The 72,089-nt window shown below is 36.7% G+C and overlaps 4 protein-coding genes across 4 annotated transcripts; 2 read left to right on the top strand and 2 right to left on the bottom strand.

Annotated features, from left to right (window-relative positions):
* Positions 1-5,406: 5,406 nt before the first annotated feature.
* On the bottom strand, positions 5,407-6,194 carry LOC145589464 (large ribosomal subunit protein uL11z). The gene has a single exon (XM_081646043.1). It carries the CDS (start codon positions 6,103-6,105, stop codon positions 5,605-5,607), a length of 501 nt encoding a protein of 166 aa, XP_081502169.1. The 5' UTR covers positions 6,106-6,194; the 3' UTR covers positions 5,407-5,604.
* Positions 6,195-32,371: 26,177 nt separating this feature from the next.
* On the top strand, positions 32,372-33,886 carry LOC145587534 (protein S40-4-like). The gene has a single exon (XM_081644270.1). It carries the CDS (start codon positions 32,510-32,512, stop codon positions 33,032-33,034), a length of 525 nt encoding a protein of 174 aa, XP_081500396.1. The 5' UTR covers positions 32,372-32,509; the 3' UTR covers positions 33,035-33,886.
* A 17,598-nt stretch (positions 33,887-51,484) lies between these two features.
* On the bottom strand, positions 51,485-58,084 carry LOC145587533 (CASP-like protein 5A2). The gene is made up of 3 exons (XM_081644269.1): positions 57,677-58,084; positions 54,150-54,282; positions 51,485-52,026 (listed from the first exon to the last, which is right to left on the bottom strand). The coding sequence occupies exons 1-3, from the start codon at positions 57,889-57,891 to the stop codon at positions 51,835-51,837; spliced, it is 540 nt and encodes a 179-aa protein (XP_081500395.1). The 5' UTR covers positions 57,892-58,084; the 3' UTR covers positions 51,485-51,834.
* Positions 58,085-63,507: 5,423 nt separating this feature from the next.
* LOC145588607 (uncharacterized) lies at positions 63,508-64,354 on the top strand. Its single transcript, XM_081645233.1, has 3 exons — positions 63,508-63,918; positions 63,996-64,139; positions 64,235-64,354. The coding sequence occupies exons 1-3, from the start codon at positions 63,508-63,510 to the stop codon at positions 64,352-64,354; spliced, it is 675 nt and encodes a 224-aa protein (XP_081501359.1).
* The last annotated feature ends 7,735 nt before the right edge of the window (positions 64,355-72,089 follow it).

Below are 72,089 nucleotides of genomic sequence, written 5' to 3'. Positions count from 1 at the left end.
TGAAGGGTCTGTTCTCATTTACTGAAATGAGCTGAACTGAACTAAACTGAACTAATTGGAGCTGAACTGAACTGATTGGAGCTGAACTGAACTGAGCTGAAATGAATATTTTATGAGAGAAGGAAATTAGGAGCTGAACTGAACTAAACTGAATTAAACTGATTGGAGCTGAACAAAACTGAACTGAAATTAAGCTGAAGTGAACAGGCCCAAAGTGTGCATACAAAATGAAGTATAAGTTTAATGAAAGAGTTCAAGAAAGACTTAGGGCCTATTCTGATTGACTGAACTGAACTGAACTTATTGGAGCTAAATTGAACTGAACTGAATATTTATAAGAGAAGGAAATTAAGATAAGAAATGAACTGAACTGGATTTATTGGAGCTGAACTGGATTTATTGGAGCTGAACTGAAAATAAGCTGAAGAGAACATACCCTTAATACATTAAAAATGTAAGAAGACATGTGGCATTTGGATTAGAGAATAAGATAGAGAAGTGTAATAGGATGGGAACATGTGTCTTATGTGGTTAGAGTTTTTAAATACTAAGTATAAATATAGAAATAGATTATTAGGTGGCCCATTGGTATATCGTAGCAGGTGGGTCAGGCTATGCATGGGTTTTATTTATGTAAAGAATGGCACAAGTCTAGTACTCCATAACTTGTGTCGTTCTTTAAGCACGGCCCGTTTGAGCACGAGACATGCTAGTATGAAACATGGACCTCCATGACCTGACCCTTGTCCACCTTTATTTGAAATCATATCTTTAGTTACGTAATCATAATTATATTAAACTAGCCTTTTGACCCGTTCGATGCACGGGTTGTTGCTTGGGTTAATTATTTTCATACATAAGTATGCTTTTCTAAAATTGAAACTTTTGATATAATATACAAAATAATTGTTTCATTACTAAAACTTAAAAGAAAAAAAAGAAGTCATAATAGAATTGTGAAAGAAGACGAAGGAATTTGGTTAGGTATATCGTATATACATGAAGATTGTGGGATATGAAATATTATATTAGTTTAAGTTATATTTTAAGTCTAGGAGATGAAAAAACAATTTTTATTATAATTTATATGTTTATGTAATGTGTACTAATTATGGTGGAAATAAAACACTTCATTTTCTTCCTTGAATTTGCAAGTTAAAAAATGCATAAAGAGTTAAACAAAAATATTAAGAGAGGTGTCATGTGGCATATGGGGTAATGAGTGATTTGTGATGACATGTGTCATGTGAAAAATTTGTAGTTTGTGTTTTTAAATACAAAGTGTAGATTTGTTATCATAAAATACTCATTAGGATTAATCAAACAAACCTCTCATTTGAATAGGTTATTCTTTATAAGTTTAGATAATTACAAGATTACAACTAGGAATAGCAAAAATTATAATGTGGAGTGTATAAGTGTAATACAAAAGAATATTGCTTATTACTTCGTGAATAAGAAAAATATATTGAAACTATAACTAAACTTAATAAAAATGGGAAGTTGGCTACTGTTCTTAGTAACAGTAATTTCTTCGTTATAAATAGCCAAATAGGACAAACGCAACTCATTCTTGTTGATTGAAGGACCAAAGATACACTTTTCAACGAAAGATAAATGTAAAATGATATTGCTCACATAATTAAAAGAGTTAAACCTTAAACCCGTGTAACAGCAGACCAAAGACAAGCCTTTTTATTGCGAAAAGATTGAGAGCCGTCCAAATATTTGGCCAACGACACGTGTTAATTTGTTGATTTTCTTCACTAAACGAAGTCGGCTCACTCGTCCCCTTTGCTTTGCTTAAGGCTAATGTTGGTGTGAATATTATGAGCTACATTTGCTTTTCGAAATGGCAAAACTTCTAAGAAATATTGGTAGTTTAAAATTTCAAGAATTAGTTAAAATGGAACGTTAACAAATGTACTTTGTTTGTAAATTGATCTAACTTTTGATTAAAATACAAACTATTACGCTAATTGTGGGGATATGTAGTTGAGATAGGTTTTAAATTAAATGGAAATATAAGTGTAATATCACCATAAAATATTGAAATAGCTAATGAAAAAGCTCTTCAAGGAGAGTATTGAAAAATAGCTTATTTGGTGAACTCTCTCCAGTCTCCACCAAACACTCCAAATCAGCTTATATAGTGGTCAATCAACTAATATCGGTCAAATAAGCTTAATTTGCCCCGATAAACTCTTTATCAAACACTTCCATTAATTTTATACTTGATACAACAATATAAATATGACAAACACCAATGGAGTTGGAAAACTAGTGGCAAATCTTGAATGTGTATAAAAGTAGAGGGGGCCAAGCCGTCAAGGTTTCATCCTTCAACCTTTAACCAATACGAAGTAGCTCAAAAAAATAAGATTGCGAACCCTTATGAGCCTGAATGAAAAATACTCCATTGTGGCCAACAAACAGGGCATGAGTAAAGAAGGTAAAAGAGAGAAGATTTTGGGGGAGGGGGTAATGAACCTAATCTAAGCATCAAATCATGCTTGTTTGCTTGAACGACTTAATCCCATTAGTGGGGTTAGTTATATAAACTAACACGATGACTTTTCAAGAGGTCTCCCCCTTCCTAATACTACTCCCAATCCTTGTGGCTCATGCTCATGTCAAGCGATGTAACAGTTTTACACTAACTGTCACTAGCATACCGTATCCTTCCTTTATCCCATGAGAAAATCAATCAACAGTCGACGTTAGCCATAAACTACTTAACTCATGTTGCAACATACTCATGTTGCAACATGAATAGCTTATATAGGAGTTTAGTGATCATTACTTGCAATTTGACAACCAGAGTAGGTAGTGTACAACTAAGAGACCTTTGGTGTTGCAAAAATTTCCCAATCAATGAAAGCGTCAACAGTAACCACAACACTTGGAAGTTAAAGAGACTACCATCACAAGACGCCTTATCATTCTCATTTCTTACAACACTATCTGGAGAAGGACATCAGACACCAAAACTTCGTAGCTCGTAATGTAGAGTTTTATTGGAATTTTTCCTAAATCCACCTTTATGTACAAGTACGGAGTATTCATTTATACATCATCATTTCTTCAGTCATTAGCTAGTTGATTATAAGAACAAATTTAAGAGTGAAACCTGGAATTCGTATCAAGAATATTGACTGTCTTACCTCAAATGACTAAATTTGTAAGTAATCAAATCATACAAATTAGAATGCATAGGTAATTTATTCCCACAGCCATTCACTATTATAAATGGAGCGCACCATCAGATAATCCCTAGACCCCTTTGTTAAGGTACCTTTGCATTATCATTTACAGGTCGATGTAATTCCCGCAAAATGCTACCAATAATGCAATGTATAATACAGACATCAGGGAACAACGCATGCTGCTATAAAATTGACCAGTAACAACATAAAATTGACCATTAATCACCAAGGAAACAATATTCCAATGTATTGTACAAAAATGTTACTTCAGAGTTCACAGGATGGTGGACGCATATAAGAAGATGGGAACAAACCAATATTTACAAAGATCACAAGAAAAGAGTGTTCACCAAATAGTTCATCTCATGCATAAAATCCAGGTAACTCAGTATATTTAGTTTCTGTAATTTGATCCAATGAAAAAATGTTCTAGAGCAAGCAGGGTGTTTATTAAGGTTAGCTGCATTATGAGAGAGCAGATGACAGGCCACTTAAAAATATTTTAATAACCTTGTTTTTCACAATTTTCAATATTATAGGTAACACAAATTCAAATAAAAGCAAAAAAATAACGAAGGCTACACCAAGCTAAACCTTGAGTAAGATGAAGCTTAAATCTCTAAGAAATTCAAAAAACAATCAAACCACGAGACATATAACCAAATAATGGCATCAACACAGGTCCCTAACTCTTATTACATGAGAAAGTTTGTCCATATATTATCCGTCTTTACATGCAGATCGGCAAGTAGTCTTGACACTGATAGATTTCGGTAAATAAATCCTAAATTTCAGAATTATTCTATGAACCTATCCCTAGCTCTATTCCAGAAGAATAACAACCTACCAACATTCTCTCACCATTCTATATGTTTATCCTTCAACCCCCTTACCTAGTATGAAATAAGAAACTAAGACTTGGCAAATTCAGAAAACTCAGTTCAGTAGGCTTAACTCGATTAAGATGCTCATTGAGTCTTCAATAACAGAGTAAATAGTAGCTAACTAAATGTTCCACACACTGGAAACTTCCAAACAAGGGTAACAACATACGATAGCCAAAACTACCATCAATTTAAGAGCACACTAGAAAAGAACACAAGTAAATGATGTGCTGTCTAATATCATCTTTGGTGAATTTCTGATAACATTACCAAATACCACAGCATTATCTAACCCCAATGGTAAACTCAGTCTCAGACTAACAGAAATTAAAGACAAACAATGAAAAAGGATGGAATCTCTAATTTGTTTTAAGCCAAAGGTGCAATATATCTTCCCCATTATCCTATTATATTATCACACAACCCCCACTCTATCACTAGTTTCACTACCATAATAGGTTCTGCAGTATACCCTCTAATCACATTACCAAATACCATAGTCCATAGCATTATCTAACCTCAATCGTAAACTTAGATTAAGAGAAATTAAAGACAAACAATGAATGGGGATGGAATCTAAAATTTTGTTCCAAGCCAAAGGTGCAATATGTTTTCCCCACCTTCTCATCATATTATCACACAACCCCCAACAATTCCTCCTGTCATTTTTCGCTGACAGTATACCCTCAAAAAAGTATCCCCTCTCGCACTTTAGACTCAAGTAAGTGAACTAAACATACAAAATCCTATCCCATAGAACACAAAAACCATTGAAGAACCCCACTAAATAAATTGAGCATTTCTCAATTGCACACAGTCAAAATGAAAACTAATATAAAGCTCCTTATACATGAAGAGTATAGCACATACACCGCAAATTTAATAATCTTTAACCAATACAGCAAAACCCGAGAGTATAGCATATACACGCAGCAACTAGATTAACACGATACCCAGCAAGAACGAACACCAAATAATGATTATTAACCTAAACAATCTCAAACAAGCACAGCAATATCAATGAACTAATCAAACCTTTCCCGATTACTAACACTAACAAAAAAAGAATACTTTGTATCGTATTATCCTAGCATTGCCACATTTCCAAAATAATCATATCAAATGAATCACACAAGCAAGATCATACCAATAATCAATAATACAAAAACAATCAACATATATAATCGCATGAAAAACTAAGTGATTTCCTCATTGATAAAGCATAAACTATGTCTAAAACAATCAATCAATCAATCAATCAATCAAAGCCTTAATCCCAAAAGTGGGGTCGGCTAACATGAACCAAATTTGAAAACTATGTCTAAAACAAAAATCCCATAATCCCAATCCAGAAATTCAAACGTCAAAACCAAAAATAAACATCATCATCATAAGAACAAACACACAAAATGTGGTTCATTCATCATGGATAACATGAGGGATAACAAAGAGGGATTATAATAATTTCTCAACCAAAAAAAAAAGAACAATTAAAACTAACATTATAATATAAATTAATTCTCAGGAATCTCAACCTCATCATCAGCAATCTCCTGCTGCAAATCCTTAGGATCCTTGCCATCAACAGTACAACCAACAGAAACACAAGTACCCAGAATTTCCTTAACAGTACCCTTCAATTCCTTAGCCATAGATCTGGGCTTCATAATCTTAGCAATCTCAATAACATCATCAAGAGAAATGTTACCAGTATGCTTAATGTTCTTGACCTTCTTCCTGTCTCTTTCAGGCTCCTTCAAAGCCTTGATGACAAGAGCAGCAGCAGAGGGTACGACGGTCACTTTAGCTTGACGGTTTTGGACGGTAAGTTTGACGGTCACTCGGAGCCCCTTCCAGTCTTTGGCAGTTTCTTTGGCGATGTCTTCTCCGATCTTCTTGGGGGAGAGACCGAGGGGTCCGATCTTCGGTGCGAGGGATGAGGCGGCGCCGACCTCTCCTCCGGTCACCCGGACGAAGACGTCGACTACTTGGGAGGGGTCGAGCTTCGGGGGCATTGTTGCAGGGAGAAGGGGGAGAGAGAAAGTGAGAAGGGTGTGAACTGTGAAGGAGGAGGAGAGAGAGAGAGAGGAAAGGGAGGAGGCGAGTGAGGGAAATGGGTATTATGGGAGGATTATAAACTAGGGTTTTGCAGAGGTTGAACGAAGGAACAAATTTTCTGTGTGTTTTTTGGGCTTTTTTTGGTGTGTGTTTGTTGTAATTCTTGGGCTAAACAATTTTGTCTGAATTAGTGGATTTAGGGGGTCAAGTTGTAAAGGCCTGTTACTTTGGAGTACAATGCTTTAGGCTCTTCTTTTGAGTTGTTTTGCTTTATTCTGCTGAAAAGAACAAGGGCTTAGTGCGAATGTGCAAGGTATGAGTCAAATCTAAACTAGACTTGATCCATTGTCTTAAATTGACACCTCTTGTTGTTTTCTTTATAGAGGTGGTCAAACATTTGGGCGGGGTTGGGCCTTAATGTTATATCTCGTGTTCAAACCCGTATAAAAGTTGGGTTGTTCTGGACCGTAACCAAACCAGACCAAACCACATTATCGCGGTATGGTTTGGTTTACGGTTTGTAAAAATACTGTTTGGTTTCAATTTTTTTTGTATATACGGTTTATGGTTTGGTTTGGTTTTTCAAAAATTATAAACCAAACCAAACCGTAAACCAGTAAACCGTATTTTAATATTTATATAATTTTTTTTAAAAGAATATTTATATAATTTTTAAATAAATTAAAATAATTATTATATATTATAAAATAAAATAAAAATAAAGTAAAAAACACATAAAAAAAAATCAAAAGAAAACTGTAAGTGTTACTGTATTAGCACTTGATTATTAGTTGATAGTTATTTTTATTATAACTTTGTAGTACAATTTAATCCCTTTGAGCTAGTTAATAAAAATTTATTATAAATTTACTAAGTATTATTTGACAATTTTTAGGAAAAAATGTCGTCTCATCATAAACCGCAAACCAACCCGCTCCAAACCGTATTATTACGGTTTGGTTTGGTTTGGTTTGAAAAATTAACCAAATCGTATTTTGAGGTTTGGTTTGGTTTGGACTCAAACTGCACCAAACCAGACCATGTTCACCCCTAATAAAAGTAGCGGACTTTTCGGACCGGGTTTGAGTTTTTTAACTAAAAATGTGAATTTAAGCTTGCCCAAACACGCTCTATTTTCAGGCTGGGCCGATGTTGATCACCTCTAATTCTTTGTGGAACGATGTTGGTATGTGCTATGTATGCAATTGGTCTTGGCTGCACTCTAATGCAGCTATCTTAAGTGCAACAAGAGGTGGCCCAATTTGCGCGGCCAAAACCAACCTCCATCATCCAATTAAAAGCCCGCCCAGACAACATAGCTTCCAAAACCTGCCCAGACAACATACCTTCCACAAACCCACTATATTTCGGAAAAATAAACAAATAAATAACATGTCAGATTTTTTGTAAAAAAAATGTCATTTCATAAATTAATTTCCAACTTCTCCCAAAAATTCAATTAATTCCCAACACTCTTTACATTCTCTACCCTTCCTCTAATTTTCTCTCTCAAAAAAAATTGAAACCTCCATGAATATATGAGACGAACTCAACCTTCAACACAAATTTTACATAACAACCGTCACTTTCCAACCGCCATATTTTATAAAAAAAAATAAAAATAAAAAAAATAAAATAAAATTGTTTACTTTTCAAAATTTAATTTCCTCTCCCTGTGATTTTCTCTTTATAACAAGCAAACAAAGTTCATCCTCTCTCCTTTATATAATTTGGATACCTTATGTTCATAGAATGTTTTGAAATTTTACAGAAAAACCGTCACTTCCCAACCGTCATATTTCTGTAATATATAAATATATATATATATATATACATTTAAAAATAAAAAATAAAAACCGTTTAGCCAATATTATTGCATGTTCATTATTTGAATACTTTATGTTCATAGGATGTTTTGAAATGTTCGTGATATGAATATTTGTTGTTCATATGATAAATATTCTTAAATATCAATGTTTATAAAATATATTCATATTTTGAATGCTTATGTTCACTTTCTGAAATGCATATGTTCATATTTTTTATGCATAGGTTCACTTTCTGAAATGAATATGTTCACTTTCAGGAAACCAATGCATGTGTTCATATTTTGAATGCTTATGTTCACTTTTTAAATGCATATGTTCATATATATTTTATGCAGATGTTCACTTTCTGAAATGCATATGTTCACTTTCAAGGAACCAATGCATATGTTCATATTTTGAATGCAGATGTTCATTTTCTAAAATGCATATATTCACATTTGTAATGCATATGTTCATATCTATATTACTTATAATCCGTATGTTTCATAATCATTTTATATTATATTTCTCATTTTTCTTGTGTTTATAATTAAATACCTTATGTTCATAATATTTGTATTGTATGCTCATTCCGTAGGAGGGATTTATGGATGATTTTATTGAGTTGGTCAAAACTTTGGGAGATTATATTGAAAAGAAATTGAAGGATCCTTCAAATCCTTCTATCTTGATTCAAGATGAAGAAGTATTTGAAATAGAGTCTTTCTTCAAATCCTTCTAGCAGCATGCAAAGTTACTGTAGTCCTCATTAATTCAGAGTCTCTGGCTTCAGTAAATACAATTGCATCTGTACTATTTGATAATAAATAAATAACATAGTGTGTTCTTAATTTGAACATTACATGTTCATAACTAGTGTACAAATTGTTCAGAATACCCCTAAAATTATTCATTATTAAAATAAAATAATGTAATGTTCATTATTTAAGAGTTAATGTTCATAGCTAAAAAATGTTACAAAAATTGCAGTATGTTTACAATTACAATTAATCAAAGTAATCACAAAATCATTAAAAAAAATCACATTCATAGCAAATCATCAATTCATAACATTCATCATAATCAGCACAAAATACAGACAAAATTCATCACAAAATCACCACATAATCAATGAAAATAAATATTAATCATAAATTTACATAAATCAAATTGATCTAAAAAATCAGAAATAAAACGAAATTAAAATTGCATGTTCATAAACCTAATCAATTGAAATCCATCACAAAATCACCATATCCTCAATCAAATTAATATTGATCAAAATTTACATGATCTGAAAAACTCAGAAAATCAATCGAAAAAGTTGAATGAAAGAGGAAAATAGAAAAAACAGTGGAGAGAGAAAAACTAAGAGAGAGAAAATTTTGATCAAAATTGTTACAGGAAAAAGAAAAGTGGAGAGAGAATTGGAGAAAAGGAAAGTAAAAATTAAGAAAAAGGAAAGAAAGAAACTCAGAAAGGATATTAGCTACATAAAAGAAAAAAGAAAGGGATGAGCTGCGTTTCATGCACTACACATTGCGTTTAGCATTGTTGTAGCTATTCTAGCTGCACTAATATGCAGCCAAGAATATGCGACTATGTATGATAGACATTTTTACGTTAGGTTAAATCAACTTCTATTAAGATAAAACCTATTTACGGTACATTTTTCAGTAAATAAAATTTGTCTTATTTCCTAGTATATGAACTAGTTAAAATTTGCACTATGAGTGTAATCATATAAACTAATTAACATATATGTTATTGTTTGAAGTCTTTGAACATGGTTTGCATTGTCTTTGTATCATTGTATTTGAGTTACAAAATGTTTAAATAAATATTGAATGTACCAGAATATTGTATTGTATCAAAATTGAGCATGTATTGGCCCAGTTTGACAATCAATTAAGAGATTAGCAATTAGTTATTTAGTTGTTAGTATGAACTAGATTGACTAACTAATTGTATGAGTTAGTTTGATTAACTGCTTGTATTAGATGTATAAAAGTGTGTGATAAATTGTTAGTAAATGTAGCTACTTTATTGTTTATAACAACCGATTAGAATATACCTATATTTTGTCAAAAAAAAAAAAAAAAAAAAAAAAAAAAAAAAAAAAGAATATACCTATAATTAATGGGTTGTAAATTTGATCAATTTTAACTACAATTCTCACCCAAAACTCTTATTACTTCGACTATAGCTTTTTTAAATTAGTCGTTTGGATTAAATCCTCAATCTCTTAATCAAACAATAAATAATAACTTGCCTCAAGCCTCTCCAAACCAAACACTCTATAACCTCAATGTGTCCATACTTGAAATGAAATCTACGTGATTTTAAACTTATATATCATATAAAAAAATGCAAGTGGTATCTACATGACTACATGAGTGATAAGTCTTAATTATATAATAACCAGTATAGCCCTATTACATAAATAAAGGGACCTTATGTTGTTTAACCCATAATACTTAAATTATTCTTAAACACTATGGCTTTTCCCATAACTAAGATGTCTCTTGCATTTGCTTGTGGGCTGACAACTTAAATAAATAAAAAAAAAAAAAAAAAAAAAAAAGAGAGAGAGAGGCGAGTTTGTATTAGACTATTTTGACTAGGCCCTTAACCCGCCCAATAATTTTGACCCTAATTTCCTACTGCCTATGAACAATGAAACAATGCATGTTGTAAACCTAAGTACCATATAATACGTGGAAGTTTAATCTACAGAAGTACGGAGTATTAAATTATGCCCCACCCATTACCCCAAAAAAAAAAAAAAAAAATACTCCGTAAATGCTTAATTGTATATTTGTATGTGTCGATTACGTTCCACTAGTTAATACTCGTACCAAGGTCCAAGAATTGTGCAGATTATTATGAGCATGTACGTAGTATTTCTAAATGAACCTCTCTAAAAATTTGTTATTTGTACAATGAACATACGTTATTTATTAAGTTTCTGCTGCCTTTTCAAATCAAGCTCAATTCCCATTACAGTATTATTTTTCCCAAGGCCAACTAATCCATAACTTCATAACGTATGTATTGGAAATTTGGAATGTGTGAAGCCTTTCCGATTCTCCATATTACTCACTGTTTGGGTCCAATTTAGTCCAATTGGGCCAAGTCATTAAATGATCCAATTAGAAGCCCAAGGTCAAGGTTCAACTCTCCAAATAGTGCTAAAGTCAAGATCAGTCCACAAGGCAAGTCAATTGGGCCCAAGCCCATTTCTCCCATATATGCCAAGGTATAAAAGCCATCAATATTACATTTTATAGACAACACACAAAGCCTCAAGCAATTAATTCTCTTGCATAGCCTTTTCTCTCTACACACTGTACTAACTTTAGCATCGGAGGGGCCTTCCTCGGCAACACCCCCGGGGCTAGTTTACGTGTGTTTGTTGTGCAGGAAACCCTCGGTCCATCATCACTTGGATCGAGCCCAGTCTTCGCCACCTTATTGGACCTTCGGCAAGGTCCCATTGTTTTTACCCGAAACAATTTGGCGCCGTCTGTGGGGAAGACTTCTAAAAAAAAAATCTTTAAGCCAATTCCAATCGTTCTACCTCAATCTTAGTTCCAATGGCTAAGAATCGCAAGAACAAAAACGACGGGGCTTCTCCTCCGAGAAAGCGCCGAAAGTCACTAGGAGGGGGTCCTTCGGAACGCCCCACTCCTAGTCTAACTCCTCCTCGGGATAGGAGCCCCTCCGTGGGACCCGATTCTCACGAGGAGCCAAGGGAGAGATCCGAATCTCCTATCATCCAGTCCAGTCATCCGCCGAGCCCGCCTCGGTTAAATGAGGACGACTGGTCCAGTCAAAGGACTCAATCTCATGCCCGGAGCCAATCTCGGAGCATTCGCACCAACTCTCGCTCTCAGCCGAGGACACCCTTGACGGGACCCAACTCGGAAGAGGTAGTGAGAGCCCTAGCGGTCCTCATGGAAGCCATGAAGGCCCAAAATGTGCCACCTCCACGCGGCCGAACACCTCCGCAAACCAGAAACCAGCGTAGATGCCTCGGCCAGGAGGGGGGGAAACTCTCCTCTTTTAAGGAGCTTGGCGAATGGGAAGAGGATACTTGGAGAACCGAGAGGGAGAAAAACAGGAACTCTCATTTCTTCAGGGATTCCTCCCTCCAGCTCACCACGAGCCGAACCCATAAAAGCAGCAGTTCTGCCTCTCGGCCAGAAACTGCTCGCCGAAGCGTTCACGACCGGCTCGGCGATAGGGAGCGGAGTGTGCACAGTCGCCTCTCCTACCCTGCAGCCGAGGCCCAGACCTCCCAGCCCGGGACGAAAACCACTTCTACCTCTCTGAGAGGGCGGAGCGCGGTCCCTTCGGCTGGGAATAAGGGCAAAGCCGTGATGCTGCCTTCCAGTTCTCCATTCGAGCAATGGATATTGGAATCCCATGTGCCGACGGTCAAAATCCCGTCGCACATTACCTATGATGGAACTTCGGATCCGAAGGACCATGTTGCCTCGTACGAGGCTCATATGCATCTTTGCCCCAGGTCCGAAGCAACTTGGTGCAAGTATTTCCCAACCACTCTCAAGGGGGTCGCGCAAGCGTGGATCTCCAAGGGAGTAAAAGAGGGCTCAATTACTGGGTGGGACGATCTGTCCTCCAAGTTCAAGAGCAAGTTTTCCACGGCAAACCGCCGGGAAAAGACTACTGCAGAGCTCATGGGCCTGCAGCAAGGTGAGGCCGAGAGCCTCCGAGACTACCTGACCCGCTTCAGCAATGAATCATCCAGCATTTCTCAGCTGGACCAAGGGCTGGCAGTCTTCGCCCTTCAGCACGGTCTCAAAACTGGGCCATTCTCAGACTTCATGGTCATGAATTCACCTCAGACCTTGGAGGAGGCATTGAGCGCCTCGGACAAGTTCATCCGAGCTGAGGAGTGGAACAAAGCAAAAACCCAACCCCAATCTGGGGGAGGGAAACAAAAACAAGCACCCTCGTCTGAAGGCCAAGGCCAGAAGGCAAAGGGAAAGGCGAAAGCATCGGAACAATCTTCGGCCAACGAGTCGAAGAAGGAAAAATCTGCTCCTTTCCAGGGCAGATACGAATCTTACACTCCACTCTCTCTTCCGCGCGCTAAGATTTACAGCGTGACGAAGGAGGAGCAGAGTTACAGAAAGCCGAGACCGCTCCCAGAGTGGTATCAGCGCAAGAATAAAAATCAGTGGTGTGAGTTCCATGAATCACCGGGACACAACACTGAAGAATGTATCCAGCTGAAGGACCAAATCGAGGATATGGTCCGGAAAGGGTACTTGAAAAAATATATCGCGGATCACCGCGAGAAAAAAGAGGCCGAGAAGCTTGAGAAAGACTCTCGGCAAGAAATTGACTTCCCCCGAAAGAACAGCAAAACTGCGGAAGGAAAATTCCCTCCAATCCATGTTATCTCGGGAGGAATATGCTCTCGAAGGGAGCACAAACGTCACCTCAGGGCACTGACCCATCAGGTGAATCATGCTGATATACAGCCACCCCAGTCACCGGTGCCGAACATGACGTTCACAGCCGATGACTGTCGGGGGGTGACGTACCCTCACGAGGACCCGTTGGTGATAATCGCCACGGTGGCCAACCACGACGTCAGCAAAGTCTTAATTGACGGTGGTAGCGGGGCAAATATTTTGTTCCGGAAGGCCTACAATCAAATCAAGCTGAAGCCCAAGCACCTCACGCCGGTATCCTACCCGGTATCCGGATTCAATGGGGCTTCAACTTATCCTGATGGGAAAGTCTTACTTCCTGTCACCATCGGCTGCGACGAAGCAGCTAGGAATGTCATGACCGAATTTTTGGTCATTGATGCTCCTTCAGTGTACAACGTGATTTTGGGGAGACCCATAATTCACGAGATCCAAGGGGTCGTCTCAACTTATCATCAGCTGATGATATACGTTTCAGACGCCGGCTTCCCCGAAAGGATCCAGGGCAGCCAAAAGGAAGCCCGAAGATGCAACTACCTCAAGCCATCCACCAGTCGCCCAGAGGACGATGATGAGGATGAGGAGGAGAAAGAAAAAGAAAAAGAGCCGAACACGAAGAAGCCGAAAGGCCTAAGTGCTTCAGCGCAAGGTTCCGTACCCAAAGAAAAAGGGTCAGAAAAAGAGAGGGCAAGCTCTTCATCTGAGCCGAAAGACTCAGGGAGCCAGCCGAAGCAAAGGAAGTCCGGGATGCCTGCTGATATAGACAGCAGGCCGGATTGTGAAGAGTCCAGTTCATCAGCAATGGACACGGATCACCAGACTGAAACGGTCGAACTGACCGAAGGAGATGCTGAGAAATGTGTAACAATCGGGATGGACCTTGATCCGAACATCCGTTGTGAACTTATTCAACTCCTTCGGGACAACAGAGATGTGTTTGCTTTCTCGGCAGCCGATATGCCCGGGATAAGTCCAGACCTCATCTCCCATAGGCTTAACGTCGACCCAACGTGTCGACCAGTTAAGCAAAAGAAGCGGAATTACTCCGCAAATAAGAACCGAGACATCGCAGCCGAGGTCAAAAAATTGCTGGACGCAGGTTTCATCGAACCTTGTCAGTATCCAGAATGGTTGGCCAATGTGGTGATGGTTCAGAAGTCCAATGGTACCTGGAGAATGTGCGTTGACTTCACGGACCTAAATAAGGCTTGTCCGAAGGATTTCTATCCCTTGCCGAGAATCGATCAGTTAGTCGACTCGACGAGCGGACACGCCTTGCTTAGTTTCATGGACGCATTTTCGGGGTATCATCAGATCTTCATGCACCCCGACGACCGAGCAAAGAAGGCATTCGTCACGAACGCCGGGGTGTACAATTACAAAATGATGCCCTTCGGATTGAAAAATGCGGGGGCAACATATCAAAGGCTGGTGGATCAGGTTTTTGCCGATCAAAAAGGCCGAAACATGGAAGTCTACGTTGACGATTCAATTGTCAAAAGCAAGAAATCTGAGGACCATGTCAAGGACCTGGCTGAAACCTTCGCCACCTTAAGAAAACATCAAATGAAGCTGAATCCGAAGAAGTGTGTCTTCGGGGTGAAGTCAGGGAAATTCCTTGGATTCATGGTCAGCAAGAGGGGGATTGATGCCAATCCCTCCAAAGTCAAAGCAGCTTTAGATCTTCCTGAGCCGAAAACAAAAAGGGACGTTCAGCGGCTCACCGGAAGAATGGCAGCCCTCTCGAGGTTCATTTCAAGAGCTTCGGACAAAGGGTTACCCTTCTTCAAAGCCCTGAAACTTCCAAAAACAAAGGAGCTCATTTGGGAAGAAGAGCAAAAAGAGGCCCTCAAGCAGCTTCGGGAGCACCTGGCTCAGCTCCCAACTCTGGCTAGTCCAGTGGAGGGGGAAACTTTATATCTGTACGTGGCTGTTAGCCCGGCCACCATCAGTGCAGTGCTGCTGAGGGAAGAAAATAAAATTCAGCAGCCGATCTATTTCGTCAGTCACACTCTGACAGATGCCGAGACTCGTTACCCTCTACTCGAAAAAATTGCCTTCGCAGTAGTGGTAGCCGCTCGGAAGTTGAGACCCTATTTTGATTGCCATCAGATAGTGGTTCTCACTGATCAGCCGCTGGAAAAAGTTCTCGGCAAAGTGGAAAAATCAGGTAGGCTGGCCAAGTGGGCCTTTGAGCTCACTGAATTCAGCATCAGCTACCAGCCGAGAGCAGCCATCAAGGCTCAGGCTCTAGCGGACTTCCTGGCCGAATGCTCGTACCAGGAGACGTTGGACGATGAAAAGAAAATCTGGACCGTGTTTACGGATGGATCCTCCACCGTAAATGGTTCGGGGGCAGGGGTAGTGATAACCTCTCCAGAAGGCAAATCCTTCGAGTATGCACTAAAATTTTCTTTCAAGGCTTCGAACAACGAAGCTGAATACGAGGCGGCAATTGCAGGCCTAGAATTGTGCATCTCTTTGGAAGCCGAGCATGTCTGTCTGAAAACAGACTCTCAGCTAGTTGCATATCAGATTGGTGGCAGTTATGAGGCCAAAGAGCCCTCCATGATAAATTATCTTGCCAAAATCAAATCAGTTATTGCAAAGCTGAGAACCTTTGAAGTGCAGCTGATCCCAAGGGGTCAGAACGCTCAAGCCGATGCACTCTCCAAACTTGCCAGTTCAACTCTCACCGAGCTGAACAGATCTGTATATGTGGAGGTGCGCCGAGAAAGAAGTGTCGACGAAGCACCCGAAGTGTGCTGCGCCGACCCAGAGCTCAGCTGGATGGACCCCATCCTAGCTTTCAAGCTTCGGGGAGAAATTCCCGAAGACAAAATTCTGGCTTCCAAGCTGAAGAGAACCAGCTTAAGGTTCGTCGTCTTCAGAGGAGAGCTTTTGAAAAAATCTTTCTCAGCCCCATTGCTGAAATGCGTGGGACCAACAGATGCAGATTACATCCTTCGGGAAATTCACCTTGGCATCTGTGGGAACCATATTGGGGGAAGGACCCTAGCCCATAAGGCATTGAGGGCCGGATATTACTGGCCCACCATGGTCTCTGACGCCAAGGAGCTGGTCAGGAAGTGCGAGAAATGTCAAAAATTCGCACCAGTCATCCATCAGCCAGCTAGAAACCTTCAGCCGGTCCTAAATCCGCTTCCATTCGCCCAATGGGGGCTGGACATTCTGGGGCCATTTCCAGATGCACCCTACCAAAAAAGATGGTTAATAGTCGGCATCGACTATTTCAGCAAATGGATTGAGGCTGAAGCAGCCTCGAATATCACAGAGCAAACTGTCAGGAAATTCATCTGGCAGAATATTATTACTCGCTTTGGTATTCCGAGGGTTTTTGTCTTTGATCATGGAAGGCAATTTGATAATCTTCCGCTGAGGCGGTACACAGATCAGTTCGGCATCAAACTGGCATACTCAGCAGTGTGTCACCCACAAAGTAATGGCCAAGCCGAAGCTGCAAATAAACAAATCCTCAGCGCCTTGAAGAAAAGGGTTGAAGATCAAAAGTCTAAGTGGATAGAGGAGCTTCCAGGAACTCTCTGGTCGCTTCGGACAACAGAAAAAGAGGCAACGAGCTATTCACCTTTTGAGTTGGTGTATGGTGCCGAAGCCGTTCTTCCAGTGGAAATCGGTTCTGAAAGTTTAAGAGTGCACCACTTCTCGGCTGAGAACGAGCAACTCATGAAGGAATCCCTTGATTTCCTTGACGAAGTGAGAGACTCAGCCCGAGACAGGATGGCTGCTTATAAGCAGAGAATCAACAAATTTTACAACCGAAGGGTCCATGCAAGGCCCCTCAAAATTGGAGACCTTGTCCTTCGAAATGCTGCTGCAGTTCAGAAAGGCCGAATCCATGGGAAACTCTCAGCTGCATGGGAGGGACCTTATGAAATTCATGATGAGCTTCAGCCAGGGACATATAGACTTCGTCAGTTAGATGGAACTGAGCTGAAGAATCACTGGAATGCTGATGTACTAAAAAAGTACCATGTGTAAACCCTTCGGGGCAGAACAATCTTTGTAAGTACATTTTGAATTATTAATGAAAGGCCTCAGAGCCACCATTTCTATAAAATTCTACAATTTTTCATTCTTTCAAGTTTTCTTCATTCTATCTACTCTTTAAGGGTTTTTATTCAGCCTCGTCTGAAACCTTCGCCTTCGGGTAACTGGGTTTCAGATTGCTGACAAACCCGTCTTTTTAAAGAACCCTGGTCTTTTAGCTGAAGCTAAACTTCAGCGAGACTTGTTCTCCAAAGACATGAGTCCATGGACAAATCTGGGATATTGCCTTAGCTGAGCCTCGTATCCCAGAGAGCCATTATTTGAAACATTGCCTTCAGTTGGCCCTGTGTTTCAGATATCCATTTTTAAAGATAGAAAGAAAACCAAGGATAAAAGCAACCGTTAGAAAAATTTTATTCAGCCCCGTCCGAAACCTTTGCCTTCGGGTAACTGGGTTTCAGATTGCTGACAAACTCGCCTCTCTAAGAACTCTGGTCTTCCAGCTGAGGTTAAATCTCAGCAAGACTTGTTCTCCAAAGGCACGAGTCCGTGGACAAGCCTGGGATATTGCCTTAACTGAGCCTTGTATCCCAGAAAACCACGATCTGAAACATTGCCTTCAGTTGGCCCTGTGTTTCAGATACCCGTTTTCAAAGTTCGACAGGAGCCCAATTCAATAATCCAAAGACATGAGTCTTCAGATTACTGAGGGAGGCAAGAAGCACTGTCAGCGCAAGTTTATCTTCAGCAGAAGTTCTTCAAGCTAAAAGCTTTGTACTTGGCAAGTTTTTGAAGAAAAAGTAAAGCATTCAAAATAAGGCGAAGTAATTGAAGAAAAATGCATCAGATAAAACTCAAAGGCTCAGAAAAAGGGCTACAGAATTCAAAATTCAGAATTGTCTAGGACATAACGAAATATCGGCAGCCGCCCACAAGCGGAAAAATACAGCTGCCGAAGTACAGTACAAAAACAAATAAGGCAGTTTGTACATCAAGGCAAGCTGAAGCAAAAAACAAGGCAAAAATACTTTTCAGAAGCGGCAAGTCTAAAGTTGAGCGCACGATGAACCGCAAGATTCTGAAGACGACTGCCCGAGTTCCTATGCTTCAGCCCGAGGATCAGACTGATCAGCAATGCTGGCTTCAGCTCCGGCAGTAGATGAAGCAGGCTGTGCACCCTGCTGAGCTTCCCTCTCTAGTTGTTCAGCTTCGAGTTCCCTCCTCTCTTCTTCTTCCTCAGCTTCTTCAGCCGCAAGAATCTCAGCTTCGGCTTGAGTAGGGAACTTCATATGGGGATCTTCTGGATCCTGGCCCCATTCAGCACACTTGGACCAGTCCAGATTCGGCTCAGCATGGAGACAAATTCTTCGGCATACTCTGAACCCGTTCTTAAATCCCATTTCGTACTCTTCTTGAGTATAAATGCGGGTCTTGAGCAGGGCTTCAGCATCTGCTAGCTTTTTCCGTACTTCCTCCAAGTTTTTCTTGGATTGATTTAGCTCTTCAGCGAGCTCGGAAGAGGCACCCTTCTGCTTGTTCAGCTCCTGCTGAACCTCTGAAGCTTCAGCCTTCAGTTGGGTCAGCTCGTCATTTTTGACCCTTAGCTGATCCTCAGCCTCACTCAGCTTCGCTCTCTCAGCCTCGGCAGCAGCAACAGCCTCTGAGAGTTGGACGTTTTGGGCTTGGAGCTGTTCTTCAACAGCCATCCTACTGGCTTCTGAAGCTTCTAGTTTCTGCTGCACCTCAGCTTGTGCAGTAGCTCCATCCTTGATTCGGCTCTCAATGGCAGCCTTGAATTTGGATACGTCCACTCCCAAGTGATCTCGGAGAAAGTTCTCCCCTTCTATCAGTGGGGGGAAAACCTCCTCCTCCATAGCAGTGCAAAAGGTCCGGAGGGCTTCAGCAGCCTTCTTTTCGTATTCCTCCCCTTCCTTTTGCCTTTCTTCAGCTGCTGCCAGCTTCATCTGAGCAAGTTTCAGCTCTTCAACAGCCACCTTCTGGGCGAGCTCAGCATCGTCCACCCTATCTTGTAGGGTGTCTATCAGCTCTACAGTGAGAGTCTGATTGTGCACAAACTGAAAGCAGAGGCACAACTCAGTAAAAAAAAAAAAACATAATAACTTGGAGCTGAAGAGCTGAACAGAAAAATAGAAACAAGAGTAAGGATTTACCTGCATCATCAGCAGTTGATTCGTCCTTACAGGGTCTGGGACAGATCTGCTGGATTCACCCATCCCCGCAGTGGCCTTCAGCGACCAGGCCCTTGCCCTGTCTACTTCGGACATTCCAGCAAAATTGCCGAAGTAGGCTTCTGCACCTTCTCGGTTCTGGCCCCAGATGACGTCCCAGATATGATCTGGAATTGGAATTCGGGAGGCCGAGAACCCCATCTCTCCAGAGTGCAGCGTCTGGAAGGAGGGGAAGGAAGACTCGGGAGCTTCATGAACCCTTGGAGGTTCAACTTCTTCTTCTTCAGCAGTCTTCTCTTCCTTCTCAGCAGAGTCGATGACAATGACCTCTGCTTCCTCTTCGGGATTGAGAACGAAAGCCTCAACCTCCCTAGCAATGTCAGCTGAGAAACCCTCAGCAGCGGGCTTCTCAGCACTCTCAGCATTGTGCCCTTCGGCACCATCTGCCATTCCCTCGGCTGGGACCCCTCCCTTGGGATCGGGAGTCTTTTGGTCCACCTCCATCTCAGGAGGTGGGGAAGGGGTCTTCGGTGGAGATTGTGGTGGTGGTGGGGGAACCCTCGGCAATTCGCCGCCTTCTCCAGGCTCTCTGATGCTGATGCCGGCTGGCCTCGGCCCCATTGGGAAGTCATGAGGGCCGATGATGGCCATTCGTCTCCTCCTTTTCTGCAGGGGCTGTTCATCCATATCCGATTCTTCGGAATCTTCCTGGATTTGATCTTCGGGAAGAACAGGAGCTTTTCCTTCTCTATGCTTTTTGCTCCCTTCAGACTGCAAAAAACAGGGGGGGCAGGAAGAGTGTGAGTTCTCCAAAAAAAAAAAAAAAAAAAAAAAAAAAAAAAAAAAAAAAAAAAAAAAGAAAGAAGTTAAATGTAACTCACCGAGGTCTCCAGCAAAGCCTCGTCTTCTTCTTCAGCTGCCCTCGCTGCTGCTTTTTCTTCAGCAGCCCTGGAGGACCCTTCTCCTCCTTCGCAAGCTTCAATAGCCCGTACAACTTCCTCGGCTGTACGGGCGGCTTCAAGTTCCTCAGCTAGCAGTTGAAGCCAAGGATCTCTCTTCTTCCACCAAGGCTTCTGCCTTTGATAAAGGGCAACAGCCTCGATTTGGAGATGATGCGGATCTAGATGGACCTCCCTGTGCTTTGAATCGGTGATAGCGGGGGCCCGATCGATAATAAGTCTCTCTTGGCTGACGCCGAGACGATTGTAGTCGATGCCAACGTTTGTCTCGTTCCGCTCTGAGCATAAGAAAAGAACAAAGGTCAGTTCAGCAAAAGAAAAATGCTGGATCAGCTCAGCAGGAAAGTGCAAAAAACAAAATTCTTGCTAAGAATAAATGATAAAGGCCTCGGCCCCAGCCGAAGATACTTACCATCCCTGAACTTTCGGCTGAGGCCGACAGCTGCTAGCATGTGCTCTTGGAAAATATAGTGGTTATCCGGGAGCCAAGTCTCCGGGATATACTTCATTCGGCCTCCAGCACCCCCAGGGTTCAGCATTCGGCCGAAGATATTTTGCTGATTAAGGTGCAGATCTGGGCCTCTATCTTCGGGAGGACCCAGGCTTCCCATTTCAGGGTCAGGCTCAGATAGATACCTGGGAGCGCTGAAGACGTAAGGATGGGCAGGATCTGTGGGCGCCCTAACCCAGATCCATTGACCCCTCCATTCCTTATCTGAGGAATCATTCGGCCACATGGTTAAATACTGAGGCCGAGACTCAATTCGGTACCACCCAGGACCATGATTACCGTGCCCACTTTGAATGTTCGGCATTAGCCGATGAAGCTTTTTGAAGCAGTGGAGGTTCGGCACATATCTAAAAAACTTGCATACCCACAAGTACGTCATCACCCTTCGGATGCTGACGGGAGTTAGCTGGCACAGGGAGACCCTGTAGTGGATCAGCAAGTCTCGGACAAATGTGTCCAGAGGAAACCTCAGCCCATACTGGAGCTGTCTTGTGTACACCCCCACATACCCCGGGGGTGGACGATGGATTCTATCAGATGCAACGGGCATTCTGCACCAATACCCATCAGCTTCCATTATACCGTAGTGCAGCTCTATTTGTTCAGCAAACCGATACACCTCGGCGTGCTGTACCCACCAATGGTAGGGATGGTTCTTTATCATGGCTGAAGATACTTCGGCGTCCTGCCACTCCTGAAATCCAGGAAGGACATCCCAAAGTTGAGCGGGAACTACTTCGTCCTGCCCAGAGACGCTCGGCTCCTCCGATCCTTCAGGAGGCGCCGATGAAATTGGGGTCGCCCTAATCCCTTCAGTAGGGTCAGACCCCACTCCTTGTCCGTTCCAGGTCCCAGTCCTATTCCTGGGATCGGGGAATTGCCTTGCCCTTCTTGGAGCACGGGCTCTGCCTCTAACTCCTCTCACCATTGTCGATTTTTGAAGAAAAAGTCGAAGGAAGAGGGGGAAGGAGTTCAAATTCGAAGAAAATTAAACAAAAATTAGAGGAAATTACCTTTATCTGAAGCGGAATTCGCCGATCTACAAGTTCGGAATGACGAATTTCGGTTTCTAAGATTATTTCTCGGGGATTCAGCGAAGTTTTGATGCGGATTCAGGGATTCTTTTGCGGGGTTCAAGCTCGTGTTGGTGAAGAAATGAGGAAAGAGTGCGTCCCTGTTGGTTTTATTTCCGGAAATGGGAATTTTGGGGGGTTCACGCTTAAATTTGCTCTTAAATTCCTCATTAAGTAACCGTTAAACACGTTTCCCCGTAATTAGTGATTAACTACCCATTATCCGTCCAACTTCCACAAATTATCCACCCAACGGCCGTTATCTCACTAATGGCGATTTAAATTTAAATCTTTTTGGATTAATTAAATCATTTACTTCCCTCCTTTTTCTGGTTAATTAAACCCGACCCGTCATTCTTCCAAATCGGGTCTGGGGGGCAAGTTGTTTGGGTCCAATTTAGTCCAATTGGGCCAAGTCATTAAATGATCCAATTAGAAGCCCAAGGTCAAGGTTCAACTCTCCAAATAGTGCTAAAGTCAAGATCAGTCCACAAGGCAAGTCAATTGGGCCCAAGCCCATTTCTCCCATATATGCCAAGGTATAAAAGCCATCAATATTACATTTTATAGACAACACACAAAGCCTCAAGCAATTAATTCTCTTGCATAGCCTTTTCTCTCTACACACTGTACTAACTTTAGCATCGGAGGGGCCTTCCTCGGCAACACCCCCGGGGCTAGTTTACGTGTGTTTGTTGTGCAGGAAACCCTCGGTCCATCATCACTTGGATCGAGCCCAGTCTTCGCCACCTTATTGGACCTTCGGCAAGGTCCCATTGTTTTTACCCGAAACACTCACTATATATAGTTCCCTATAAATACCAATGTTCCACTAATTATTTTTCCAAGCTTAATAGTAAAATACTCGTAGTAATATTATCTTTACTTAATTGTTCAGTGCAGTGTAACAAATAATACATAATAAACAAAAAAAAATATGGGTTTCGCCATTTCGGTTACATTTGTGATTACCATTATAGTTATCCCAGTAACTACCCTCGTCCTTGTTGGGACGGCATTAGGATTAACTATATTTGGAGGGGCTGTTGCTGTTGAATCGGTGGCCAATAAAGTGAACGCCAAATCGAAGAAGAAGTAAGCAAGCGCTGAAACTATGGTGGCTATGCACCATGATGAAGCCACCAAGAAGGCAGTGATCAATTATTGGTTTAATTATGTGGTTTTAATTTGGCTTTTTTAGATGTAATTATGTGTGCTAATGTGCTTTTCCTAATAACTAGGGGATCCTACGCGCACATCGCGCGCGGTATAGGTAGTGTTTCAAGTTGAGTTATTGCAGTTAGTCTTAATACCTTATGCATGTTTGCATATATTTTATTATAACTATTTGTGCATATGCGATTAATATGTTGAATGTCATGTATCTTAGCAATGCTCAAAACTTTAGCAAATTACTCTAGAATTAGTGAAGGAGTTGTATAAAGTATTGAGTTCTATACATGGAAATGTTTGCTATATTTAAAGTACAGATTGAAATGGTTCAATTAGCAGGACATCACATGTCTATATTTTTCTTGTATTCATATAAGATACCAATACACCTCACTTTAAGTTTTAATCGGTTAAAGTTATGATCGTAATAATCACAGTAAATGTCATTTAACAATGATTGCCTTGTAAATAATTTATTTTACAGAGTAAATTAATATTATAAGTCATTAATTTATTTTGTTAAAGTTACAAAAATAATGAAGTTATTTTCTTGAATCGGTAAAAAATGCAGTGGACAAAATGGACCAAGTAACCTCAAAAACTAAGGGTCTGTTCTCATACGATTATTTTCAGTTCAGTACAGTTCAGCTCTAATAAGTTCAGTTCAGTTCAGTTCAGCTCTAATTTCCTTCCCTCATAAAATATTCATTTCAGTTCAGTTTAGTTCAGCTCTAATAAGTTAAGTTCAGTTCAGTTCAGTTCACATATCTTAATGCTTTCGGAACCAACGAACATAGTGTGTCCTAAGTCGGTAGCAAGATCAGAAGGCTCCAAGAGCCCTGGATAAAGATTGAAATCTTGAACTAATCAAAACTCTCGTTCAATTCAGTTCAACTCAGTTCAGTCAATGAGAACAGACCCTAAGTTAAGTGGAGAAATAAGGTCCAAGGATTAATAACAGTAGATGTCGAGTGATTGATCGACTGTGTGAAATTGTCAATCAAGTTCATTCCCAATTCAAATTTCTACCAAGCTAGTCTTCAGTTCAAATGAGTAAAAACTTGGGCAATTATTGCTTGGACCTTAAGAGTCACCAAACTAACTAAACTATCTTAATGGCATTAATACTGCAATCTCTTGAATAACTTTCTTGTTATTGTATTTGACCAACCTTTGTCTTAGCTTCTAGTTTTTTTTTTAATTTTTTATTATTATTATTTTTAAGAACTACTCATATGATCTTTCGGATTTCACTTTTATGAACTTTTTTAAATGAACCAATACCCTTGTAAACTTATATCAAAATCATGGACATCAGTTTTCTCTTTCTGTCTGAAATATAACCGATTCACCAACCCACACTTGAGCCTGATTTCTCATATATCAATTTCAGTTTCAACACAGTTCTTTTGCACTATATTGGACAAATGCTTGCTTCCATAGTTCCTTGTGGTTCATATAGGAAAGAATGTAAAATCAAAACCTCTCATAATCATACTTATGAAGGTTAGGTTTAAAAAAAATATATATACTTATGAAGGTTAGAATAATTAAAGTAATCCTAAATTGATTATACTGACAAGTGAGCAATTAAATTAACGATAAAACCCATGTTGTGAATAGGTAATTAGCAATAAAATAAATACATTGATTATTCATAAACTACTCATACAACATTAATGGGGGTATATAGGTAATTAAACATTTTCAGGGTTAAAAATGTCCTAACACTATTCATAAGAGTATTTTCCCACTTTTTATAAGGTAGGGATACAGGAAGTTTTAATCAAACTTTATATGTATCTTATCAATTTCATATTTATAGTATTGTTTTTATGATTTTGTCTTGACATTTCCACTTTTTGATCACATGTTTTCTTTGTAATCTATGCTTGCAACTAATTAGTGCCCAAAAAATTAACATTACACTAGCAGGTAAAAGAAAAAAGAAAAAAGAAAAGAAAAAAAAAGAAGGCATTGTTAGTGGGCACAAACCTATATGCATCTAAGGGCCCATTATTACAAGATGGGCTCAATGCATTGTTGGTGAATGGTGAACATCCACTCTTGAACTCAAGCATTCAAAACTTCAAGGTGAAAGGTGATTGTATAACATGTTAGTTACGAAGTATTAAAGCTGATTTGATTCGAATGATAAATACGAAATGATGTAAAATAATGAGCATATAAGATGATCGCTAAAGGGTTGTTCAAATGTGGGATTATATAGAAGTATTTCGTGGTAAATAATTAACTCTAATTGAGTAATCGGTTGATAAATTAAAATGAGATTAATTATTTTGTCAATTATATTAGATACTTTTTAAAATAGGTTTTCTTTCTTGACAAAGGAAATTTTTATTTTAAAATATAAAATAAAAAAGGAACGTGTTTGTTGGGAAATATAAGATAATGGTGATGCTCTTTTGGACACTCTTTTTTCTAACGGAAATGGAATTGGTTTAATGAATTGCTAAACTTATTTGATTGGAAATATCAAAGTGCAACTAAAGGTAAAATGGTGGTAATAATAATTTGTCAGAAATGTGCTTATATCTAATTTAGGTTGTAAGGAGGGCCATTTGACCATATTCCGACAATTGACTTTATTTTTCGGCCATTTACCAACACGTCTAACATGTGACTTTATAACACCTTTTCCTTTTTTGAAATAATTGTCTTAGTTTAATCTATATTTGCCAACACACAACCTTGACTAATATATTTGATTGTCAACAAGTATAAAATTATAACAAGTTAATATTTAGAAACTATACATTGAGATAATTACATGATTATTCTTAGATCTTATTAGAGTTGGGAATGGGTCAGACCGGCCCGTGGGCGGCTCGGGCCCAGCACGAGCACACCAAGCGAGCGAGGAGTAGGTCGTGGGCCGTGCCATGAACACGATTTCAAAAGTTTGGCACCGGCACAGCAGGAATCCGCGGGCTACACAGTACTTAACCCGCGAGCATGGCCCACCAGTACGGCACGTGGCACGGCCAAGCACAGCATGCGACACGCCAGGCACGGCTCGTGCAAACTCATTTGTTGTTTCAAATAAATCAATACTAAAAATAACGTAAATAATAAAGAAATATAATAATAAAAAGAACAATAATAATATAATAATTAAATAACATAAACATAAATTAATAAAATTATTTAATTAGTATATCCATTTTAAAAGTTGTTCAAAAAAAATATATCGATTTTTTTTTTTAAAAAAAAATGGACGACACGGTGACTGGCTCAACACGGCACGCCAGACATGTGGGCTGTGCCATGGCCTGGGGTGTGCCAAATGGTGGCCCGGCACGGCACAGTCCGCTAAAATACAGGCACGGCACGACACGAGCCACCATTAGGCACGACCCGCGATGGCCCGTCACGGCACGATGTCCACTTCTAGATCTTATACAATGCATAAACGTAGGTAAAATGATATGTAAATACTCTCTCCGTCCCTTAATTAGATTCCTATTTGTTTCTATTATGTGAAGAATAAATGTTAAAAGTAGGAATTTAATTAAGGGGTGGAGGGAGTAGTGTTAAAGTCATACTACATACTCCCTCCGTGTTTTTTTAAGTGTTACAGTTTGACCGGCACATAGTTGTAGGCAATTTAATTGACTTAAATAAATAAGAGGTAAGTGGGGTAGTTGGAGTATTAAAAAAATTGTAAAAAAAAAAAATAGTGGGGTTAATAGTTTATTGAAAAGTAATAAATGTGAGAAGAAAGATATAATAAAAAAAAATAGTAATGGGTTTGGGTGGGGACCATGAGATGAGAGAGATATAATATTTTAATATAGTTTTTTGTCAAAAAGAAAAGTGTAACACTTGTTAAAATACGGCCGGATTTGATAAGTGTAAAACTTATTAAAACACGGAGGGAGTATAAAAGAATTTATTTTGAAACAAATTGAGTATTAAAAAATAAAAGGAATAAGAAAATATCCTTTTACACAAAAAAAAGGGAATAAAAACGAAAGAAACAAAAGATGGGGAAACAAGAAATTAGGATTTAGGACGTTGAAGTTGATGATATTGGGCCAGCTATGAAGTGGGGTAAGATCCAAGTCCCATGGCCCCAATTTCACGTGCTACTCATGCTCACCTATCACCGTCTCCAGCCACGTGTCCTTTTTACATTTCTTTTTTCTTTTAATTTTTTAATAACAAATATCACTCTTACACGTGTCATCATCCTTGATAGTATAACTCAATAATCAAATGGACCACACGAGCTTTCAGCGTTTTTCTAGAATCCAGGTGAATTGAATTGCGCAGAAAGGTGAACTCAATCAATCAAAGCCTTAATCCCAAAAGTGGGGTCGGCTAACATGAACCAAATTTGATTATTCCGTGTAGTCATCAACATAAATCTTTCTCCTCCATCCCTTACGATCCAAAACTTCATCCTCACGTAAATCCATGCACTTCATATCCTTCCTCACTCCTTCCAACCAAGTCATCTTTGGTCTCCCTCTTCCTCGTTTAATCCCTCCATGGTCCCACTCTTCCACTCTTCGCACCGGTGCACCCTCGGGTCTCCGTCTTACATGTCCAAACCAACGCAGACGATTTTCCCTTAATTTATCTACAATGCCCGCCACACCTACTTTCTTGCGAATAACCTCATTTCTGATTCTATCTCTTAAAGTGTTTCCACACATCCACCTTAACATGCGCATTTCCGTAACCTCCATCTTTTTAATATGCTCTTTCTTAGAAGCCCAACATTCTGTACCATAGAGCAACACTGGTCTTATGGCAGTCCTGTAGAATTTTCCCTTCAACTTTAAGGGAATGCTGCGGTCGCATAGCACTCCCGTGGCCGCTCTCCATTTAAGCCACCCTGACTTAATCCTGTGGGTCACTGAACCCTCTAATTTATTTTCTATATTTTTAAATATTTTCTCTTGGATAACGACAAATATTAAATACATTTTCCTAAAATACCCTTGTGTTATAAATTTGTCCATGTATGATTTCTTCTTCTATGGTTTTCGTATTCCAGAATCCAGGTGTATGTTGTAAGAGACTGTTACTTGGAGTTTTAGGCATCATGTATCACACAATCATATTATTGATAACTCCTACATTTTACATTGAAACAGTAAGTCTTGTTTACCGTATACTCGTATTATCAACTCTATTATGAATTTAAAGCATGCATGGAACAATGATATAGAACAGTCAATATACGAAGTATAAAAGGGTACTTTTAAGTGTCGTACTCCTAATTTAAAAAATACAAGTACCAATAAATTAAGATGTAATTAACACGATAACTAATCTTAATTAATTAGATTTAAAGTTTCTTAAGAAAACAAGAAATGAACAATTCTTAAGATGGAATATTGTGTCCTTAATAAAAAAAAACGATGGAGCATTATCTACACTTATTAAGATGGTTTTGTCTAAGTCTAACTATTTAAGGAGACACAAGCCTTTATTAACCCTTCCCTTATCTATAGATGTCATCATACATATCTTGATATCTTCTATAGCTAAGGGAGTCTTATCACCAAGAGCTCGAACCATCCTTCAATTCGTAACTCTCCATGAAACTTCTTCTTACCGACTTTATTTCATTTATTCATATATTATTTTGAAGGATAACATATAATATAATATGACATAATTTATTGGATAATACTGTACGAAGTACAATAATACGGAGCTTATATTTTACGAGTGCTTTCAAAGGATACACGTAAAGACTAAAGAATGAAGCATATTTTGGTGTAGGTAGGATTGTTTAATTAATTACTTAAAGCTCCAATGCTACTCATTTACTACATGATACAGTTCAAGAGAAGGAATATTTAAGAGGAAAACCTTGCTAGTTGATGAAGTTTAATTTTAGTACATTTCCTCGATCGATCCGTTTATCTTAAAATTGAACTAATATTCATTTTGCTAGTTGATGTTTAATTTTAATATATTTCCTCGATCAATTCTTTATCTTAAATTGAACTATTTATGTGATACATACATTTATCAAGGTACAATTTCGATCATTAATACAACGTACTTTAACTTATACTCGTATACGGATTAATAAATTTGTAAAACTTTAATTAGTTTAATTTGATACATACATTAAAAATTCTTATTAAGACATTTGAACATCATTATATAATAATTTTTATTTTTATATATTATGAGTAGTACAAAAAATTTGGTTAATACGGAGTATACTTTAGTAAACAACTAGGGTAAAAGTTAAAACAATTTAATTTTAAGAACTAAAAAAGTGTTTTAGATTGAGGTTTAATAATTTATTAGGGATTTTAATTAAGTGAGAATATTTTTGCAGAACATACAAGCTGCTTGTTGTTTTGCACTTTAGCCATATGACTTAAGAACTTAAAGTTATGGAGGTTGAGGTGGTGAGGATAAGGTTGTCCAATTTTGGCAATTTAGAATATAGATTTTTTGGTGAAAATTTAGAATATAGATCGGACTCAATAAATTTATATGTATATGATGAATAGAATACGCAATCTACATAATTAATAATCTTTGGATGATAAGAATGCAGATCAGCATTGATTCCCCCAATTTCATCTAGCTATACTAATTATAGTACATTATTGAAACCTTCACTTAAAAAATTAATTAATTTAATAAAGCGATGTAATGCTTATCTTAAGATATTTGTCTATGATCGATTGGATTACTTTAAATCTTATTCTTTACTCTCTTATAAAGTATGGAGTGTTTTTTTTTATTGTACTCCATAATAATTATATTAATTAAGTCCAAATTAACTCTCAAATACAAAAGAACTTTACTCTAAAACATGAGTCAATATGATAACCAACATATTTGAAAATGTGGGCAAATCCTAAATACGGAGTAATTAATAATTCAAGCTTAGCCTACCTAGGTGGATTTGATCGAAAATCAAAATAATGGAAGTCAAGTGAATGGTTGAATTTACACCACAAGAGTTTGTAAAACCATACAAGTAACTGTTAGTCTTTACATGTACATTATTGGAGTTGTATAACAAGAAGTGCAAAAAGACAATTAGGATATTAATAAATCTTTATCCATCCCTATCTATTCTTTGTCAGCTCGTCAATTATATCCATCACGCCAAAGATTAATCCGTAAATATGTACACGTCAATAAAATTATAAAACCACGTCGATAAAAGGAAAATTTGTAAATTACCATTCAAAAAGGGGTCCTAATTTGAAATTACCACCCAATAAAAAATTTATTTTAAATTACCACCCATTAAAAATAATATTCTTTCAGATTACCACCTTTTTTTGTTTTCCGGTTGAGTTTCCGACTGTGGGTCCCACCTTATTAACTTCCTTCCTTTTTTTTCTTCTTTTCTTTGACCTGACGTTCTGACTACTGCATTAAACTCCATACTCTTCATCTCTCCTCAATTCCTTCTGTTAATCTAACCAAAAATCATCAATTTTTTCCCTCTTTCTTCCTTTAATTCTCTGTTAAGTTCTCAACTACCCATATAGGATTGAATCAAAACCCTAAGTCTACTTTTTTCTGGAAATTGAATGCTTTGGTTGTACTGAATCATTCATATTATTCAATCGCAAAACATAGGACATAAGACACAATTATTCAACATAATAAACAATCATTCAACAAATTTCAACAACATCAACTTCAATTAGCAGAATTCTAACAACATCGCACAATTAACTGCAAACAAATACCCTAATTGCAAAAAACCCCAAATTTAATTGGCTCAGGAACCCTAATTCCTGAATTAAGGAACAAACCTAAATTACAAAGTACTGGAATCATACCTTAGCTGTAAATTGAGAGTATGCTCTTTAGTAGATAACTTCTTCTAATAGTAGCAGTTGAAATTTGAGGAATTTTGAATAAATTTTGAGGCAAATTTTTTTTAATTGAAGTTAGACAATTTATAATGAGCAGAAATCGGGGAGAGAGATAGTCAAAAGAGTCAAATTAGCCGTTTATAGCCGTTATGTGGGGCCCTCAAACAGAAATTCCACCGGAAAACAAAAAAAGGTAGTAATCTAAAAGAATTTTATTTTTAATGGGTGGTAATTTAAAATAAATTTTTTACTGGGTGGTAATTTCAAAACAGGACCCCTTTTTGGGTGGTAATTTACAAATTTTCCTCGATAAAATGAACCTGTAGTACAATTACGATTTTATACAGAGTAGTCTTTTATTTCAATTATTTCATTTTTTACTGTCCAGTTACCTGAACACTCCATTTTACACACTTTATATTTTACAAATATTGCACCATATTATCTTTCACTGTTGTAAACAACTTTAATCGCTAATATATTTAGGTCTCAATTAGTAAAATATGGAGTATAATAATAAAAGTTAATACATTAAAACTACAAATTAGATGCTAAGATCTCATATAAATCACAATAAATAATTAAACGAGAACATGAAAAGTTAACACGGTGCAATATTTTTGGAGTGAAGTAAGGAGTATACGATTAATGTATATGCAGTCTTGTACGCCTATACGGCTATACTATACATATATACAAAGTGTCAAAGTATAATAATTAACCTTTTACTCCGTTTTTTTTTTTGGTACAGAATATTAAGTTTTGATCGACTGAATTCATGATAATAAATATTATCCAGACTTAAAATAATTTATGTGAGAACAAAGTTGTCTAGGTACATTAAGCGAACTTTAAGAGATAGAGGAAGTTATTTTTATAATTTTTATTTTAAGAATGCTAAAGAAAGTAATTACTCCATAAAAAAAAAACAATAAATGAAAAATGCACTACACTTGGCAACTTTATTTATCCAAAAATTTACATTTTTTCTGATAGGAACACTTGGCAACTGTTAATAACTTGGCTAAACTTTTAATAAAGTATATAAAAGGACGGAGTATTTAAAATTAAAAACACCGAAGGGCAAATTTGTAACTTCGAAGGATAGAGAAAATTTGATTGGATCGAAACCTTATCCACAAAATCCATTATAAATTGGCGTTACCCATTTTTAGTCTTTCTTGCCAACTCCATTGCCAACTACACCCAATCATCATCATTCTTCTTCCCATTACATTTTTCTCAACCATTTTTTCCTAACCCAAAAAAAAATTAATTATAAATTATAATTTGATCCGAAGAAAAAAATAAAAATGGCGAGTACGAAGAGTTACATGATGGCAACAAGAAGAGCGAGCAACTACCGATTCCTAAGCAACGATCCGATCCAACCATCACCGATCAAAACAACCACCGAATTAGAGTTCGAGGAATCCGACGTTTGGGGCGGGTCAACCCGATCCGACCCACCCGAGTCACCGCCGATTTGGCGGAAGTCAAGGAGGCCGATGGCAGCGCCAACTCCGGGACGTAGTAAAAGTAAATGCGTAGTAGGCGGAGATGCGGTGTCGATGCCGGTGAACATTCCGGACTGGTCGAAGATACTCCGGGAAGAGTATAAGGCTGATAAATGGAGTTTTAACGGCGAGTTTGAGATAAATGGCGGAAGTTGTGGCGGAGATGACGGCGGCGATGAATGGGTGCCGCCGCATGAGTATTTAGCGAGGACGAGAATTGCGTCGTGTTCAGTTCATGAAGGTGTTGGAAGGACGTTGAAAGGGAGAGATCTGCATAAGGTTAGGAATGCGATTTGGGAGAAAACTGGGTTTCAAGATTGATTTGATAACATTTTTTTTTTTTTTAATTTGAATATTTGGGGTAAGAGAGAGAATAATTAACCGGCGATTTTGAAGATATTATTAGTGGAGTATGATTCAAATTGAGGAGTAGTAATTAGATTAAGAGTTGTTGTGTTAGATTTATTCTGGGAGTTTTTTTTTGGAAAATTTGTCAAAAACAACCTTTTAAAGTGTCCACTTTATTTAAAACAACCTTTTAAATTTTTTTTTGCAATTTCAAACCACATTATAAATTTTTTTTATCAAAGACAACCAAATGTTACTTTTCGGCGTTAACTCTATTTTTCCCGATGTTGACCACGAGGGTGCGAGTCACGTGACCTCCTATTTTGCTTAATACACCCTCTTTTCCCTCCAATTAACTCTTATTAAAACCCCTGCTTCTCTTTCATCCCTATTTTAGTACGAATAAATTGGAGGGAAAATTAGTGTATTAAGCATATACGAGGTCATGTGCGTTGCACACTAGTGGTCAACATCGGGAAAAATAGAATCAACGCCAGAAAGTAGCATTTGGTTGTATTTGATAAAAAAATTTTATAATGTGGTCTGAAGTTGCAAAAAAAAATTTAAAAGGTTGTTTTAAATAAAGTGGGTACTTTAAAAGGTTGTTTCTGACAAATTTTCCTTTTTTTTTTAACCTTTTCCCAGATATTTTTTTGGAATTTTGTTATTGTTTTTTGTCATGTAGTTTTTGATGATGATTATGAAATATGGTGGAAAATCATCTGACTTAATGTAATTTTCGAATGGTGATCCGATATATTGTGGATGGAATTTGATTTTTATTTTAGTGGAGTTTATGAATTGTTTCGGGTTACTTAATTTTAATTATTGCTGCGTTGATATTTTGAAATTTTATTTCTGTATTTGTTTCAATTTTATTTATGTGAAGTAACATCGTTAAAATGACCTTTTCTTTTTTTAAAATAAAAAAATTGTAGACTTTTGTGTTATAAATTCTTAAATGGACCTGATTTATACTAATTTATTGTGAACCATTAACATTAGAGATAATATAATTGGTTTATTAATAAAAAAAATAGGTCACTATATTAAAATAAAGGTTATTATGTTGAAATAAAAGTTAGTGTGACATTATAAAAGCTATGAAAGGTTAATTTTTTTAATGAAATTTTTAATATAATGGTCAATATGAATAGTAAATATCACTATGTTAAAATTAGGTCATTATTCAACATAATGTCGTATTCTAAGTTCATATTAATATTAAAGGTCACTCAAGTTTTTTAAAAAGGTTACTTATTAAAATAATGTTACAATGCTAATAATAAAGGTCACTGTGTTAAATATAATACCAGTTAAGAGTGAATAAACCTTAGGTCCACGTAAGATTTTCAGCAATAGTACTATGGTAGTACACTAATACGAGTAACATTTTAAAAATGACTTTATAAAAAGTTTGAAACTAGATGAATGATTGGCTAAAGTTTAGATATTTTATTTTGTAAAAGAATTATTATGCTAAGGAAAGTAGTTGTGTACTGTAATTAGATTCCAAAATATATAAAATGACAAATTAGTAATCATTTAGACAAGATAGGAGTGACATTATCCGGCGTTTGGAATTTATTTTTTATTTTTTTCCTTTTCTTTTCAAGTGCATCACTTTTTTTTTTTTTAAAAAAAATTATTTTTATAAGAAGAAAAAGAATTTCATTAATAAAAGATATCTAAACGGCACTTACAAACAATTCCTAAGAAATTTAAAATTTTAATACAAATACAAATCACCTTAAAACTAGTTACATCGCAGATTCAATCGACGATCGGCTCAATAAAAAACTTCATCTGAAGCAATACAATCTGTGAGTTAGCTTTAATTCGGCTTGAAATCCACGGATGAGTAGTTGTTTGGGTGAAGAAACTCATATGACCTTCTAGATACTTTTGGAGACGATGAAACCCTAAATCTTCAATGTTTATCACACGAACAAACAAAAAACATAGGCGTAATTGAATAAACCCCATCATAAAGATGAGATCCATTTATTGAAAGCAAATAAAAAGTTTTTTAGGGCTTACCACCGGTAAAAAGCCCCTACAAAAATTTACAATTGAGATCAGAAGAAAAGAGATGGAAGAGAAGAGAAAAAAAGGAGAAGAGTGAAGGAAAACCTTCAAAAAAAATAGAAAAAATCTAGTAATAGAGGCTAGAAAAACCCTTCCAAGGTAAAACCCTAGAGGGAACCAAAAAATCCTCCCAAGGAGAAAACCTAAAAGGGAAATCTTCTTAATCTTTTCATGTGCATCACTTTGTTATCCTATCCAAACTTATTAGGGCTTGTTTGGTTAACATAGGAATTTAATTCCTATGGTAATTTGTATTTCATGGGAATTTATTTCCTTCATACAATTTCTAGGAAATGACCATAAGTTGTTTGGTTCTCATAAAAGAATTTGAAATTCATGGGAATTTTGAGTGACCAAAGGGGTAGGAATTAACTTCCTATGTTTGTGATAAGTCAAAATTCTCATGAATTTCCAATTCTTCCATTTTCACTTTTTGTTGTTAACCAAACAACTACCCTATTTGCAAATCACAAACTATTGGATGCGTCCACCCGCACCCAACAGTTCGTGCGGCAATGCGTCACAACTCTTCTCATTTCTCTTACTCTCTCCTTCTTCTCTTCCTATCTCTTTCTATCTCCTATACCCCTCTTTTTTCCAGATCAAAATCAAAATCGAAATTGCATAAAACATTCATAATTAATCCAAAGGGCTATTTATTTCGAGATTTGCTATTGAATTGAAAGGGGGGCATGGCGAAGAAGGAGGCGACGTCGGCGGAGGATTGAATTGCGATCCTTGGTGGTGTAGTAGGAGGCGGCGGCGACGGATCCCTGGTGGTGCGTTCGCTGCTTGGTTTGCGTGGTTGGGGTGCGAATCGTGCTTGCGTGGTTGGGGTGTGAATCGCGGCTGGGCTCCGACGTGGTTGCGTTTGGGCTCTGGCGTGCGTTTGTGGGAGGAAGGAGAGAGAGTGTGGGGGTGATTTGTTGTTAATGAGAACATATCAGCCATTGTATGTTCCTAATAAAAAGAAAGAAAGAGAGGAAGAGGGGAGAGAGGAGAGAGAAGAAATGTGAATTTGTTGTTGTTAAGGAGAACGTATCAGCTACAATTTTTGTACAGTATATTGTTAATGAGAGAGAAAGAGAGGAAGGGGGGGGGAAAGAAGAGAGAGAAGGAAACAAATTTTGTATCTTGTATGTACTTAATCATATTAGCCAACAAATAATATATATCATCCAATTGATGTTTGATATAAGTCAATATTATGGACATATCAGACATTAATAAAAATATATCATCCAATAAAAGGAGCATATCATCCAACAAAAGATACATATCAGCCAACAAGAGTAATATATCAGCCAACAAAAGGTACTTATCAGCCAACAAAAAATACATATCAGCCAACAAGAAGATGAAATCAACCAACAAAAGGTACATATAAGTCAACCAGAGAGAACATATCAGCCAACAAAAGGATGAAATCAGCTAACAAAAGCAACAGGTAAGCCAACAAATAAAGATATCAGCTAATAAAATGAAACATATAAGCTAATAATTAAAATATACATATCAACCAACAAAATAAATATGTCAGCCAACTAAAAAAACATATAAGCCAAATGATGTCTGATATCAGCTAATAAAAGGATAAAACAAAATATATCAGCCAACAAAAAGAATATATTAGCCAACATAAAAACCATATAAGCCAACAAATGAAACATATTAGCCAACACATGAAACATATCAGCTAACAAGTAAAATATATAAGCCAAGCCTCCCGCACCAAATAGTTCGTACGTCCGTACGCACGCAATACCCTCTCTTTGCAAATTCCCATGAATTTTCATTTTCCGCATATTTGAAGGTTAACCAAACAACACCTTAGTTAGACTTTGGAATTGCTTTTCATCTAATTATATCTATGTTTTTGATAAGTGTTACACTTTAATCGACACATAGTTATCGAAAATTTAATAAACTTAAATAAAAAAAGAGGTAATTAAAGTAGTTGGAGTATTAAAAAATTGTAAACGAAATATATCGAGGGTAATAGTTTCTTGAAAAAATAAAGAATGTGTGAGTGGAAAAAATAATAAAAAAAAGTACTCGTAGTAGTGGGTTTGGCTAAGGATTATAAAAGAGAAAAATATGACACTCCAACTTTTTGCAAAAAAAAAAAAAAAAAAGTATAACACTAATTAAAACACGAACACTTAACTAATTAAAAAGTACTCCTAATAGTGTAATTTTGTTTTTGTTTTTTGTCATGTAGTTTTGATGATGATTATGATGGAAAATCATCTCATTTAATGTAATTTTATGGTGATCTGATATATTGTGAATGGAACTCGATTTTTTATTTAGAGGAGTTTTTATTAATTTAATTACAGCTAAGTAGATTTTTTTTGGAATTTTTCTGTGTTGTTTCAATTATATTATATAAATGGAGAAATACAAGTTTATCCTCGTATAAATGTGGAGTAACATTTTAATAAAATGTGACTATTATTTATTTGGAAAATTTGTCAAAATAAAAACCTTTTAAATACACCATTTTGCGAAAAAAAACCTTTTAAAAGCTTTATTGTAAAAAAAAACCCGAAATATTTTTTTTTTCAAAACAACCAGTACCACTAATTCACTTAATTAACGTTTAATTTCTTCTAATTACCTTCCTACTCACCATTTAATAATTAAATTAAAAAAATAAATAAAAACCACCACCCCTTTTCTTTCCCCCTCCCCAGGCAGCACCACCGGACCACAACCAGTCCTTACTTGACCACCGTAACCCCCACCTGACCCCCTAAAACCGACCACCCACACATCCCGAAACCCCTAAAAATCGACCACCCCAAAACCCTACCACCCATCCACCTCGAAATCCCCTAAAATCGACCATCCCAAACCCCCTAAACCCAACCACCCAGCCACTTCAAAATCCAGTAAAACTGACCACCCCCAAAACCAAACCACCCGCCACCCCAACAAGCTTTACAACAAACAAAAATGGCGGAGTTTTAATATTTTTAACACAGAAAAATCAAAAAAAAAAAAAAAAAAAAAGAGGATGAATTATTTTATTAAAGGGCGATCAGCCAGAAATAGGAGAAAACGTCATTGATTAAAAGGAAGAAGATGATTAGGGTTTTTATTCAAAATGGGAAACTCTTTTATCTTCGAATTGATTAAATTAGGGGTTTCGAGGTGGTCGGTTTTAGTTGGTTTTGGGGTGGCTAGGTTGTCGGTTATTGGGGATCAAATACGGTGGCCAGGTGAGGAGTGTTGGCTGTCTGGTGGTGCTATCAGGGAAGGGGTGGTGGTTTTTATTTTTTTCTTAATTTATAAATTAATTTAATTATTAAATAATTAAGTGATAGTTAGAGTTTAATTAGAAGAAATTAAGTGAATTAGAGGCATTATGTTATCTTGAACAAAAAATTTCACAATCGGGTTTTCTTTTGCTAAAATGTTAAAAATCTGGTTTTCTTTTGTCAAAAAGCTTTTAAAAGTTTTTTTTTTTTTTTTTTTTTTTTTTTTTTTTTTTTTTTGTGTTGCAAAATGATGCATTTAAAAGGTTTTTTTAACAACTTTGCCTTTTTATTTTTTATTTACAAAATTGATGTAGCGATAGTAATACACTAATACGAGTGGCATTTAAAAAATGATCTTAAAAGTTTGAAACTAGATGAATGATTCGCTAAAGTTTAGATATTTTATTTTCTGAAAGAATTAATATGCTAAAGGAAAGTAGTTGTGTCCTGTAATTAGATTCCAAAATATATAAAATGACAAATTAGTAATCATCTATAAATATTACTAAAGTAACAACCGCTGACGTCATCACTGCTTACGTGTCATTCTCTTATTTAATTTTTCCTGTCAAAATGATGTCATATTATTATTTTTTTCCCTTTTTGTGCTACCCTATTTAATATTGTTTTGAAAATTAAATTCAAATTGAATTTTAGATTTTCAACGCATATTACGCTATTTTATTATTTACAAGTAATTGTTAAACATAGTTGATAATATAATTTAATTGATTCTTCCTAATTAAATATGAAAATAATGGATTTTTAGAAATTGTATTTTCATATTTAATTAGAAAGTACTACAGAGAAAGTAGTTGTTTTCTCTCAACATGTGCTAAAGAGTCTATAATTCATTTCTTATTTTAAAACCGTGCATCGCACGGGGCTAACCTAGTTAGGCAAAATAGGAGTGACATTATCCGGTGTTTGGAGTTTTGTTTTGTTTTTTTTTTCTTTTCTTTTCATGTGTATCACTTTGTTATCCTATTAGATAAGCCTCGTGCGATGCAAGACATAAAAAATTTCTTTAAACATATTTCCCTCATATGAGATAAATTATTAAAACATAACCATTAATTGCAATTCTATTTAGATCTAACTAATTTTGAATAAGGGTATAAATTTAAGTAAATTATACAATACAAAATACTCTTTAACCGAGAGTAATTATATTTTGAAGCCAAATAGTAACAAAAATTCATCATTATATAATATATGGAATATAATATAATATAATATAATAATTGTTTTAAAAAAAAAAACTATTGTAATAATTTAAGGTAAAAAATAAAAATAAAAATAAAAATATGATGTCAGCAATTAATTTAGGCGAGAAAGATTTTAACCACAACTTGACATGTGTGCAATTTGAAAAAGTGATGATATCAGCAATTGTTGTTTTAGTTAATTCATAGATCTAAACTTATTAGTTAGACGTTGGAATTTCTTTTCATATAATCATACTTAATCCGCGTTTTAATAAGTGTTGTACTTTGACCGATACTTAGTGTTAGGTAAAAGAAAGATAGTAAGGTATAATTTATTGAAAATTAATGAATGTGAGTGAAAAGAAATAACTAAAAAAAAAGGTAGTGTAGGTTTGGATGAGGAATATAAAAAAGAAAAGGGTAATGCTTATGGCTATATATAAGCTTTAAATATACTCTTGAAAATTGTATAAAATTAGGAATTCATGACAAAAACACGCGTAAATAAAGTGTAATTAGTGTTTATATTTTGGAAAATTTGTCAGAAACAACCTTTTAAATGTCTCATTTTGCAAGAAAAAACCTTTTAAAAAAATTTTGTTTAAAAAAAACCTCCACGATCACTTTTTTTGTTAGATAAAACTTCCCCTCCTTTTTCCAGCGTTGACCGAGGGTTTCAGGCATTGACCCTTATTTTCTCTACTTGCAGCCTCAGGGTAATTTTCCCTCCTTTTTTGGCTCTTCAATTTACTCTCTATCTTTTTAGGGTAATATATAATACATTAGAAGGTGAATTAGGGCAAAACTACCCAACTCATTCAATTGAAAGGTAAATTAGGGTTTCAATTCTCTTTCTTCCACCATATATTCTAGTGGCCAATTCTCTTTCTTCCACCATTGTAATGCTCAAATCTCTTTCTTCATCTCTCTAATTCCTTATTTTTTGTCTAATTTTGCATAATTAATGGTAAATTGTAGGTGTGGGATTTCATGTGCAAGGAGAACTTCCTTAACTCATGAAAATCCAGAAAAAGGTTCGTGGCATGCAAATTCTATAACCACAAAATTGACCTTCTTCTTCCTCCTTTAGTTATTGACAAAATTAGAAAGGTGATGAGTCAGTGAAATGTATAAGGGGAAGAAATAAACAAGACATTATCAATCAAAACAATTAAACTACTGAAAATAAAAGGGGAAGAAATTATTACTAAAGTAGACGGGAAATAATGAATTGCATAAACCAAAAGTGTATACAGAGAACAAGAGTATTAACCAAAAGCTTAAAACTAGAGTTTGAGAATTTAACTAAAGAAAAGCGTAAGTAAAACTCGCTTAACAAAAGCCTATTTATATTAAAGCTCGAAAATCCAAAGTTAAAACAAAGTATAATTGAAGACGCTAATCTTCTCTTAGAAACACGCGCTTGGTAGGGCACCATCTCGCCCGGCAAGGCCCGCCTTTTTGTTGCTGAGGTCTTCCCTCGCGCCCGATTGGAGTACTGCCCTCTTTCTTCTACCTCGCTCGGCCGAGCGCGCCTCAGGTCAAGGACCTTCTCGGTCGGGCGAGCTCTTGGGAAAAGGACTACTTCGATTGGGCCACTTTCTTGGCCCAATCTGGATTTCCTCCTTGGGTCTTTATAGCTCGATCCAATGCCTCGAACTCTTCTTCGCCGAGCCCTTAGTCACCGATTTGATAACTCCAACCAGTCTTGGGCTACGGAATATGGTCATATGAATGCGCTCCTACTCAAATGCTCATAATGGCTCAAATAAGTCTGGGAAAATGCCCCAAATCTGCAATTTCCTATAAACAATACCAAGACTACGATAACATTAGAAAACGCATATTAGTAATAAAAGTGGCTCTGTAGAGCTATAAATACTCCTAAATACGACCAAGGGACGGGGGTAAATCACTATATAAAATAGACATATCAATGGTGTATTACATGTTTGAGTAATTTGAGGTTATCGGTCAATATTTCACTAACCAATAAATTGTTAAGGGAAATAAAATTCGTATGTTTCCTAATTTTTTATTCTATTATTTAAGATGGTTTAAGGAAAAATTAGAAAAATTAATCTCATTCATCAATTTTGGTAGAATAATCCCAACTTTGGATTATTCTGGAATAATCCGTACTTTGGGGGGTTTTCTTTTTCTTCAATCCTAAATGCTGGTTACCAGTTGAATGGGTTAAATTTTTTTAAAATTTGGTTAAAGTGACACATGTCGCAAATTAATTGGTTGAAAATATATAAAAAAACAAAAGAAAAACCAAAATATAAAAAAAAACCCACCCATCCAAAGCCCCAACCACCCAGCCAATACGACAACCCGCACAGCCCTGCCACCTCCCTCGCTGGACCGTCGTCTCTCCCCCACTACTAGAGTCGCCGCTCCGGCGTCCCCCCTCCCCAAAACCCCTACGCAACCACCAATAAAACCTCTCCCTCGTTTCGAAAACTTCGAACCACCACTCCGCTTACCCCGAAACCCTAGCGGGTAAGGTTTTAGACGGTGAGGAAGTGGTTGTTGGGGGTTTTCGGGAGTGGGGGTGGGGTTTCTAGGGTGTTTCGAATGGTTGGAGAGGTTTAAAGGGAGTTTCGGTTATGGTTGGCAGAAAATCGGATCGGAAAAGGAGGGGATTAGAGGTGGAAGCTAGGAGGGTCGCAACACTGACATAGGGGGTTTTGGGGGAAAGCGACACACTATTGGGGCAGGGGAAGGGAGGAGTTGGCGTAGCCGACGGTGGCAGGTGGTGGTGGTGGTGGTGGTGGGGGGGGGGGTTACGGTGGTCTGGTAGGGGATTAAGGGTTTTCTTTATTTTTTTTAAAAAAAATGGGAAATTCTACATGGTGGCTCCAAGGATTCCATTTTTCTACGTGGTAGACAAACTTTTTTCCAACACTCTTAAGAGACACCAAGGTTTTGAAAATTTAAGCATAGTGCCCATTATTTGATTTTTTGGCGAACTATTTTGAGGGTTGCTAAATGCGGCCTAGGTTTACTTGATGTAACCCTTTTTTTCCTTATTTTTTAACACTACAAGAATTATAAAACTTAGCTTCTTCCCTCCTCTTTCACCTTGATAAAGAATATGATCATCATAAATTTAAAACATTTGTCAAAAGAGTACCAAAATTAATTTAAAATACTAATTGGGATTGTAATGGACGATAGTTTTCCCTCCTTAAGGCTACATACTTGAAATGAAATTTTACATATTTTGAACTAAAAGAAAAGTAGTAGTATTAACATGAATGATAAGTACAATCTTAATATTGTAATATAAATAAACACTACATCTCTATTATATAAATTAAGGGGAGGTGATGATATCCACCTAAAAATGTTTATATGTTCCTCATTGTTATTTAACCACTCATCAATTTATTCCTAAACCATATCTTTATCCATATATAACTTCTATAACTATATATTAAAAGACGTTTTTAAACAAATTTAGATATTATTTGACGCTCTCCTCAATTAAATGACTTCTTCATGTATGTGTTTAAGAATATGGATTGTACATTTTTGGAGTACATTTCATGCAAGATGAATGAAAGAGATTAGTTCATTTCAGTTATATTGAACAAAACTTATGCCTCTATTTCGCACATATTGAACGAAACATATGCCTATATTTCGAGCATATTGAACAAAATAGTATATATACTCTATTTCACACAAATTTAACAACACCCTAGACTATATTTCATACAAATTAAGCAAAACGTTATACTCTATTTCCAACCATTTGAACAGTTATCTTGTATGTTTCATATAGCATTACCAAAATACCACGCTTGATCATGGTTGAATTAAACAGATATGTACATGTAGTTTGATAAATATGTACATGTGTACATATGTACATGTACAGATGTACTTATAAGCTGCACAAATATATTTTATGTACATGTATAACTTTCTCAGGCAAGAGGTATAGCCGTATAGTCAAGTTCAGCACTTTAAACTATGTGAAACGAATAATAAAAACAAGTATTTCGGACAACTTATACCCCAATATAAAGGCACGCACTTTCACTTTCAGATCAAACATATGAAACAATTGAGTCTATTTTAGATAATGTATATGACACATTAGCTACTATTTCATCCCAGCTACACAAAATAAATTCGTGTATTTCACCCCAGTAACACAAAACAGTCTTGTCTATTACAGCCCAACTAGAAGAAATAAGATGATCAATTTCGACCGAGCTAACTAAAATCTACTAGATAATTTCATACTAAGGTACATGCAAAGTGCAACCCTCAAAATACAACCAAAATTTTAAAATTCACCAAAAATAAATAAATAAATAAATAAATCAAAAAAAAAAAAAAAAATTTAAAATTGCAATTGCATACATTTTACAATTGTTTTTTTTTTTTCTTTTTTTTTGACGGGAAATTTTACAATTGTTATGGACAATGGAAAACTAATAATCAACGCAATAGCAAATTTCAAAAAAATCGTCCCAATTAAATAACAAAAATATAAAAAAGTTATTCATGCTTCACTTTGAAATTTTCAGAATTTCACCCCAGTTAAATGTAGGGAAATTGTTCCGTGTAGTCATGTACCCTTAAGGTTTTAAAAAATACGCCGTATATTCCTGAGGTTTGTAAAAATTTGCACAAAATACCCCTAGACTCATATAACAAATGATAATTTTGTTAAATTGAGACTCCATATAGGCTATAAGCATCAAATTCTATTAAATAGTTACAGTGTAATGCTAGTATAATGCTAAAGCATTTAATTATCAAGCAAACTTAATTGATAAATCAAATTCTAACACCTTAGAATTTAGGATAATGATCGACAATTCAAATTTTGATGTAATTTATGCTTTTAGGCGGTTTTACTCCATAAATATAAAGTACTAAAAATGAGCCAGTGTGTGGGCATAATTTTAGTTTGATAAGGCAATGATATGTGCATTTGTAAGACGATTAGGGTATGTGGTGCATTTTTTTACAAACCTCAAGGCTACATGGTGCATATGAAAGTTTTCAAGGGTGCACAGTGTATTTTTCAAAACCTCAGGGGTACACGGAATAATTTCCCTTAAATGAAAAGCGCAATCAGTATATGATAAATTTAACTTTTCTAATTGAATTGGATGATTTGATGAATTATAAAAAAGAGGATTGAATTCACCTTATGTATTGGGTTTCTGGGTTTTGTGTTACTCCCTCCGTTTTTAAATATTTGCTCCGTTTTTCCATGCGCAGTGTTTTAGGAGAAATTGGAGAAATTAATAAAATATGGAGGTAGTGGGGTGGGTGGAATATTAAAAAAATTGTATAAAGCAAAAGTAGTGGAGAGAATTAGAAGAGAGAGAATATGAAATTAATACAATATGATTTGTGTTGGGTCCACTAGGTAAGAGAAATTAAGTAAATATTGTAAAAGCTTTCTAAATAAGGAAATTGAGCAAGTATTTAAAAACGGCTGGAAAAGAAAAGTAGAGCAAGTAGTTAAAAACCGAGGGAGTAATTTTTGTGTTTTTAGAAAAAAGAACGAAAGAGAGGATGGAGTAGCAAGGAAAGGACGAGGGAGAGAGAAGGGGCATTTTTGGTTTTTTAGGAGGGTGTATTAAGTAGGTCATTCAAGGTTGTATTTAGCTATCTTGCTTTTTTACTTTTTTGTTAACCATAAGTAATTAATTTTTTTTTTTAATTTTACAAAAAGAAAAACATCAGCTAGCCACCCACGGTAGCTTGCACCTGCCCTACCCACTACCCCTGACGCCGGCGCGCCCTAACCCCCCTCCCCCGACGCCAGCGCGCCAAGAACCCCCTCCCTCGGCATCGTTGCCACCCCGACCTCCATCCCTTTCCCTTCCCTAACCAATCCCGTAACCCCAAGCCTCACTAATCGAAAACCCCTAAAAGAAGTCGGGAAAATCCGACAGCCCCTCCACACACACAAGAAACCCTACCATCGACCTTTTCGAGGTGTGGGGGAGGGGCGACTGGACTTTTCTGGCGAATGTATTGGGGTTTTCGAAGGGTGGAGGTTGGGTTACGGGATTGGCTTAGTTAGGGTCGGGTTACAAGGATGGGGTTACGGTGGTTAAGGAAGGGGAAGGGAAGGAGGTCGAGGTGGCGTCGGGATAAGGGATCTGGGAGCGCCAGCGACATGCGGCAGTGGCCAGGTGGGTGGCTGAATGGTGGTTTTAATTTTTTTTTATTATTTTCTTAAAAAAATAAATTTTGATTAACCTAAAAAAATAAAAATAAAAACTTATCCATTAAACCTAAAAAAGGCCACTATGCTTAATTTTGCAAAACTTGGGTGCCCACCGTGCCACTTAAGAGAGTTGGAAAAAAGTTCTTCTACGTAGAAAAATTGAATTCTTGAGGCCACCATGTAGAATTTCTCAAAAAAAAAATATTATTTTTTCTTTTTTTGGACCAATTGTAGCTTGACATGTGGCACATAACCTGTTATAACAGGTCTTTGACTTTTGTTGAACGGTTTGGGATTGAAGAAATAAAAGACCCCGGACCAATTGTAGCTTGACAGTGGCACATAACCTGTCATAACAGGTCATTGACTTTTGTTGACCGGTTTGGGATTGAAGAAAAAAAGACCCCCAAAGTTCGGATTATTCCAAAATAATCCAAAGTTGGGATTATCTACCAAAATTGATAAAAGTTGGGATTAGTTTTTCTAATTTTTTCATTTTTTAATTGTGGTTTGATGTTCTGCATGATATTCAAATTTTTATTCATGTAAAAAAATTTGATTGCACACTATTAACACTTTTGCTAAAACTATGCATTTCATTTAGTAAAAAGGGTAGAAATATTATCCAAGTTTTGTTACAAGATCAATGCCTTTACAACATTCAACAATTACTTTCAAAGTGAATATTTTTCTAAAAAAAAAAAAAAAAACCTTAAATAATTTACGGTTGTCAATGACTTTCAAGTTTATTATAAGGAAACAATCTCAACTCTACCTTTAAGTAAAAATAAAAAAAAATAATAAAAATAAAAATAAAAAAATCTTTGCTCAAATTAGTAATCTGAGGCAACGCCCGTGCCACGCACTAGTTGTATTATTTAAAAAATAGGATAGGATGATTGGTTTTTTTTTTTTTTTTTTTTTTTTTTTTTTTTTTAATTTTTTTAATTTTTTTTTTAATTTTATTATTATTTTTTTAAATTTAAGATGGAGTTATTTTTAAAAGTGAAAAAGAGTAATTTGACCTCTTCACTTATTAGAGTTACAAGTAATTTAAATTTTTACATAACAGTAATTCGATTTTTTCTTTTGTAAAAGTTGTGTAGAACGGACTCATGGGAGTTCGGTCATACAAACAGAAAAAAAAATTGAGGAAAAAAAATCTTAATGGTCAGAAATTAGATATAATAATAGTCAGATATTAGATTATAATGGTCAGATATTAGATTATGAATATCAGATACTATATTATAACTGTTAGAAAATAAGTTATATTTATCATAAAATAGGTTATATATATATATATATATATATATCATAAAATAGGTTAAATATATTATAAAATAGGTATATATCAGAAAGTGGGGGTGTTTGGAAACTAGCTTTTCAGCTGGCTTTTGGCTTCTTCAAGTTGGTCAAACAGCCAAAAACCTGTTTGGTTATTGGCTTTTTTAACTAGCTGAAAAGCTGGCTTTTAAGCCAAAAGCAAAAGGCTAGTTAGAGCAGCTTTTGGCTTGTTGACATAATTAATTTTTGATTAATAATAATTAGTCATAATAAATGGTAATTAGTAATTAATATTTAATAATTATAATAATTAATAATAAATTAATTAATAATTATTAATCATTAATTATTAATTATTAATTATTAATTATTAATTAATAATTGATAATTAATAATTAATAATTAATAATTAATAATTAATAATTGATAATTAATAATTAATAATTTATAATTAATAATAAATAGTTAATAATTAATAATTACGTAATTAATAATTAATCATTAATAATTAATAATTAATAATTAATCATTAATCTTTAATCTTTAATTTTTAATTATTAATTATTAATTGGTAATTATTAATTATTAATTATTAATTAATCCCAAAGTCCTTGCATGTCGCAAGGTATCGGAACATGTGGTGCTAATGGTGACTCTAAGTTTTACAAGCAAATGTGCCCTGGTGCTTATAGTGAGAAGGTATACTACCTGACGTAGCAGGACGCGAGGCAAGGCTTATCTGCTCGGGATAGACAGCTTTTTACCCTTGCGCCCTGTGAAAAGGTTGGTGCCCGGAAAATTTACCCTTATGAGCAGATTAAGTATAAATATCGGATTATTTAAATATAATCCAAATGTGGGATTATTTTTAGCGGACGTCCAAAAGGTGGGATTATCCTGGGCAATTTTTCCAAATATAAAAGATAGCCATTAGGGTTGACTATCTTAACTAAGTGGTTATTTTAATAACTAATGCATCATGATATCAAGTATTCTTTTTTGTACTGTATAAAGTAACAGTTCTTTTTTTTACTATTGTAGTATACATATTGAACATAACATAACAATGCAAAACATGCACACTTTACTACGGAGTACTGTTTTTGTATTTGGTGATGATTAGAATTTCATTTTCTTCTTATATTAAGGCCACTTTCAAGCATTTCCAATATTTTTTTTTTGGTGAAAAAAAAATGTTTTACTCAGTTTCAATTGAAATGTTTCATTTGTTTATTTAAATGGACATTAAATATGATATAGAATAATGTGGGAACCGGTTTATTTTTTGATTGCTAAGCATTTCCAATATTGATTGCTGCAGTTGGGGGGTTCTCAGTATCAATTGAAATGTTTCATTTGTTTATTTAAATGGACATTAAATATGATATAGAATAATGTGGGAACCAGTTTATGGCAAAATATGGCTACCTGTAGAACTTGAGTAATTTGGTGGATAAGTCTACTTAATCTTGGGATGATAAGAATGTAGCATTCTAATAAATAGCTTATAACAGTTTGATTTGGATTTGCAGAAGTTATGCTTATCATTAATACTGTAATATAAACTCCAACAAGCCAACAATGCACATTATTAATTGTGTAGACTCTGTAGAGTAGAAGTTTTTGCGGAATATCATCTGTTACATTTACATAAGCTATAAATTAGAATCTTCTCCTATCCTAGTAAAACCCATAAACCATCTTTGTTGGAATGATTTATCCAATTGGTGTTAAAAAATAAATAAATTACTAAAATAGTGTTCACTTAAAAATATTTCTCAAAGTAGTGTTTATGTAGGTTCGGAAATTACAAAGCTAGGAATTAAAAATTAATGGCTAATACAATCCATCAATTCTTTGTTTTTAACGTTTACGATATCTTGACTAGAGTATGGATATCACCTTGTCAAAAAACGTACATGTAACATGATACATAATGCATTATTTAGTCAGATTTAAATTATCAAAGGGCACTCAATCCAACTGCTAGTTTTACAATGCAATATCAATTTGGATATGGTATTACTTTATTACAAAATAACTCAAAACATGTCATACTAGCTAAATAAAAAAAAACTCAATTTAGCACCATTTTTTTATGAATTTGGAGATGATGATCAAACAGCCTTCAAGGTACAGATGTGTGCTCATGGTTCAAATGAAAATTTGAAGAGTCATGTTGGCCAAGAAGTAGAGTTGGAAGCTCCATTCGATCTGTTAAAAAGTAGACATGTAACATTGTTAGTAAGAAAAGTAATTCCGTTTGAACAACTATACATACATATAAGATTTAAAATTATTAACCTTGATGAACAAGTTTTTTTTTATTGTGTCCCCTTTGTCGACAAACACTACACGTCACCTTTGCTCGATTGCCTTCATCCATCTCATTTCGTAATCTTTGGGAAGGAGGTCGTCCGGGACTACGCTTGAGACTAGCATCGGCAACAACTTTTGGTCCATTATAATGTGTCCAATAGTCTTTGTAAGGGATAGGATGAAAAGTTGCTCTATATGTTCTCATATATGAGTATAATCGGACGATACTCACGAATAATTTTTCATAATTAGGTTAAATTTTACCAATTTACATTGTTCCGTTAAAGTTTAATATAATTGTTAGGTAAGCCCACATAAATTTTAGTTGAATTTTAATTAGAAAAGAAGGAAAACATACCTGATTGTAGTGATGCTAGAGATTGACTATGCTTCCTTCCCGATCGCATCTACCATCAACGTCTATAACAATAGTGAAGTAAAACCTAAGAGAACTAGTTTTGCCCATCAAAGAAAAAAAGAGAACTAGTTTTGAGACTCTAATTTTAATTTAGACTTTAAAATGAAGCAATATTAACTCCTAGCTTTGTAATTTCCGAACCTACATGAACACTAATTTGAGAAATATTTTTAAGTGAACACTATTTTAATAATTTATTTATTTTTTAACACCAATTTGGCTAATCGTTCATCTTTGTTGCTAATTTTACTGCTTTGGATGATATCATATAAAATTGCCAATATTATTGGTAGCAATTTTTGTATAAAAAAAATCTCTTAAAAACAATTAAATTTTGGAAAAATTGGTAAAAGTAATCCAAACATTTGTCCATCTGCTCAAAATAATCGCAATTTTGAATTATTTTTATGTGATATAAACTTTGAGAGTCATTTGCTCTAAATGGTCCCAACTCTCAAGTGAGTAAGTGATCGATAACCTGTTAAATAGATTTTTTGTTTTTGTTTTTTTTTCTAAGTGAGATGTGTCACCATATAATTGGTTGAAAATAAATTTAAAAATATATAAAAACCTAAAAAAATTAAAAACAAAAAACCCAGCCCCAGCCCATGACAACCCCACCACCACCCACGTCTGGTACCCTCCTCCGACAGGCCCAACCCAAGTCCCCGGCCCCTATCCTGCTGCGCCCAGACTCCTTCCCCCATGCCAACACTGCCCTTCGTTTCCCGCATTAAATCAGCAACCCTAAAACCTTCACCCGAAATCCTTAAAAACCAACTCCCCCACAACATAGATCCCCCAACCACCCCTTCCCCGCCATCAAAACCCTAGCGGAAGGAGCGATTGGGGGATTAATGCAGCGGGGTAGGTGGTTTTAACGGATTTTGGGTGAAGGTTTTAGGGCTGCATCGGGAAGAAGCAACTAACAGGGGATAGGGGAGACATCGGCGCAGGGGAAGGGTTTTCGGCTGCAGCAAGGGTGGAGATGGTGGGAAGCTCCAGAATGGGTTGTGGCCTTGTGGGTGGGAGTTGATTTTGGTGTTTTTTTTTAAAAAGTTTTGTTAAAAAAGTTTTAATTAATTAATTTTTATTTTTCAACCAACCAATGACGTAGTGACATGTGTCACCGTAACCTAAGACCATATTGAGCAAATGACCCTCAAAGTTGGAATTATTTAAAAATAATCCAAAGTTAAGAATATTTTGATCGAATGAACAAAAGTTGGAATTATTTTTACCAATTTTCCCTTAAATTTTTAAGTTTTCTCTAATCTAATTATAATTTGGTAATTATCAAATAATCAACCTCTAATACATTAATCATGGTTTAATAAATACTCTCACCACCAACTTCCCATCTTTTGAAAAGTAGCTTAGCCAAAGCTAGTATCTAAAAAACTTTTGAAAATTGCAAATAAGTTCCTCTCTAACTCATATAGATATTTATTTATTTATTTATTTTTTTTGGAAAGCCTTGTCTAACTTCTTACTAAGAGGGAAACAAGGGTAAAAATGATCCCTATTAGCAGTAGATAGCCTTTGTAAAGGTATCATTTGTACTTCTAGTTAAAACCTGTTTAATGCTTCTCATTACGCACAAAATATCCCACAAAAATAATAATAATAAAAATAAAATAAAATAATTTAAATCGTGAACCAGTTCAAACAAAATTGGGATTTTTCCCTATAGCACGGATTTGGTCTGTGTAAGCCTTCACAAAAGACAAGTGACATTAAAGAAACTCATTTCACAACAGAAAGGCATTATCTTCCATAGCATCGACATTAGAGGCATTAAAGGCACTACAACTTCACAAACAGCACAAGACCACTCCAACTTGCAGGGAAACTAAACCAAAAAGGCACAAAACTGTATCCTTATAGAATTGCAAATTCAAACACAATATACATTAGAGCTATTATACACATATGATCCAAGCATAAATGTACTGCCAGTGCATCGGACTGAATTTTTGTCATCGAGAGGCCAAAGACCAGAAATTCAGTAGAAAAGAAGGTAAAGCAGCAAACCAAGTCATGAAAGCCATGCCTGTTGAAGTTTCAAATTGAGCACAGTGGTTCTTTGAACAACTCTGCAGATCATTGCCAATGAGAACAGTGATACCCGCAGACGCACAGGCCGCAGAAAATATGAGAGTAGAAGTGATCTGCAAGACAAGTATAATGCAGATTTAATTTTGAGCAACCTGTGATCGAATAATTTTTTTTTTTTTTTTTTGTGTGTGGAGACTGGAGAGGGGGGTATATGAAAGATAGTGAACATTCAGCACAAGGCTGTCACCAGGGAATGGTAAAAAGGTGGGAGGGTTGTCAAATGCATGCAACCTTACCACGCAATTGCAGAGGGAGTGCACGTTAACTAAATTAATTTAAATTCCATTTTAACTCGAGTTCATAAAGTTGCCCATTATCAACTCTTTGAAAATCCTGTTGAAAAAAGGATGCATCATGCACATGTAGGTAATGTTGGGAACAATCGACTAAAACAGACAAATAAATCCTTTGTTACAATTTGTTGTAGCATAATAGTCCAAATAATGGTTTTCAAGCCTGATCCTTAGAATGAGACAGACTGAAAGGAGTAAAAAATATATCTTCGGCAAGATTCCAGAACCTCAAGAGGAGCACTGGGATAGTGGTATGCCAAGAATGAGTGAATGACCACATACCATAAGATATAGCAGGTCTTCGACTCACATATGAAACTGCCATAACTAATTGAAGAAAAAATTACTTCAATGAAAATAAAATTGTACACCTAAAACCTGACCTTTGGCCGTCCCACAATAATAATCCACGTATTCCTTTATGAGAAGTTGCAAATTAATTGCAACATTACTTCATTTGGCCAATGATGCTCTCTATCTCTTTTTCCTCATCACATGGGTCTTTATTTTTATCTCTCTCCTCTCCTAAAATACTACACATCCCCTCCACGTTGCAATAAAAAGAGAATGGAGAAAGTATAAAAATTGTCCAATCTGCTGTAAATCCAAATGATAGTACCTCCAATTTTCAAAGAGTTAATTCCAGAAATATATTTTTATTAAGTAATCAAATCATGCAATGTTCCTATATTATTAATGTAATACATATGATCATGTGATATAATAAATAATTGCACAATTCTGTCAAAACAAAGTCATGAAGAAGTGGAAAGCTTTCTGGTATGCCAATCAATTGGAAAATAGAATGTAACTTTACATTCTCAATCGTAAGATTATTATAGTAGGTTAGCGAAAGGTCGGATTATAAATAAGCAATTTTCCTAAGGATCGTGCCAAAATAACCATCGCTATTTCCCACTTTTTAAATTAAAACCAAGGCTTATCATTCATCAAACATATAGCAATCTTATTCATCAAAAAGATAACGCACCACTGGCCACGTCCTCCATCCACAGCACATAGCTGGATTTTACTAGTCTATTGATACCTCTATTACCTTCTCTAGTTCTCTATGCACATAGGAAACATTAAAGGAAAGAAAATTTTTAATCAGAGAGTTGATATCCTTCATCAGGACATGAAAACCGCTATGCTGCTGTTTCACTTTTAACATGTTGAGCAGAGGTTGGAGCAATGAGTATCCATACCTAATATCAGCTTTAAAATGAAAATCTCTTGCAGTGGAAAGGCTAGAGCTTGCAGCTATCACTTCCACAACCACAATCCCACAATAACCTTCACAGATTATACAAGCCACAGCTAAGACATCCTCAATATTACTTCTAATCACCACTCCAAATAATATCCAGAAGCAGCATCCACATTTAACTTGTAATGCTGTAGTGAGGGATCCAATCATCTCATACAACAGATCCCACCACTAACACTCATATACTACACTTTAACCTTCTCAAAGACTCGACCACACTTCTTCCTCTAAATCACCCACATGGTAAACATAACCATTCCTCAATGTTCTAATAATACTTCACCTGGCTTAAAAGCCACCAACCTTATGGAGTAGAAGATTGACAGGATTCAGCTATCAACTTCACAGTGCTACATTTCTAACTTAAATATCTGATTAAAAATACTAAAGAAGGAGAGGCGGCATAAATAAGACAAAATTTTGAGACTGTTATTGATCCGTGCATGTAAGAGACATCTTTCTATATGCAATAGTAACGTCACCTAGAAGCTGAAGGATCTATTCAGGTTCATTATTTCATAAATGTTAGTCCAGTAAAAATATAGACCATGCTACAAAAAGTAATTGTTGAAGCTCTCTGATTATTACAAAAAAAAGGTGAAGTGAATCTTACCACATCACCAGCAGCAAACAAGCTAACAGCTCGACGATTACGAAAATTACGTTTGACTAAGATAGCATAGGTATCAAGCATTGCCAGTGAAAGGCTCCATAAGATCTGCAAGCCAGAAGCGGCAACAAGAAAGCTGGGAGCACAAATTAAAAACTTCATGTCATTACAAAGAATTAAAAAATCTAGAAGAATAAGAAACTTATACATAAGTTATACAGTGAAGATAGGTAAAAAAATGAAGGCGCTGAAGTTCTTAAGCTTGTTATTGCATCTATTTCATCTGTTTTAACCATAGATACAGGCCTCCCTGGTCTAATTTACCGTCTAAGCCAGCCTTGAAAGATAAATACCTCACCCACCAATTTCTCTGAAAAAGTCCTAGTGTGGAAATTACAATTATTAGAAGTGGCCCAGAACTAAGTTCTTTAGCTTCTGAATCCTTGATAAACCTGTTAGGGCTGATGAAATAAACGTTGCATTGGCAAAGTATTGGTGATATAAAAGCTCATGGTTTAAATTATTTCAACTGTCTTCTTTAAGAATTCTTGGCACATTTTTAAACACAAGATTCATGATGCAATTTTAGTAATCTTCCAAAAGTCTAAGTTAACCCCACTTATAAGATTAAGGCTTTTGATTGGTTGATTCCAGAAGTCTAAGTTGCTAAAGCAGGTACACTGTGCCACTATATCACCCTTGTACCTATAGTAAGTTGTCTTTATTCTGCAAAAGATTTTAGTCCCGTTGCTTGTTCATTAGTTTACATAATTATTGCTAAAAGTCCAACTGCTAGGTAACAGAATTACAGAAGGTTGTTGGGGAATTCACAGATAATAATCTTGCTGGCCACTAAATTAGTAAAAGGGTCTAACTAGATGCATGCTCAAGGTAGATCTGAGGAAAGCTTATGAGTCTATTGAGTGGAGCTTCCTGAGATCTAATATAGATGAGTTACAAATCCCTGCTATAGGTTTGACTTGGATCATAGAGTGCATAGCTTCTATATCATAATCAGTTCCAGTGAATGGTAATCCTTCCACTCCTTTTCCAGGCACAGTGGGTCTAAGACAGAATGGCCCCTACTCATCCTATTTATTTGCATGGGAATGGAATATTTGTCTCAGTGTATGGGTGAGATGGCTGACATGGCTCAAAATCCCGATTTGAATTATCGTCTAAAATGCGAAAGACCATACGCATTTGATGTTTGACAATGATCTCGTAATGTTTGCAAGAGGAGATTGCACTTCCCCTGATGTTGCAGAATTTAATGCGGAAAACCTTCATAAGAATAGTGGTGAGTTACCTTTTTAAATATCTGGGGTTCCTTTGGCATCTGCAAAATTTGTCTTTCAATCAGTGCAAACCTTTGAGTGAAAGGTGGTTGCAAGAATTAAGTTTTGGTCAGCAAACTGCTAAGCTATGTCTAAGAAAGTCTTTATGCCTAAGAAAATCTGGTTTACTCAGCATAATAATTTATTGGAGCCAAATGCTTTTCATGCCTAAGAAAGTTTAAGACAAATTAAGAGATATTGCTGGGCCTTTTTATGGACAGGTGGTGCGATAAATATAGATAAGTACTCCCTTCGTCCCTTATTTTACCCCATAGAGGTGAAGTTACTTCTATAACTTTAAGTTGAAAAGAGTTAATAAGAGAGAGTATGATGGGGTTAATGTAGTGGTTGTGAGTAAAAGGTGTGGTCCCTACAACAAAAAGTAGTATGGAGCAAACACAAAGGGACGGACTAAAAAGGAAAATAGGGAGAATATTAAGAGACAAAGGGAGTATCTTGGAATCAGATGTGCCTACCCAAGGTAGTGGGGGGCAAAATCTATTGGATTTCACAACTTAGGACAAGGAAGCAATTTCCAAGCTTTTTTGGGCCATCACTATGAAACAATTCAGGCTTTGAATAAAATGACTCCATACATACTAGTACACTACATCATAGATAGCAATTTTAGGGATATGCCAACCCCAAATGGTTTATCATGGACTTTTAGAAAAATCCTTTAGTCCAGGAAAGCTACAATTATTGGAGGTGGCCAGCAGAACATGTTTCTTGAAGCCAAATTTTCTGCAAGGAAATTTCACGCTGAACTAAGGCCAAATGTTGAACCAGTTGCTTGGATGATAATACTCCGTAAAAATTTGGCAACCCTAACAGGTAACAGTTTTTAAAACCTGGCAGGAATGAGTGAGAAGAATAGCTTTAAAAAATAATATATATATATATATATATATATATATATATATATATATATATATATATATATATATATATATATATCTATCTATATATATATATATATAGAAAGCACCCAGTGATTCAAACTGGCATGATTTAAGGTTTTATATGATCAATCAAAGTGCGGAATCCATAGAATATCCACTATTTTTAATTGTAATCACTTTGCTGGAATCAGTGTTAATACGTTGCAAATAGTTGGTATAAATAAACCTGTTCAGAAGTATCAGAACTTTGATATGGGATAGTTGGTATAAGTAATTACTCAAGCTTGAAGAAGGTAGCAAGAAGTTGGCACGTTATACGGGATGTGGTTTCCTGAGACTTTATACAACAGAAATTGGAAAGTAGTTGATGGGGATTGTGAATATCAGCAAGCTGTAATTAAGGCCATATTTTTAAAGTTGCATGTAGAAGTGGTGCTATATGAAGGGTTTTCTCACACCCCTGATAGAAAGTGGGGAAGAAGTGATGCTGATGATGTAAGTGGCCTAGGTCTTTAGATTTTTGCTGTTATGGTGTTTGTAATTGAAAAGTTCTTGTACATAACTCTATTTAAGTGAAACAATAAAAAAAATTAAAAAAAAAATGCCAAATCAAAAAAAAAAAAAAAAGGGTACTGTAAATTGTGCAACATTGGCATTGATTGATTCATTAATAAGCACCCAACTTTGCTAGTTTGATTCACTCCACTCACTACATTATCCCTTTTCAACAAATATGTATAACAAAACTTCACTAAAGCACAACAGGATCGTTCTAACTTCTAACAATAACCTAGATCAATAAACGTTGTTCCTAATAGCAGCATTACATGAAAATTTCCAGTAACTAATGCAGGATAATCACAGGCTACCATCAATCCCAATAGCAAGATTAGAGATGGAAGAGCACCTTTACTTGCAAACACACGAACCGGACTCATTTTATAAGCAAGAATCGGCAGCCCAAAAAACTAATTAATGAACAACAACAACAACATTAATTGATAAGCTGATTCCTCAATCCCTACTCCACCAACCCCCAAAGTATCATTTCTATTAATGGTACATTCAAGTAAGGCAAATTGCAACTTTTACCCACAATTCTAACACACACAAAACCCAGAAAAGTTCAATTACAGGCTTAAATTATACCACAAAAACTTCGAAATTTTCATTTACCCACAAAAATTCACATCTACCCCATTTCACAACCAACAAAAATGAATCAAATGTTTGGGTAATTAACCATCAAATGAACAACAATAATAATCAGAAAATAAAATTTTTTAGTTACCGAAAAGCAGTGACGGAGGGGAAATCGCTGGTGGTAGACATGACAAGAAAAGCTCCAATGGCGAACAAAGATTGAAAAAGACGCAACACAAGCCCACCTGGTGTCCCCGCCATTCCTTGAAGATCCTTCATTCTCACTCTCGGCGCCGCCGCTTCTGCGTTTTCAGTCGTTAATGGCGGCGGCGCTTCCACCGGGTGCACCGCCGGATGACTCATTTCCGGCGATGATGAAGATGATTATCAAACTATAAATCACAATTTTGATAAAAAATACTCCTTAATCCATGGATTTCGCAGGTTAATAGTAGGGATTTTTCAGAGAATTTAGGAATAAATGAGATAGCAAGGAATTTGGGTACTTTTTTCAGTCGTCTGCAAGTTTTTTTTGGGTAAAGTTAGCTTCTCCTAATTAGGAAAAGGGAAGAAAAGAGGACAATATTGTGGGAAAAAATTATCCGAAATATTCCAAATTTTACCAATTTCATCCAAAATAATCTCACATTTCGATTATTTTTAGATAATCTGACCTTTGATGTCAATCCACTTTAAATGGTCCCAATCGGTCATTTTAACTTGTTATAGCAAGTTTCATGACCCATGTCAGTATTTGTTTAATCTAAAAAATAAAAAAAAATAATAAATAATTTCTTAATTGATTAAAAAAAATTAAAAACCACCCCCACTAGCTAACCACCCATCACGACCGTCACTCCCACCATTCCAACCTCCTGTCGGCACTGGAGCGTCGAGCCACGCCGACCGCCCCCATCCCCTTGAACCACCAACCACCTTCGAAACTGCTCCCCGTCCCGATCCCGACCTCTCCCCCCTTCCCCCCGCCATGTTTCTGGCCCCCTCCCCTTCCCTTGTCCCTTTTCCGACCTTCTCCCCTTTCCCTTGGCCCGATTTCGGCTCTCCCTCCCTTTCCCACGCCTCCATTTCAGCCCCCCTCCCCTTCACTCGCCTTGATTTTGGCAAGGGTTAATTGTGGTGGTTTAGAGGTGACGAGAGGGGTTAGAGGGGCAACGATAGGCGCAGGGGAGCTGTGGTCTGGGCGTGACGGGACTGGCGGCCAGTTTAGGCCGATGGTGGGCCGGGAAGGTGGCTAGGGCTGGTTGTGGTTTTAAATTTTTAATTATCATTATTTTTTATCCCTACCTTATAAAAAGTGGGAGAATACTCTTGTAACACCCCAATAATTCTCTCATTAAACCTGTGAATAACCTGAAAAATATTAAAAAGAATTACTGGTGTGCTACCGCCACGTGTTCAAAAGTTAAGGCTATATTAGAAATTAACAGCGGAAAAACTAATTCAGTTATAAATAAGTTTCAAAACCAACAAACAAAACCAAATTAAGTCTTACAACTTGGAACCATTAAGGCCCTTATTCAAAACTCAAACCATTAGAGTAATATAAAAGTGAAATTGAGTTTAAATAACTTCAAAAGTAAACAGCAATAAAAATAAGAAAAGCAACCAACACTCCACTCTAGAACCCATCCACCTAGATACGGATGCTGCATGTGTAAGAACCTGTGATTAATCTGCTCCCCAATGTTACAAGTGTATAAATTGGATCGTCACAGGGTCATTGAAAGGCGAAGGCCATGACCAAAGAAAGACACACAAAGCACGCAATCAGCAAAGCTGAGTACATACAAGCTGCGAAACATAATAAGATATCCCTAACATGCTACTAATAATCAATCATCACACGTTATTAAATTGTAGACTCAACACACGACTCAACTATCAGTTTACTAAGACTTCACTATTTAAAAGTAGTTAACTCATCATTTTTGTTCATTGGATTAAGCAATAGACAAGGTTATCCAACCTATGTTCCATTTGGAACATCAACAAAAGAAAAACCCCATGCCTCCTTTCGGAAACATCAATAAAACATCCAACAACCACGGGCGCGACTGCGTGATCGTAGCTAGTATGAGATCTCATCTAACTCCTAGTTTTTGAAAAAATATTTGAAATAAGAGACTCGTAGATCAGACGGCCTCAAGAAAAGTGCACGGCTAATACCCCGTGTAACCCAACCCCTGATTGTCATTACTCCAGATGTGCACAAATCCAGAGTTTTATTGCTCATCCATCTTGCACTTTACGTGATTTACAAGTTTAGACTTGGTGATGACTCATTTGCAAAACAATACAATCAATCCAATATCAAGTCAATCAAGTAAAGCAAACTTCCAATTTCAATTCTTGATTTATTAGTGACAATCAACATTTATTATTTATTCCTTTAACTACCTCGGTGTATAAACACCTTGAGTGCATAAAGCACCCCACAACCTTAACCTCGTCATATAAGACTTAAATTTCCTCCTTTACTCATTCTATCTCCATGATCATGAACGAGTAATAAATGAATCATTTCACCAATCACATACGTTTGCCTCTAAGCGCACCTTGCATAATTAGAGTATAACATTACTTATAATATAGAATAGTGCACAACATACGAAAATCACAATGTATAACCAAACAATTTAGCCCAGTCTTCTCTATACATGATACTAAGTTCTCGATCCGTCCTTAAACATGCACCTAAAAGCAAGATTTCGTAACTCGTACGTACCTTGAGTAAACGAATTGGTATGCCATTTTACTCACTAGAAATCACCTTCTATAAACTCCTCTCCTAAACCAAACAACGAGAATTAAATTAATACCCAAGCAAATAAATTTACAGCAATACTAAACTACTTTAAAACCTCTTAAACCATCAAAATAAAGCTTTTAAATTGTTCCCATTAGTCAACAATAATAATATAACATCCCAACTATAAGTTTATATGTTAAAACTATGAAAATATAGTGTATAACATGAAATTCCAGCAGCTTTAAAGTAAGTAAATAAATCTGAAATTTTAGTTTAACTATATAAAATAACCCCATAAGCTTAATTACTTGAAATTATTATTATATAGCAAGTTAGTGTGTTAAAAACCCGAAAATATACCAATTCAATGCAATTAGAAGCTTCAAAATAAAAGTATACAAATCTGAAAATTTATTCTTGAGGTTGTAATTTAAAGTTCAAAGCTTTTTAATCATAAAATGCCCACAATAATTATTTTATAGGCTTAGAAGCATAAAAACATGAAATTAACATAACTTGCTCATAAAAATCAAAACTTTACTAATCTAAAAATTTATACATAGTCAAAATAATTACACTTTGATGTAATTTAAATATAGTATAATTAGATAAATTGATTAGCACGTTTTCAAGCCCTAAAACATGAAAAATCAATGTTTAAACCCTAAATTTTATACATACACAAATCTGAAAATTTATATAGTAAATTAAACATGTCAAAACTCATAAATTTATAATTTTTTATAATCTAAGTATATTATCAAACCATAATAATAATAATTTAGAATCAAAATTTAATTAAATATTGGAGCTTTGAAAAATTTAATAAGATAAAAAAGCAATAAAAAAAATAAAGGAAGAGAGGAAGGAGAGGGGCGAACGACAGCAGCAGTAGGGCGGCGGTACAGGCGGCGGTGGTGCAGGGCGTCGGGCAGCAGCTCGGCTCCAAGGCTTGGGGTTAACGAGGAGTCTAATTACTTAATTATATTAAGAAAAGAATTCCGTACAAAAGCGCGTTTTGACTTTTAATCAGCGCCAGACGACATGCTCTGTCGCCAGACGACAGACTTTGTCGCACAGCGACAGAATCAATTTTATTCCGATTCAAACTCTATCTCTTTTCTATTGATTTCCAGACTATTTTCTCTATAAATAGAGGTCATATTTCCCTTTTTTAAAATCATCAACAAGCTTGATCCACAACCGTCAATTCTCTCCCTTCTCTCTTTTTAAGCAATAGCTTATTCTTTCTCTCTCTTGCTTTCTAAACTAGCTTTTTCACAAACACAGTACCGCACTCATTAGTTCTAGTCACACTTAGCCAAGTTCGAAGTTGCCTTCGCCCCAGACGTGAAAGGTTGATACTTTCTGAGGGTTTGGACCCCAAATCCAATTTCTAAACTTTTTACTTCTTTGATTTAATTCTTTGATTTAATATTTTATTGAAGTTTACTAACATGTGTATTTTATTATTAGAAAGAGGTACGAGGCATCAAAGTAAGTAATTAGCTTACTTCTTATTCTTGTAGAAAACATGCTTATATTTTATTAATTCCTAGTATCATGTTAGGATGTTTTTATGGCTTTGTAGTATCATGTTTAGGGTGCTTCCTATTCTTTCTAATATCATGTTAGGGATAAAGCTTTGATCTTTAATGTTTAGTGACATGCTAGGATTTGTTGTTAATCTTGTTAGTATCATGCCTAGGATCTTGCTAATATTATTAAGCTTTATTATGATTGGGAATGTTATGATCGTTATAATCATATTTATTATTATCATGTTGCTTGATATATATTGTTGTTATTGCTTGATCACGCCTTTTCTGCAGGTTTAAAGGAAATTTGTATTTGAAATCACGCTTAATAAAATAATTAATAATTTGGTTTAGGCTAATATGATTTTAATTCAAGTGATCGCCAATAATAGATTTATTTGTGCATTAATATTCAACCAACATAGATTAAACAGATTTAGGGTTAACCTAATGATTGTATGTTAGTCAGAAAGCACACATGAATATGAGAAGAATAAAGTAGAGGCCTATTTTATAGGGTGGGTTCAATCTCTTTTAGGTTGGATTTGTACCCTCATCCTCGAATATCCAGTCATGGTTCCAGACCACTATGGAGTTAGCGATCTCATGGATCGTGAAGGGGTGTAACCTTCACCCCGTGAACGGTTTACAAGTTCCTAAAACTTGTTGGCGACTCTTTTGCTCTAACTTCTTTCCCTTTGGACGCCACCATGCTTAAGTGTATGATCACAGTGGGGTTCAATTTTGGGTTGCTTGAAATATTCCCTACACTAGGTCATCAGGTAACAGAGTTTGGCTGGGTGGGGAAAAAGACAATGAAGTTGATGGGGAGGTAGAAGATTTGTTTCAGGATGGGGATGAATTGAGAGAACAGTGGGAGGAGAAAGATGATTTTAACTATGAACTTGATGTCCTTCCATACTTAGATGACTTTGATTTTGATGACAAGGAGGAAGAAGATTTGTTTGCTGATAGTTTAGGGGATAACATTTTAGACACTGTAGTGAGAAACATTGGAGGAGTTACTTTCCCTTGTAGAGAAGTCAAGGAAGTCCCTAGTAGAGTCACCAGGTCTCAAGTTACGCTTCAAGTTGACTTGGCAGAAGAGTCAAACTTAGGTGATGAGATTGATTATGACTCTGAAGAGCCAGGAAGCATAGATGGGTCAGATGAGGAGGCAGAAAGGACACAAGCATTTAACCTAGATGTTGATTTTGAGAAGCCGATCAAGCTCACACCCAGCTTAAGGTTTCCCTCGGTGAAGATGTTTAGAAAGGCACTGAAATAACATGCAATAGAGAACAAGTATGACTACTTTATGCTGCATAATGGGAATAAGAAGATGACTGCCTATTGCAAAGACAGATGTGCTTGCCCATGGGACCCAAAAAGGTCTAAGAGAAACTGTTCTTGTAAAGAGCCTTTGTGCCAATTTAAGATTATTGCAAGAAAACTGAAGCTGGAAGACACATTCTTCATTAGGGCAATGAAGTTGAAGCATACTTGTAGGGTAGCAGAAAGGAACAGAAAAGTGACTTCAGAGTACTTGGCAGAGAAGTACTTGGAAGATTGGAGGTCTGATCCAGATTGGCACTTGACCAAAGGGTATTGAGAGATACAGGTGTGTATTGTGGGTTTTACAAGTTGTGGTTAGCAAGAGCAAGAGCAAACATGATGTTGTATGGGGATGGGTCAGAGCAATACAAAAGGGTGTGGGATTATGCTTATGCTGTGAAGAAGTACAATGAGGGCAACAGTGCATTTTGCATGTGTGAGAACATAGAGAGACCCCTCCCCCCCATTTTCCAAAGGATGTATATATCACTTAAGCCAGTGATGGATGGCTTCAAGGCAGGGTGTAGGCCTCTTATTGGCTTAGATGGTTGCCACTTAACAGGTCAATACCTAGGGATCTATCTTGTGGAAGTGGCAAGTGATGGAAATAACAACATTTATCCCCTAGCTTGGGGTGTGGTTGAAATAGAAAAAACAGACACTTGGACATGGTTTTTGGACCTGTTAGCTTCAGCATTAGGAACAGTTGATGGACATGGATACACTTTCATATCAGATAGACAAAAAGTAAGTATGATCTCTGTAACGTCTGTGTTTTGATTATAGCAATGGGACATATAACTAACTGTGTGAATTGTTTGCAGGGACTGTTAGAAGCCTTTCAAAATGTTGTACTCAAGGCTGGAATCAGATTCTGTTGGAGGCACATATGGTCAAACTTCAAGCTGAAGTGGAATGGTTTGGCTTATAAAGACTTGTTATGGGCAACAGCTAAGGCTACAGCTGTGGTATGCACCTTATTCACCTAAATATATGCTAAATGCCATTGTTTGTTGTTGTGATTAGCTTAGATTTAGATGTTTGCTTTATTTTGATTGTGCAGTTAGAATTCAATGAGCATATGCAAACACTGAAAACAATGAATGAGAAAGCATATGATTACATGGCTATTATCCCCTCCCATTGCTGGAGTAGGCATGCTTTTGATTCCACTCCTAAATAAAAAATGTTGTTAAATAACATGTGTGAGAGCTTTAACAATGTGTTGAAACAAGCAAGAGACAAACCAATTCTAACACACATGGAATGGATGAGAAGATATGTTATGCAAATAAATTGTCAGAAAAGGGAGGGAGCTTAAAAAATGCAAGGGAGGTTCATGCCTTATGTAGTTAAGAAATAATTTGATTGGGCTAAGAGAATTAGGAAGTACAACATACTTGATGAGAACAATGGAGATAGGCATCTAGTTGATTTGAATGCAAGGAAATGCACTTGCTATTCTTGACAGTTGACAAGGATACCATACCATCATGCATATGCTTGCATTTTGACATGAGAGGTGATCCAGAGGATTATGTGGATGCAGCCTACTCAAGGGACAGATATCTGGCTGCTGTAGGGAATATTTCAAGCCATTAACCCCAAGCTTGAACCCCACTGTGATCATACACTTAAGCATGGTGGCGTCCAAAGGGAAGGAAGCTAGAGCAAAAGAGTCGCCAACAAGTTTTAGGAACTTGTAAACCGTTCACAAGGTGAAGATTACACCCCTTAACGATCCATGAGATCGTCAACTCCAAAAGGTCTTGAACCAAATAGGGTTCGGGGATGAAAGTACAAATCCAACCTAAAAGAGATTGAACCTGCCCTAAATAGGCCTCTACTTTATTCTTCTCGTATTCATGTGCGCTTTCTGACTAACATGCAAACATTAGATTAATCCTAAACCTGTTTACCTATGTTGGTTGAATTTAATGCACAAATAAAACTATTATTGGCGATCACTTGAATTATAACCAAATTAACCCTAAACAAGATTATTAATTATCTTATTAAGCGTGATTACAAGTACAAATTCCCTTTAAACATGCATAAAAGGCGTGATCAAGCAATAACAATAAATAAGCATCAAGCAACATAATAATCATCATAATTATCATCATAACAATCATAAAGCTAAAGCATAATAATAGCAAGATCCTAGGCATGATACTAACAAGATTAATAACAAACCCTAGCATGCCACTAAGCAATTAAAAATCAAAGCTTTAGCCCTAGCATGATACTAAGATGATATTAGAAAAGATTAAAAGGCACCCTAAACATGATACTAGAAAGCAATAATAACATCCTAACATGATACTAGGAATTAAACAAATTTAAACATGCTTTCTGCAAGAATAGAGCAATAAGATTACATACTTTGATGCCTCGTACCTCTTTCTAATAACAAAATACACGCGTTAGTAACTTCAAGGAATATATAAATCAAATAATTAAATTAAATAATTGAAATAGAGATTAAGGACCAAACCCTCAGAAATTATAACATTTCACGTCTAGGGCGAAGGCAACTTCGAACTCAGCTAGGTGTTTCTAGATCTCGCGAATGCGGAATTTTGTTTGTGAAAAGCTAGAGAGATGAGAGCATAGAGAGAATAGATGATTGATTGTAGAGAATTGATGATTGTGAATAAAAACGGAGGTTCAGGACCCTATTTATAAGAAAACAGTCCAGAAATAGGTAGAATTTGATAAGGAATAAAACTCCACTCTGTCGCCGCAAAACCGACCTTGTCGCTTGGCGACAAGCTCTGTTGCGTGGCGACAGGCCTGTCGTTTGGCGACAGCCTGGATTCCTACGCGCTTTCAAACACGGAGTCCACTTATCAATTAAAATTGACTTGTAAAGTCCGTATGAAAATTAAAATCGTATTTTCATAAAATAATATTTTATTCCAAATAAAACTTATCAGAATATAATTATTAATTCTAATCTTATTAGGACTTAAAAGAACCTTCTAGAGAATTCTAGAAGACTATAATTAATTCTAATAACTTTAGGAATAATAATTAACATTGGGCCCTCCCCTAGATCACTAGGCCGCATATAAAGATCAAACCGGGTCCAGTTTAGTATTTTGGCCATAACTTCCTCATTATTCATCGGAATTGGGCTTATAATATATCGTTGGAAATCTCTTTGCAAGACCCATCCAACTACACTATTATTGGACCCTTGTCGTGGACCAAACTAAACTAGATTGGCTGTTTTCATAAAATAGAGTTGTTTTTCGAAAACAGAAAGAGAGAATTTTTAATAAAACTAACCGCAACACTTGACCTTTCACACTTTCACCTTCTTCGATTATCATTTGACGCGAAAGGTATTCATCACCGGGTTTGGTTTTATGGAGACACAAATGGGTGTCTACAGAAGCCCCCACTTTGACTGAGTTTGGAGAAACGCATGTTTCGAAAACGAAAGTCAAAGTAGCGATAGGGACGGAGAATGATTCGGAACGTTCTGCGATCCCAAATCATTCTTGTTACGCCGATACCTACAAACTAGCGTTAGTTAAACAGATAAAAGAGTTAAGAAACGCGTATCTTGCACCGTCGAGCACACGTCTCTGAAGGTAACCGATTTGTTGCATTATTGAAGACCGCTCTGCTTGTAGCTGCCTCCTATTTCATCGAAGATGACTCTGCTTGTAGTCATTCTCAGTTGTTTGTGACATCCTAGGGAACACGATCGAAGATAACTCTACTTGTAGCCATCTTCAGTTGTTTGTGACAACCCTCCACAAGCTAGGGAACGCTGTCGAAGATATCTTCGCCTGAAGTCATCCTCATTTGTTGCGACAATACTCCGAAGAATATCACCGAAGACCAATGCCTGTTGATCCTTTAAAGTTCGCTTGAACTTTGCTTCCGCTATGCCAGTACATCGGCACTTTTGCTTCTTGTGAACCATTATGTCGGTGCCTTTGCTGTTTATGAACCATTATGTCGGTGCCTTTGCTATTTATGAACCATTATGTTGGTGCCTTTGCGATGAGCCTATGTTCAGGCGCTTTAAGCGAAGTGAGACGATCTTTTTACCAGGTCGATCACTTGATTTGATCGTAATCGATCCGATCATTAAATCATGTCAAGTTGCTTAGAGGGGCTAACTGGCGTACCAAGGAACCCAAACCGCTGCACGAGGTTCACATAACCATATTATGGAGCCCTGTACTCTGTCGCCGCTCCAACGCTAGCCGAAACTGCTTGTCGCCAAGCGACAGGCTTTGTCGCCACGCGACAAACTTGTCGTTTGGCGATAGGGTCGAATTTTTTAAATACTCTCCCTTTCTTCTTCATTTTCCGCTGCTGCTGTTCTGTTTTTTCGCATTTGCTTAAAACTTCAACTTTCTCGTTCTCGCTCAATTCTCAACCGAATTCGCTCAAACTTGTTGCAAATCAAAGCTTATTTCATCTATTTTCCCGATCCATGTAAGTTTTATTCAAACTCAACTTGGTTTTTTGCTGAATTATGCATTCTTTGCTCGCGACTTTTCTGAAAATTCGAATACGTTCTTGCTTAATTTGCTTCTTTCGTTGAACTTCATGCCTTGAACTTGCTTGATTATGCTTATGCATTGCCCTGGGAGTGTTTTGAGACTTGTTTGACTCAATTTGGTGAAGAAATGAGTGATTCACCATTGTTGGACCTCTTGAGGCCGTGAAGAACAATGTGATCAGTTCTTTGTGTTTTTACTAGTTCTTCTTGTACAATTTGTCACAATATTCGTCATAGTATTGTAAGAAATTGTTTGGTTGCTCGAAGATGCTAATTATGCTCATATTGAATTTGTGCTCTGTTTTAGTACTACGTACTCCATTTTTTTTTTTTGCGAACATAGTATCATGCGGCTAGGCGAACCTTAGATACTATAGAGCCTTAATCTTTATTATTTGCATAATATAGCATGGTTAGGCAACGCGGCTCTGGTTCTCAGTCGAGGGACACACGCCGGGAGGACGAGCCTGTCGGCGAGGGTAAGGATCCCTCTACTAGACTTGGACCTCTTCCAGAGTGGGATGAGCACACACTTTTCTTTTCTCCTGAGCACCATATTTCTGAGCGGGTGCAACGCGGGCTCATTAGCGGGAGGACTCGCAGTCATGGTTCTGGAAACAACGTCATCGGTACGCTATACAAAGCGTACTTCAGCAGTGACGAGGCGCTGCGACAACTGTGGGAGTCCTGTGGGTTGACTCCCCTCTTTCGGGCTACTCAGGCCATGTACTCCTATTAGGGGTGCTAATCGGGCGAGCCGAGCCCGAACTATGGTCAGCTCGGTTCGTGATCGTTTAAATTTGTTCGAACTCGAACCGAGTTCAAACCTTTAAGAGTCGAGCTTTGACCGAGCTGAGCTTTGACTAAGCGTTGACCGAGCCAAACTCGAACTGTTCACGAACAAACTTGATTTATTCTTATCCCTAGTTTACTTGTCTTCTTTATTGTTTATTATTAATTTTTTTAATTTTACAACAAGTTTATTTTTTTAATAATGAAAACACTAACTTATTATTGTGTAATATCTATTGATAAATATATTTATATTTATATTCATGATTTCTTTATATGAAAAAAAATGATCGAGCTTGTTCACGAACTTTCGAGCCGAACTTGGCATAACTCAGCTTGGCTCGTTAAGGTCTCGAGCCGAGCTCAAACCCGAGTCGAGCCACCACGAATCGAGCTTTGACCGAATCGAGCTCGAATAGTTCACGAATAGCTCAGTCTCATTATCACCCCTAACTCCTATGATGGGAGTAACCTCGTCGTCCAAGCTTTGGTGGAGTTCTTTTGGGACACCACCAACACCTTTCACTTTCCCTAGGGTGAGATGACGGTCACTCCTGCCGACTTCAGTCTCATCATAGGTTTGGAGTTTCGTTCTTCTCCACTGCCATTTGACAGTGATATTACTGTCTACTCACCGAGGGTTTTGGAGTTATTGGGTCCGATTGCTATTCAGGCTCGTGCTGAGGCTCAGCGGGGACAGCTTAGTTCCCGGTGCATCCGCCGTTCCATCTTAGTAGCGGCTTTTGAGGATGATGAGACCACTCGCGAGCAGTGGGTGCCGTCACAGGGCCTTGTCTGGAGAGGTCGCACTTTCCAGTTTCTGGAGGGTCGTAGAGGTATATTTCTATCCTTTTGAAATTAGCTCTAGACTTGCGCAAGCATTTGCCGACTTTCTCTCATCTGTGTAGATTTGGTTCTACGAGTACTTCCCCTCGCTTGCGCTGGTGAGACCTTCACCTCGCAAGCTCCCCGTTGGTGCTGGTTGGGGAGGTCGTACTGGCCAGGTCGAGACTGCACGTATTCGAGATCTGATCCTCTCGGTAGATTCTCGTGAACACTTATTTTTTGATATTACTCTTTTGAGTGCATTTATCTTACATAGCTGTTTTGTAGGAGCTTGATGTGGTATACCGACCATGGGCTAATTTGGCTATACCTGCGCTGGCCGCGCGGTATACTATCAAGCGTCGTTATTTTCAGGGGACGTATGATGCTACAGTGTATCTTGGCGAGAGAATAGCTATTCAGCACTCCTCGGACGTTTTCGTCGTCCCTACTTGCCCGCCTCATCATATGTTTCATGAGGCGTTGATGCGTGACTCTGCGAGTTGGTCGTCTCCTGGCACTCCCTGGCGGTCTCATGTCCATTTGGAGCAGAGTTACGAGGATGACTTGCTGCCTTTGCTAGCGCCAGCCCCTGTTTTGTCTGAGGAGGCAACAGTATGCTTACTTTTTATTTTTCTTTAGGTAGCCCCCAAGTGAACTCTGATCATTTGAATTTTATTTTATCAGGCTAGGCCTAGGGAGTTCGTCCCTCCGAGGATGTCTATCTATTACCAGGGTATATTCGGACCGATCGAGGAGATGATTCCTCCAGCTCCCGAGGATCAACGTTTTGTGGAGCAATCCATTCCTCGTCACCAGACTCGGGTGAGCTTATCTATTTTCTTGCTTTTGTATTTGTTCTGTATTATTCCTGACTTTATTCCTTTGACAGTTTTCTCGCGAGGTGGTGACAGCTATGGCGAGGTGTATAGACGCCTTTCGCAGCCAGCTCGTGAGGTTACGGAACCGAGCTACCTGTCGGCGGAACGACGTTGATGAGGTATCTCTCTTGTCTTTCTTTTATATCACCTTTTATTATATTCTTTACTTGGTATCTGACTTGATTTACCTTTGCAAGGACAGCCTATTCCTTCACCCCGTACTCGGTCGATACCCGAGGCTAGGAGAGAGCCGACTAAATCTAGCTCAAGGCGTCGCCGCAATTCTGATGGCGGCCGAGGTGGCCGATCTGAGGCTGCTCCAACCGAGGACTCGGTTTCTTCGCCTGAGGATGTCTTTGGTGGGCCGACGGGCCAAGGAGGCGTGACATCGGCTCCTTCGATGGGTGGTGGGACGTATGAGGTTTGCTCGTCGTCGCAGCAGCCCTTACAACCTCAGCCGTTGTTGATTGGTGAGCCTGGGTGGACTGGCCTTGAGCTGAGGTTTCCGCCGACTGGTGGATCAGGAGATGGTGAGGGGCATACACCCCGGACTACAACGTTCTTTGATATGATGGGCGTACCTCATCATTTATGGCCTCCGGCACCATAGTTTGTTCATGTGCTTATTTATTTATTTGACTTCATAGGACTTTGTCCGTTGTATTATATGACTCACATATTAGACATATTGTATATACAAACTTTTTATATTAAGCCTATTTTATCTTTGCATTTTATTTTTCATGTGCATGTGAGTGTGTGCAATTGTGACTTAATTTTTGCGCAAAAATTTTCGTCATTTTTATTATCAATGGAGGGTATCCGACTTTCTCCCCCAAAAGAAAAAAATGAAAAATAAAATGATTTCGACTAAAAATAAGCCTAAGCCCAATTTAATCAAAAGAAAAAGGCAATATGGAATGGATTTGTATATAGGGGTATTGAATAACGGGGTGTAATGTGCAAAATCAAAGTCGAATCGAAGTCAGAAAAACGCGGTTTTGCATAACGCGTAATTGTCGCTGGCTCAGACGCAATGTGGCCAAGCGTGTCCTTTTGTCACCACGCGACAAGCTTGTCGTTTGGCGACAACCTTGTTTTTCTAAATCCTTTCAGAATTCGAAATCTGCAAAGAAATTGTTTATAAATAGCCCCCAAATCTGACGATTTCTAAATAATTCCAACAGTTCACTCAAAAATTAATCATGGCTTTAATTAAGAAGAGTTTTTGTGATTTCACTCGTGAGTGGTGTCGGTCTTTAACTGCTAAGGAGAGAAAAGAGCTTGACTTTTTCCATATGGGGGGTATTTATGGCATAAAGGGAGTAGATCTTGATATAGACTTCATCCATACCGCCTTAGAATATTGGGATCCTAATACTCATTGCTTTAGATTAGGCTATGATGAAATTTTCCCTTTACCAGAAGAGTTTGGTGTCATTCTAGGATTTCCTTCATTAAATCTTGTGGTAATGCCTAGGGTGAGCGAGTATTATTACAAAGATTATGAGCGTTTCCTTGACCTTAGGGGTAAAGATCTAAAAAACATAGTGCATGGTAATAATGTTGATTTAAAAGAATTTGCACGTTTTTATTTTGATAGACCACGCTCTGAATCTTTTCATGTTTATAGGAGAAGAGCTTTCCTCTTTTGCATGCTTAGCCAATATTTTCTTACTAATGGTAAAAATAATGATGGTCAGGCAATTATAATATATGTGCTAGAACAAATTGAATCTGAGAGAAATCTAATGCCATTAATCGTTGGAGAGACTATGCTTAGTCTTGATGAATTGAAAAAGAATCCAGAAGCACCTCTTCGAGGCTCTCCAATTTTATTAAAGGTAGAAAAATAATAGTCTTAATTACAGAAATTAAAAACATATTTTTGT

This window comes from Chenopodium album, chromosome 17 (genome assembly GCF_948465745.1).
Source record: "Chenopodium album chromosome 17, dcCheAlbu1.1, whole genome shotgun sequence".
Taxonomy (NCBI): domain Eukaryota; kingdom Viridiplantae; phylum Streptophyta; class Magnoliopsida; order Caryophyllales; family Amaranthaceae; genus Chenopodium; species Chenopodium album.
The sequence above is the reverse complement of the archived record's forward strand: the minus strand, read 5'-3'. Positions and strand labels throughout refer to the sequence as shown.

What these genes read in the sequence shown, in the direction of transcription:
- LOC145589464 (XM_081646043.1), bottom strand. Translation starts at nt 6,105, where the DNA reads ATGCCCCCGAAGCTCGACCCCTCCCAAGTAGTCGACGTCTTCGTCCGG.
- LOC145587534 (XM_081644270.1), top strand. Translation starts at nt 32,510, where the DNA reads ATGGCGAGTACGAAGAGTTACATGATGGCAACAAGAAGAGCGAGCAAC.
- LOC145587533 (XM_081644269.1), bottom strand. Translation starts at nt 57,891, where the DNA reads ATGAGTCATCCGGCGGTGCACCCGGTGGAAGCGCCGCCGCCATTAACG. An exon ending in CCCTCCGTCACTGCTTTTCG is followed by an intron (nt 54,283 to 57,676) that starts GTAACTAAAAAA and finishes TTGTGCTCCCAG; the next exon opens with CTTTCTTGTTGCCGCTTCTG. An exon ending in TGTTTGCTGCTGGTGATGTG is followed by an intron (nt 52,027 to 54,149) that starts GTAAGATTCACT and finishes CTTGTCTTGCAG; the next exon opens with ATCACTTCTACTCTCATATT.
- LOC145588607 (XM_081645233.1), top strand. Translation starts at nt 63,508, where the DNA reads ATGATGTTGTATGGGGATGGGTCAGAGCAATACAAAAGGGTGTGGGAT. An exon ending in TCATATCAGATAGACAAAAA is followed by an intron (nt 63,919 to 63,995) that starts GTAAGTATGATC and finishes AATTGTTTGCAG; the next exon opens with GGACTGTTAGAAGCCTTTCA. An exon ending in CAGCTAAGGCTACAGCTGTG is followed by an intron (nt 64,140 to 64,234) that starts GTATGCACCTTA and finishes TTGATTGTGCAG; the next exon opens with TTAGAATTCAATGAGCATAT.